The sequence below is a fragment of the Aethalodelphis obliquidens genome, unplaced genomic scaffold (assembly GCF_003676395.1).
Source record: "Aethalodelphis obliquidens isolate GAN/ISIS:26980383/991018 unplaced genomic scaffold, ASM367639v1 scaffold41, whole genome shotgun sequence".
Classification (NCBI taxonomy): domain Eukaryota; kingdom Metazoa; phylum Chordata; class Mammalia; order Artiodactyla; family Delphinidae; genus Aethalodelphis; species Aethalodelphis obliquidens.
This window is the reverse complement of record NW_020837985.1, coordinates 480,092-552,180: the sequence shown is the minus strand read 5'-3', so window position 1 is coordinate 552,180 and position 72,089 is coordinate 480,092. Positions and strand designations below refer to the sequence as shown.

The 72,089-nt window shown below is 38.0% G+C and overlaps 1 pseudogene; it reads left to right on the top strand.

Annotated features, from left to right (window-relative positions):
- Positions 1-25,491: 25,491 nt before the first annotated feature.
- Positions 25,492-46,627, top strand: LOC113633788 (hyaluronan synthase 2-like; annotated as a pseudogene).
- Positions 46,628-72,089: the final 25,462 nt, after the last annotated feature.

The window sequence follows — 72,089 nt, the reverse complement described above, 5'->3', positions numbered from 1 at the left end:
CCAGTAATGAAATTGAATCAGCAATTAAAAAAAGAAACCCAACAAACAAAAGTCCATGGCCAGACAGCTTCACATATTAATCCTACAGAATGCTTCAAGAGGAATTAAAGACAATCTTTCTAAAAATATTTTTAAAACTTGAGGAGGAAGGGAAGCTTCAGAATTCATTTCATGAGGCCAGCATCACCCTGATACCAAAACCAGACAAGGACACCACAAAAAAGAAAATTGTAGGTTGATCATCACTGATGAACATAGATGCAAAAATCCTCAACAAAATATCAGCAAACTGAGTTCAACAATACAGTAAAAGGATCATATACCATGATCAAATGGGATTTATCCCAGGGATACAAGGGATATCCCCAAATCAGTCAGTGTGATATATTACCTTAAATAATTAGAGAACAGAAATCATATGGTAATCTCATTGGATGCAGAAAAAGATTTTGACTAAATTCAACATCCACTTATGATAAAATAAAAAACTCTCAACAAAGTGGGTATAGAGGGAACATATCTCACATAATAAAGGCCATGTATGACAAACCTATCATCAATAACCTCACGATGAAAAGCTGAAAGCATTTCCTCTAAGATCAGAAACAAGACAAAGATGTCCACTCTCACCACTTTTATTTAACATAGCATTGGAAGTCCTAGCCACAGCAATCACAAAATTAAAAGAAATAAAAGGAATCCACATTGGAAAGGAAGAAGTAAAGCTGTCACTGTTTGCAGATGACATGATTCTAAACAGAGAAAATCCTAAAGATGCCACCAGAAAACTATTAGAACTATCAATAATAAATGAATTCAGGGATGTTGTAGGATACAAAATTAATATACAGAAATCAATTGCATTTCTATACACTAACAATGAACTATCAAAAATAGAAATTAAGAACACAATCCCATTTACAACTGCATCAAAAAGAATAAAATATCTATGAATAAATCCAACTAGAGAGGTAAAAGACTTTACTCAGAAAACTGTAAGACACTGATGAAAGACTGAAGATGACAAACAAATGGAAAGATATACCATGCCAATGGATTGGAGGAATTAATATTGTTAAAATGACCATACTACCCAAGGAAATCTACAGATTCAATGCAATCTCTATCAAAATACCAATGGTGCTTTTCACAGAACTAGAATAAATAATTCTAAAATTTGTAGGGAAACACAAAAGACCTCAAACAGCTGAAACAATCTTGAGAAAGAACAAAGCTGTAGGTATCACACTCCCTGATTTCAAACTATACTACAAAGCTAGGTAATCAAAACAGTATGGCACTGGCACAAAAAAGACACATATCAATAGAACAGAATAGAGAGCCCAGAAATGAACCCACACTTATATGGTCAATTAATCTATGACAAAGGAGACAAGAATATACAATGGGGGAAAGATGGTCTCTTCAATAAATGGTTGTGGAAAAACTACATATCTACATGCAAAAGACTCAAAGGAGGCTACTTTCTCACACTACATACAAAAACTCAAAAAGAATTTAAGAGTTAAATGTAAGACCTGAAACAATAAAACTACAAGAAAAAAAATGCATGCAGTGTTATCTTTGACATCAGTCTTAGTGATTTTTTTTTTTTTTTTTTTTTTTGGCTACTCAGGCTAGGGAATCAAAACCAAAAATAAATAAATGGAACTACATCAAACTAAAAAGCCTTGCACAGTGAAGTAAACTATTAACAGAATTAAAAAGCTGCCTACTCAATGGAAGAAGATATTTGCAAATGATATATCTGATAAGAGGTTAATATCCAAAATATATAAAGAACACATAGAACTCAATGTCAAAAAAAAAAAACAACTAAAAATGGGTAGAAGACCTGAATAGACATTTTTCCAAAGAAGACACACAGATGGTCAATAGACACATGAAAAGATGCTCAGCATCACTAATCCTCAGGGAAATGGAAATCAAAATCACAATGAGATATCATCTCACACCTGTCAGAATGGCTATTATCAAAAAGACAACAAATAACTAGTGTTTATGAGGATGTGAAGAAAAGGGAAGACTTGTCCACTCTTGATGGGAGTATAAATTGGTGGAGCCACTATGGAAAACCATATGGGGGTTCCTCAAGAAATTAACAAAAGAACTACCATATGATCCAGCAATTCCACTCCTGGGCATTTTCCCAAGAAAAACAAAAACAATAATTCATAAAGATAGATTCACTCCTACGTTCAACATAGCATTATTTACAGCAGTCAAAAAATGGAAGCTACCTAAGTGCTCATTGGTAGACGAATGGATAAAGAATATGTGGTATTTATATACAATGGAATATTACTCAACCATAATAAAGAGTGAAATCATTCTATTTGTGACAATGTGGAGTAAACTGGAGGGTATTACGCTAAATGAAATAAGTCAGACAGAGCAAGACACATACCATGATTTCACTTATACGTGGAATCTAAAAAACAAAACGAATAAACAAACATAACAAAACAGAAACAGAGTCATAGTTACAAACAACGAACAGGTGGTTGCCAGAGGGGAGGGGTTCGGGGAGGAGTCAAATAGATGAGGGAGATTAAGAGGTACAGACATCTAGTTACAAAATGAATGAGTCATGGGGATGAATTGTACAGCACGTGGAGTAGAGTAGATAATAAAGTAATATCTTTGTATGGTGACAAAGTCTAACTAGACTAATCATGGTGATCATTTTTTAACATATAGAAATATCAGATCACTATGTTGTGAACCAAGAATTAACAGTGTTGTAGGTCAATTATACTTCAACCAACCAACAAACAAGAACTCATAGAAAAAGAGATTGTATTTGTGGTTCTGGAGTCAGGGAGTGGGCAGAGGAAGAATTGGATGAAGGTGGTCAAAAGGTACAGACTTCCAGTTATGAGATAAATAAGTATAAGAGAATGTTATGTAGAACGTGGTTAATCTAATGAACACTGCTGTATGTTATATATGAAAATTGTTAAGAGAGTGAATCTTAAGAGTTCCCTTCACAAGGAAAAAAATTTTTTTCAATTTCTTCTATTTTGCATCTGCAGGAAATGATGGATGTTCACTAAACTTAAGGTGTTAATTATTTCGTTATGTAAGTAATTTTAATTGTTATGCTGTACACCTTAACCTTATATAGTGCTATATGTCAAATAATCTCAATAAGACTGTAAAAGAACAAAACTCGATTGGCTAGGGTTTTTTTACCCAATTAAAAAAGGAAAAAGAAAAAAGAGTAGAGAGAGATCTTATTCTTTTTACCCAGGATTCCTCATGCCTCAGTGGGAACAACTTGCAAAACTATAGTACAGGGGACTTCCCTGATGGTCCATTAGTTAAGACTCCCCCTTACAATACAGGGGGTGTGCGTTCGATCTCTTGGTTGGGGAGCTAAGATCCCACATGCCAAAAAACCAAAACATAAAACGGAAGCAATATTGTAACAAATTCAATAAAAGACTTGGGGGGAAAAAAAGGAAATTGACATTGTTACAACCCATTTATCTTATTCAGATTTCCACAGGTTTCTTTTTATACTCATGTGTATGTGTTTTATGTGTATTTAGTTCTTAGATGAGAAAAGGTATTGCAAAGAATATTTTACTATCATAGGTCTTTATCAATTTTATGAAGATCTTGGGAATAAAAAATCAAATGAATGGAGTAAAGTATGAAATCCTTTATTCGTACATGAAATTCGGAAAGTGAAAGTGTGCCAGGATGTTTTTTGAGCCCAGGTCACAGCTTGCGCACCCTGAAGATGAGTTGTATATCAAAGGTCAGAACTCAAGAAGCAATGAACAAAACTCAGCACAAGCCCATGCTCTAAATAAAGAGCCACAGCCAGTCTGGTCTCAGCCTCCGAGCTGTGGAAAGGGAGCCAGTGGAACAATGAGACGTGCTCTGAGGGAGGGACTGACACTACCTGACTTAACTCCTACAGACAGGACTTTTATGTGTTCCCAGATTACTGCTTAGGTGAAAAGGTTTCTTAATGATGCCTAACTCTGTCTTCATTTTTGGAAAAAAATCAAAGTCCCAAATTAAAAAATAAATCAAGGCGCTATATGCCTTGTACTATGCTTTTTAGAGGCTCAGAAGAGAACATGGCATTCTAGAATACCTAATTGAGTATCCTGAGCTCTTTATAACAAAGAAGAGGGTCTCTGGCAACCTGCCCCCTATACAAATCTTGTGTTCCAACTTTAGGCTCCCCCAGTGCTGGCCCTGACGGCTTTCATTTAGGGCTGGTTGGACCCCCAAGTAGAAGGCTTGGAGATTGCTTCTGAATCAACTCTGCCATGCAATACTTGGGGTGCCAGATTTGAGAAAAAAAAAAAAGGGAAAAAAACCAACCACAAGAAATACTCTTGAAGTCCAGAAAAGCTTGGCTCAAAGGACATAATAAAAAAATAACAAAGAGGAAAAAAGTGTGTGTTTGTTCTTATAAAATATGGGGTTAGAACTTTGGAGCCAAACTTCTCTATCACAGCTGTTGCTAAATGCATCCTAAAAGAGCTGCCAGGTGAGTGCTTAGTTTGGGATTATGAGAAACTGCTTGACAAAGCTGTTGATTTCATCACCGAGGCTAATTACCCAGGCAGGGCAGCCAGACCATTGGCTATCTCCAACATAGAGACTAGATTCCACGTTCAGTTTAGTAACTTAAGCCTCCCTGGGTGTCCAACCTCTGCTCCCTACACACACTCAGAACAGGCTGTTCTGAGTCTTTGTCTACTGAACCCAAGGGGAGAGGGAAGGCAAGGAGGGATTTTTGTCTGTCCTTTCAATCTCCATCTGAGCTGAGGCTTCAAAAGGCCAATGACAGATTCCCATATCCCTGCTCTTGACCTTTTCTGCAATTCAATCTCCAGGATCTGAAGAGTTTTAAATCAATGTGTCTCTATCCTGTTTAGAGAGTATCATGGAAATCTCCAAACCAAGCTGTATTTCATTTCCACTCCAGCCTGTGGGGACATGCCAGTCCCAGGCCCTTAGGTTTAGATGACATTTTGCCAGTTCTCCAGTGGTTGACAGGTTTAGTGATTAAACTCTATTTAGATGTGGAGTATAGAAGTTTTGAATGGAAGCTGCAGAATCAGATTGCCTATGGCCAAATCTTGGCACCAGTGTTTAAAAATTGCATAAACCTAGTCTAGTCAGTTAAACCCCGAGTCTGTTTCTGCATCTAAACTACAGAGGTAAAAAATAGTAAACATTTGTGTAATTCTTATTCTCTGAAATATGTTCAAAGCATTATATATGACTTCAACTCTTGTAATCTTTATAATATTCTTATGAAGTGGGTACACATCATATTCATCATCCCATTTTATTAAGAATAATAGAGCACAGAGTGATTAATAACATGTCCCAGGTCACAGCCTAGCACTCAGTGTACAAGGATTAAGTCCAGCAAGTTTAACGCTAGTGACTAACGGCCCAGTTACTATGCTGTACTGCTTCTCCAACTTTGATAGAAATGAGTAGTGCCTAACTGAAAGGGGTATGGTGATGCTTAAATGAGTTCTACATAAACAGGTTAGGATAGGGCCTGGACCACAGTAAACACTTGATTAAGTTCTAGCTATAATTATTATTGATGAGGGTGATGACAATATGGGGGTTATGAGAATGTGATGATGGCGATAATGATGCAGTTTGAGAAAATATACATCTATCCTTCCCGAGCCTAGGTCAGCTTCTTGAGCACAGGTGTGCACGGCAGTGGAGCTTCTCATTACCTTGAATTGATGGAAATGGAATGCAGCTCTCAACTCTTTAAAAATATCACCCTACTTAGGGCTCCACAGTCATCGGGTGACGGTGAAAGAGAAGGGATAGAGAAAAAGTAAAGAGTCAAAGCAAGAACTGCTTCCCCAGATTTGACTTAGTATAGCTAGTCCCTGTACTAGCTGATTCCCCCAGCACATTTGCTGGCTGGGTATCATTTTACGATTTTACCAATGAAGACATTTGAGTATTAAAGACACTAAGAAACCTTTTGAGTACTGCAAGCAGAGAATCCCTGAGCTAGAGTTTAATCCAGGCCCGTAGTGCAATGCAACTGTGGTAATCAGTAATCAGTAATTGTGTGTGAAAAATAATTGAAATAAACTGCAGAGAGTCCCCAAGGTAAGAAGCATCCCTGTCTCTTCGCAGCATCGCTCACTGATAAACATATAATGAGCCTCTTGTAGATACGAGGCCTGAGTTGCCTGATGACTTCCACAGACCCTGCACAGCAGGCTTCAGAACGGGTCTGGTCAGTCAAAAGCAGGGTTCCAGAGCTGTTAGAACAGAGGCAGCTGTCCAGGAAGATATTACACAAGGACACAGACTCATACTTCCAAACTGTTGGGAATGTGTTGTTTTAAATACCCTCCAGCTCCTCTTTAGTTCTCTGCAGGTAAAAATAGCTCAGTTGCCAAGAAACCTGGGAGTGGTGATAAGTTCTTGTGAAACAGATGCACAAATTTGTTGTTAAATGAAGCTCTAGAGGACGGCTCTTTAAAGTGTCAACTCATGTTGCCCAATATAAGATCGGTCCATCACATCACCCTAAAATGTGTTTTTATATTTAAGTAATATAAATTAAGAGAAGACCACACTGACCACGTAAAGTTAGGGTGTAGGTAACGGTTCCTCTCCACCTCATCTCAGAGTCACGGCCTCCCTTCCCCCACCATTGTAGGTGAGCCAGAGTCTGGGTTGGAACGAACTGAATCAACACCTTGGGTGGAATTTGTCTGCTGCTTCCTGCTCAGCGCGAGCAAGGGCTCCAGAGTGGGTCTGTGTGGGGGGGGGGGGGGGGGGGGGGGGGGGGCGTGTCCAAAAGGAGGGTCTGTGTGAGGGCGAGGATGGAGAGGCGAGAGAAGCTTTTCCTCTGGTTGTAGAAGGACAACGAAGGGAAAATGGCTTTGAAAGGATAATTAGGGCTGGAAAGAGGGGCTGGGAGCGGAGACGTGGTGTCCGGGGAGGAGGGTTTACAAGACCCGGGTCGTATTGCACAGACTTAAGTGTACTTGGACTCACCGATCGAGAGCTGCTACAGCCCTGCTCCCAGAAGGTGCATGTAGGAGCCCTTTGGGCCTCTCTTTGCCCAATTAATTGCCCACCCTTGAAGACCTTTGCTGCCGGGTGTCTCCCGCACAGCTGCTCAGAAAGGCTACACTCCTCCAGTCCACTTGGCTGGACCAGGATTGCCTTTGATGTCACACCCAGGGAGGAAGTGTGATGCAATAGATCTGGAAATTCTGATGGGCCACCGAGGGCTGCCCCCCAACTGGACGCCTGACTATATGTTGCCTTTCAGCTCAGTTTTAGAGTAAAGCAAAGGGGCTAGTAGTCGAAGAAGGGAGGTGACTGAAAAGAGGCAGAACAACTTCACTGCCCTTTGTAGATTTCAAGGTTGTTTTTGTTTGTTGTTATTTGTTCGGCTTTTTTTGTTCGTTTTCCCTGTAGATTTCTCATTGCAGCGAAGGCATATGATAATAATGTACCTTTGGAGATTTTAAACAGGATGATGATATTTTTTAAAGGTCATTTTAACAAAATTTTTAAGGGTCAGCACACATTCAAACATGCCAATGATGAAAGAATTAAAATTAAAATGTGTATTTATATAGAACTAGCTAGAACACATAATTATACCCATCAAACTATTTGTAGATACAATTTAAAATTTTACAGAATAGCGTTGAAAAGAACTCTTAATTTATAAAATTTTCCCTTTCATTCCAGTGTGCAAATTCACTCATTCTTTACATTAGTTTTTACTACATTTTTCTAGAGGCTAAATAAGATTACTCAAACAGTTGAGATAGTGTTTTATTTTCTTTTTAAAATAACTATCACACTAAATCAAGAGTTTTCCTAGTATTTGCCTATTCTTTTATACTTTTAATAAAAGTTTAACTCTTTAAATTACCTATTTTAGTACGTATATTATGTAGTGTATGCATGAGAATTTGGGACAAATTCAGAATTCTAGGTAGATATTTCTGGACCATAGCATTGTAATTCTGGTATCACTTCTCCTATTCTCTTTTTCTTATTTATATAATATCTGAGTTGGGTGATTAGAAAAGTGTATTGTAGATGTATTGACAAGTGTTTATTACCAGAGTTGCTTGTATTGTACCTAGATCTGAATCCTTATACTAACAGAGAAAATTATGGTGCTTATAAAATTTCAAGGTCTTAAATCGGTGACTAGCATCAAATTTGAATGTCACTCTCCCTAAAGCAAAGACGGTATTTATCTTTGGAAAACAGGAATTGTGCAACAAATGAATAAGAGACTTAATAGAAAGTAAGTCATTTTGAAACATCATTTTTTAAAGTCTATAGAATAGCCCCACAAAATTAAGTTTCATAAATACTTTTTCATACTTGGTTTCCTTACCAGGTAAATTTTCTTTTAAAGCAATATATCTTGAATTTTTTAACACATACTTTCCACTGATTTATTTATTTTCTATTATTAGCACTTTGGGAAAGCCTTACCTCTGAATCAATGTGGAGATCCCCTTTGGCAAAGCTATATCACAGTTACATTTTTAATCTTAAGAACAAGCAATATGTTACATTATGAACTTCTTGACTTTTATATAATGTGGGAGCTATCAGTTAATATAATTGGAGAGTAGAATATAACCCCCACTGTCCCTTTCTGGGTTCTTCTTTTGATCCATGCACATCCAGGCTGTTTCACTGAGAGGCTATAAGGACAGAACCAGTGGCAGGTGGTATGACAGCTGAATGGGAGGGACAGCTCTCTGCAGAAAAATCATTTCCATCACCCCAGCTTGGTTTTAATCCTTTCCTCTGTAGCAGCAATCTGCATAGATTAAGTAACATCCCACTGCATATACCTTAAATTATTCAATAATATTTTGAGTGTCATCTATGTGGAGCTCATATATATACTGCCTTACCCACAATCTAGAAAAATGTCACTGATATATGGTCAAAATAAGTACAACAAAGTCACATTCTTAAATATTTCTTCAATTTAAATAAGAAAATATTTAGAAAAGAATGTTTCTTAAATGCATATGTCTATACCGCAGATTATTTAAAAAGGAGTAAGATGCAACTCACATATTGGTGGAATCCATAATACAAAAAGCATTCTCAAAGAAGTTCTTAAATAACCATAGTATAAGGAAAAATATGATCTGGCCCATAAAATGTAAAATAATAGCTATTATTTATTACACATCTAATATGTATCAGGCATTGAGTTAGCTACTTGACGTACATTATACCAGCTGCACCCCACACACAAAGAAAACTTTATTAAATAAAAAAAAAAGAATCTTGCCTCAGAAAGCTTAAGTAACCCACTCAAATTCACAGTGTTAATAAGGAGAGTGGATGAAATTTAATACAGGAATTCTTGAATATAACACCCTTGAGCTGGACTATGCTGCAGCTGGGTCAGTCAAGTTTTATGAAGCCTCAAATTGAGGAGAAAACACATCTGATTGAGAGAGATCAGGGAAGGTTCCATGTAGAGATTTGGCACTGTGGTAAATATGGCTACATAGGAAATGGTGTGTAGCGACAGTGTCCAAGAGCTGATGGAGGATCCATGTAGAGCTAGGATTCTATGCCACGTCTTCCTGTAATGCCCCCTTTGCCACAGTGAACTTTAGGATGAAGTTTAGGATGGGAAAATTCAGGAGCTAATACGGCACTTGGGAGAATGCGCATTTTAGGAAGTCATTGATCAATACAGCTGGCGCAAATGAAGAGAAATCTGAACCTAAAGTTCTGGATCCAGAGACAGCCCAGGTGACAAGGTCTTCGAAAGGTGTATTGCCTAACCCTGCAAGCTCTGGTCCAGGTCTCTGCTAGAGTAAGTGCAGTGGGACTGGAAAGACAAAGGCCAGCTTCAAAGCCAGAGAGGGAGAGGAGGTCAGAAAGGGAGAAGGGGAGGGTCATGTGCTCTAACGTGTAGAGTGCTGGGAGATTTCATCTGGGTACTTCTCTTAGGATTTCTAGTTGAGGACAGTAGCAGAGGCAATACATCTGAGGGATGTATAACAATGCAAATGAGATCATGAAAGTTTTCATAGACTTTAAGCCAGTGATTGCCAAACTTTGTCACAATTAGAATTACTTAAGGAGATTTAAAAACTTCTGATACCTTTGTAGCACCCCATGCCAATTAACTGGGAATGTTTCAGAAGCCACACGTCAGTAATATTAACAGATTCCCTGGTGATCTGGATGTACATCAACATTTGGGAACCACTGCTTTTTACCCTTTTGTTTACCATACTTTTTAATCCACCATTAGCAGGCAAATGGTCACAAGCAGTATATATGTCTTGTTACAAAAAAGTACATTTCCATATGCCTTGCTAGTGTCACCTGCCTAAGTTAATATTCCTAATTCTAATCATCCCATTCTACATATGATCTGATGCCTCGTCCCCCCCCCTCCCATCCAACGTGAGTTTAGGTTATTATAAAGAAAACCTGTGTTCCGGAGCCAGTTCTGCTATGTATTAGACATGATCTTGAGCCATGCATTCACTAAACAAACATTCTTTCAACATCCTTTATTGTTCTTTGTTCTTTTGTGTGTTTAAATATTGTCTACAAGTAAAACAGACACTGGTCCAGTCTTCATTGGATTTTAGAACATAATGAGGAAGAGAGACAAGTACACTTTATAACTTAAGTTACTTTTCCTTTATGTTAAGACATTGAACCCATTAATATCCCATTGAAACTTACATGTATCACTTTCAATGGGCTATCACTTGTGTGTGTGTGTGTGTGTATATTTTATAATATATATATAATGTATATATATATAATATATATATATACATACACACACACACACACACACACACACACACACAAGTACCTGGTTACAGTAAGCCTGCAAAAGGTATCATTCCCATTTTGCAGATGAGGAAATGAGGCTCAGAGAGTAGATCCCAATATCAGTTTGCTCTTTGCATTCACTCTTGCACAGGTGACTATGATGAGACTGCCCACAGTGCAGCCTGCATCCATCCTTCTTCTAGACACTCAGCCCTGGTTAAAATCATTAAAATGAACAAATTGAATTATACCCCAAAATATTTGATGTCAGGGATATTAATTGTCCAAGGACACATGGCTCTCATTCATAGACCCCTCAAGTGCTTTGTTTAAAGTTGGATAGTTAATATGAGGCAGAACTTGGGCTTGAATCCATTTCTTCCCTGCCCTGTTATTCTTTCCATTATGCCAGAGTTACCCCTTGTTAACTAACAAACAACAGCTTAAAGGGGAGGAGAGTCAGGCTGATTAGGTAGGTACTGGCAGGATAGTAAACCGCAGAGAGCTGTCATCACTGAGCTCTAACTGTTGATAATTTCCTTTTAGGTATTTAAATGAGTTCCATATTTTATTCTCACAATTAGGTGAAGTCAGTATAATTAGCTGCATTTTATAGATGAAGAAACTTAAAATGGCAAGTATTATGTAGCTTGTTCAAGGTCACTCAACCTTTAAAGGAGGAGCCAGGATTCTATCCCAACTCAGTCTGGTTCCGAAGTTCAATATATGTTCATGTGCGTACACACACAAGTCATTAGGACCAAAACACAGCAGTGTGCAGATTAATGGACAATAAATATTGTAATGGGTTAATGAACAATAAGTATTGTAAGACCACTAGATATCAAACTGATAAAAATGATCTCATTATCACTCATGGCCCAAATTTGACTCCTAAACTCATAAAATTGCTCGGACTGCAGCTTACAATTTCTGAAAATGCTCTTGGGGGACATTTACCTTTTCTTTTCTTTCTTTCTTTTATTTTTTTTCAGGGGTGATTAAAGCACAGTCCCTAGTATATACCACATGTGTCCATGTGTGTGACAGGGAGAGAAAGAGTGATTATAATACCAATAAGTGATATGATAACATACAGGAGAGGCGTAGCTTCAGCTCTCCCCCATGGATTTCAGGGATCTTTACTAAGAATGCTTTTCTCTGACGCTGAAGTTTGTTAAGCTTGGGTGTTCTAGCAACCAGAACTGCAGTGAGAATTCTGGTTGTGGATAAACTATGACTTCGTGTAGGGTTATGGTTCTTTGTTGTAGAATTGTCAACACCCACTGCAACCAGCAGCACAAATTTCTTTACCGCTCTGCAGTAAACAAGATACATTTGCTCTGGACAAGGATGTCATAGAGCTGTTGCATCCCAGGAAGTTGCCTGAATTATGCCCATAGTGAGGGCTGGCACGTATAGCATGAAAACCGGAGGGTACTACTTCCATAAGTCATTGCTGAGCTGCTCTATTCTATCATGTCACCGGGGCATTCTGATTCCTAGACTTTTCAAATCTGTGCTGACTCTGATTTAGGTGGGGTTTACTTTGAAAGAAGGAGTTCTGCATAACATCATTTTTTGCTTTGATTTTTCTTAGGTAAGTAATCCAATGCATCTTAGCCTTTACTTTCTGACTCAAACTGCACTAAGCATTCCTCCTTCTTCAACCTGAATTCAACCTTTATTCTTCTGAACTACTTAGCATTCAACTAAAAGGTAGAGATTTCTAAACAGTGTAAACATTTTTTTTTCTAAGTTATTTATACCTAGAACTTAAAATTGGACATGAATAAATCAAAAAGACATGGTTTTACTTAATACTTTGTTTTTCCTTTAGGAAAAAAATTCGGACTGGTTATTTAAATTGATTTAGTGCCGTTATTTATACTGCATATATGTAAAACAGATGCTTAATAAAAGGCTGTCCTGAAGGATCATGCTGAATTATCTCAGATAAAAATTTACCAAAAATAATAACATGCAAAAGATAAAAAATCTCAATGTTCTGATAAGATAGTGAAGGAGGGTTGAGAAATGTCTGTTTTGGAAAATATTTTGGGAAATTTACATCTGAGGGTATAGTCTTTTCTTTTTTTAATTGGAGTAAATGTTGTGTTAGTTTCTGCTGTACAGTGAAGTGAATCAGCTAATGTATGCCTGTATCTCCTCCCTCGTGGACCTCCCTCCCCCACCCCTCCATCCCACCTATCTGGGTCTTTAATTATAATTGTTCACCTTAGCACTGCAGAAGCTTGATAACTGCCCCAAGGATACACGTTTGCCACCCTGTGGGCAGAAGACATTGTTGTAGTAGTTTTCTAGCAGTATCAAGCGGCCTTTGAATTGTAAAACAAAACGTTGAGGTCAGGTAGATATTTGCTCTGTCTCAAGGAAGAGTCATTAAATTTAACCTCATTTTTGTTGCCTAATAAATAATCCAACAAGTTAAGATTTAATTCTCATTGTGTTTTTATTACTTGGAACTTACAATAGGAAACAGAATTCTAAAAGATAATTTAGGTACCTGTGTTACTGGTGGCTGAAACAAGCAGTTTTCCCATTTTCCAGAAACTTGGAGGCAATTATCTTTGTTCAAAACAGTAAACTGGCATCATCTCCCACATTTATAAGAATATCTTAATTAAAAGATGTAATAAGGTGGGATGGTCAAGGTCATAGTCTCCAGAGTCAAATAAGCCTTGGTATGAATTCCAGCCCCACCATTAAGCAGTTGTATATTTTTCTCTGAGCCTTAGAATCCTAATCTATGAAATGGGGTCAACAGGACCTCCTAGGATTGCTGTGAAGATTAAAGGAAACGCATTGAAGTGCTTAGCAAGGCCTCTGGTAGACAGTGTTCAATAAATATTGATTATTATTACTTCAGAATAGAGATGGAAAAGAAACATAATTTCCGATTCCTATACTATGATGGTATGCTTTTTAAAAATTCTAAAAAACAAAGCAGTTTACCCATTTCTGCCAGTCCCCACCCCCTTCCTCCAGCAACCACCAATCCATTCTCTGTATCTCTGAGCTGTTTTATTTAGTTATTTATTTAATTATTTATAATCCACATGTAAGAGAGATCAATGGCATCTGTCCTTCTCTGTCTGAGTAAAATTCCATCACACACGTACATTACAGTGTACTTATTCATTCGTTTGTCACTGGACACTTAAGCTGTTTCCTATACTGGCTATTGTATGTAATGTTGCAATGAACATGGGGGTGAATGTATGTTTTCAAGTTAGTGTTTTTGTTTTCTTCAGTTTTCCTTTTCTAACTTTGTTACAAAAATCTTCTAGAGCTGGTCTGATCACCATCACAACCATGACCTTTAAATAGCTAGGGAAGAAATTGAAGAACTGGTTTGAAAAGAAAGAAAACAACTGCTGGATGAAGGAGACCCTTAAGGGCTCAGTGCATTCCCTGCCCCTGCGGCAAAGACAGAGGAGGGCCCTGTGTTCTGTCAGTCTGCGCTAACTGTTTGAGTCTACATGAATTTATTCACTTAATTAAAATGTATTTATTGAGCACCTACTATGTGGGAGACACTGTTTTTTGGTACAGGAATACACAGTTGACTGAGACACACACGTTCCTAGAGCCATAGAGTGTATTCAGTGCTACTTAGAAAATCAAGCAGGGTCGGGGAGAGAGTGACAGGAAGTGAAGGAGGCTGGAGGAGACACTTTGGAAGGAGTGGTAAGCTAGGGAAGGCCTCTCAGAAGAGGTATCACTTGGCCTAATGTCTGCAGCCTTTCCTAGATACTGACTTGACTCATTTTTTTTTTTTTAGATGTTGGGGGTAGGAGTTTATTTATTTATTTATTTTGGCTGTGTTGGGTCTTCATTTCTGTGCGAGGGCTTTCTCTAGTTGTGGCAAGTGGGGGGCCACTCTTCATCGCCGTGCACGGACCTCTTACTATCACAGCCTCTCCTGTTGCAGAGCACAGGCTCCAGACACGCAGGCTCAGTATTTGTGGCTCATGAGCCTAGTTGCTCCGCGGCATGTGGGATCCTCCCAGACCAGGGCTCGAAGCCGTGTCCCCTGCATTAGCAGGCAGATTCTCAACTACTGCGCCACCAGGGAGGCCCCGATTTGACTCATTTGAATTCACTTTAGCTTCTCCCTGATCCAAAACAGAAAGCCCCTTAATAAAAGCTGAGAGAACTCAGTTCTCACCACTGCACTAGGGCAGTGAGAGCAGCTGGTATTCTCTCTCATCCGCCATTTGCTGTCTGGTTAATACAAGGAAGGTGAAGGGGGAGGAAAAGGCTCTGATGCCCAATGACCTATAGAGTCCCACTTGGGGTATACGAGCAAACCGCAAGGCTTATATCTGCTCTACAGGTGGAACCAATGGAAACCGAAGCGCCCCTCTTATGGTTAAACAGAATTTTGACTGTTGGCATTAAGAGCATCACTGCTGCCACGTAGGTGGAACCACCAGCCAGCTCCCTTTCGGACAACATCACTCCAGGTCCCTTTTGACTGTACGCACATAGGAAGGTATAGGACCTCAGCAATCTCCTCTGAGTACAGGCTGGTGTTGTATCTGTACCTGAGTACATGATATCCATTTTTCCATTACAGCAGGAAAACAGTTTTCAACGTTCTTTTCTAATCTTTCCTTACACACATGTTTATTAATCAGAAGCAAAAGGATGTTGCCTGTTTTGTCATGAAGGTTCAAATCTGTTCAGCCAACATTTATTTACTGAGGACAGTCTAGTCACCTGGCATTATGCCACCACGTGAACCTACTCCTGGTTGTGTGATTTGGGGTAAGTTACCTAAATACTCGGTCTTGGTTGCCTTGTCATATGTATATGTGATTTGTAACATGAGATTAACAGTATATTTATCCCCTAAAGTTATTAAACTTAAATAGGATTTTGCTGTTCAAGTAAACAAAACTTGCTTCAATGCCTGGAGCCTAGTAAACGATGAGTAAAAGTTAGCTGACATAACAATGATGCCAATGATGATATTTAGGAATGAAGACACATTCATCATTCACTTCCTGTATACCAACCAGAGCCCGGCAATGTTTTATGCCTTTGGGACACATCAGTGAAAATAAACACATACATACACACACACACACACACACACACACACACACACATATATATATAGAGAGAGAGAGAGAGAAAGAGTGAGAGAGAGAGGGAGAGAGAGAGAGAGACTTTTTACATTATGGTGCACCAAGCTACTCTTTAACACTTGGTTTGGCCTAGATTTCTGTGAAGACTAGTCCTTACTGAATCATTGGTATCATGTCCAATAGCAACTTAAATCATGTCAATTAAAAGTCTAAAGTCTAATACTGGGTGTAAAAAAATCCAAGTTTTATATTTTAAGTATTTATGGAAGGTAGATTTCTAAGTGATATTCTACCTAGTAGTAAGCTCTTATGATCTAGGATGGGACTAACCATATTTTTCAATTTAACCATAAAGCCATATGTCTGACAAGGATAGTTTGCTTATGAAACAGAGTATTTGAATTGGGGATTGTCTCAGAAATTCTCGCATATATGGTGCCCATATCTCTGAAATCACTCAGGGGAAATTATAAAGAAATACATTCTGTGTGTCAGTCCCTGAGATCAATCCATTCCCTCAATGCAGCTGGCTCTTTAACCCTTTGGCCTGTACTGAGATGCTACATGTGTCGTGCTAGGCAACAACGCTATACCTCGCAGAAATAGAAAGGTTCTATTGCTGCAGTTTACTAGCAATTTTTCCCAGGCTGAAAAAGGACGTTCTGTAGACTCCTATGATGTAAGAGGGTGTTCCCACTTCAGCAGTGGCCAGCAGATGCTATGCGAACACTCTCTGCGTCCACACGTGCTGATAAGCGCAAGGAAAATGTGAATAATGGCAAAGAATGGCAGGCGGCTCTTTTGCTGGCGATGCTGATTTGAAACACAAGCAGAACGCACTTTTCCGCTTCTCCCAGGCAGAGTTTTAGTCGCCTTGAAGTTTTTCACTCTTGGGAGAATGACTCATGTCTTGGAAAAGACAAGTTCCTAGTCTGGTGCTCCCAGCACCTTTAGGCATTAGTTAATGTACACTTTGGGAGTTTTCAGCATCCGATCAGAAGTTTTAATTAACAAGGGATGCTGTGCTCTCTTGCCTTTCACTGAAAACTCAGCATTTCACCATTGCCCAGCAGCTTGAACTTTCCATTTGTGTCATGATTACCTTTTTCAGGGTACTTGTTGCATTCTTTGAAAATCCTATATACGTGCTAGAAGTGGAACGCACATTTGATTTTTGTTGTTGATCTTTCGGCTTCCGTGTCAGCTGATACTTTAAACTGAATTGTGTTCCTGATTTTTTAAAAAACACTTTCACAGACACTTTGATTTTGCTCCTCACTGTAGCCCTGTGAAAGCTCATTGACAAGTATTATCATCTCCATTTAATAAAGAGAAATGGTGTCCACGAGCTCGAATCCTGGTCTCCAGCCTGCTTTGTATTACTTACGTTGTAATTAGTTAAGGTGAACTAAACCCAAAATGCATAAGGAGCACAGAAGCAAACTCAGAAATCATTTCTTGTTAACATTAAGAGTCCAAGGCATGTATTCCAGATCGATGACTGGCTCCCTTCCATATGGGGGATAAGGACCAAGCTCCCTCTATCTTTGGGCTCTGCAATCCCTTAGGACCTGTTGATATGTACACCAAGACTGTGGAGGGAAAAGAGATATTGCAGGAGGCCGATTCTCCCCCTTAAAAGCCCTACTGGAAGTGGCACGTCTCAGATTAACAAAGGCTGGAATGCCATGGCCACATCAAGCAGTCTGCTCAGAGGAGTGGAAACACAGTTGGTGAGCAGTCACAGTAAGCTACCCTAAAGTGTAATGCATACCCACTCAGGACCACCTCAGTGATGACCACAGGGGCTAGAATGTGAATGGTGGCACTTGGAGCTGAGGGATGTGATGGCCACACAGCTAGTAAATCAAGATGTTAATAGGTTTTATGTCCACATTCAATTTTAAGTCTTAATGTGGAATAGGAAAATATAAATAGCATTTCCAGTAAGAGATTTTGCAGAGGTAATTGCTTAGCCCAAAGTACCATTGAAAATAAATTTATCTAACTTTCAAAAACTAGTTGAATTAAAGGAAAAGATTAAATATTAATTACATGTAAATATGACAAAAACCCTGAAGTTGGTGTGAACGAAGATGGGGACACTGCCATTCTACCAATTATGTCCCACATTAGAGTTCATTCTTGGAAGAGGAAAACAAACACTTCATGGGGGGAAAACTATGATATTGTGATTAATTATAATAAAAAATATGTACTTGCTCTTTGTCCTATTTCTGGCTCAGGTTCCTAAAACCCTTGGAATTTCCTATAATGTTAGACGTGTCTTTTGTTTTGTTCATGAGGTGACTTTTGGAGTGCACTTAATGATGGGGCTGGTTGCCAGTGGAGCCAACCATGTGGTTAGATGGTTAGAACTTCTTGTCCTACACTCAGACCTCTGGGGAGGAGAGGGGCTCAAGACTGAGTTGGATTGCCAATGGTCAATGTGATCAATCATGCCTCTGTAATGAGGCCTCCATAAAAACCCAAAAGGAGAAGGTTCAGAGAGCTTCTGGTTTGGTGAACATGTGGAGAATTGGGTACAGTCAGAGGGAACATAGAAGCTCTGCCTTGCCCTATGCATCTCTTCTATCTGGCTGTTCCTGAGTTATATCCTTTTATAATAAACCAGTAATCTAGTGAGTAAACAGGTTTCTGGGTTCCGTGAGTATTCCTGATTGGTGCTGTCCCTTTCTGTGTGGAAATTTAAGGACCAAGCTCCCTCTGTCTTTGGACTCTGCAATGCCCTAGAAGCTTGTTGAATGCCCTAGAAGCTCTGTTCTGTGGAAGGAAAAGAGGGATTGCACGAGGCCCACCTTCTGTCTTTTAAAAGTCCCTATTGGAAGTGACCTTTCTCATATTTCCATAAGGCTGGAATGTTATAGCCACATCAAGCGGTCTGTGATAAGAAAAAGAGAAAACACAATTTGTGAGTAGTCACACTAAGATTCCCCAAAGTGTAATGGGTATCCACTCAGCATCACCTCAATGTATGATGAGGAGTAGAATTTGCCATCCCAATATATGTCTCTTTGGCATAAGGATTATATTGAGCTAAAGGCAATTAAAACCCAGCAGATTCAGGAAAAGCTCATTACTTCCCCTTCCATTGCGTAAATTTGCACTGGAAAGTGATCTTATACCAAGAAGAGAGCTATTACCAGAGATACCTTTGTGCGTAAGAAACTTATCTCCCTTAACAGGGCAACTTTTGTTTTCCAAACATCTCCTCCTTTCCTGTAACCCCAGACTCCTATGTGTTTCGTTTCCTTAGCTCAGAATGTTATAAAGCCTCCAACACCTGGCTGCCCTTTGAGTCATCATATCTTTATGGGGCTGCTGTAAGGAAGTGACTAATTTATTGTTAATTTATCTTATATAATTTTAATTGTTTAACCAACAAAAGAACCTGTAAGGGAAGAAAGAAGAAGTTTTACTTTCTTGTAATTTGTTCCTCAACTTGTCCATTGCTCACTCTGGGGCTGCTACAGTTGAGATAGTGGGACTTCTGACACGAGCCAACAGAAGGTAAAGATTCTTACCATGTCAGTCTCTAGATCTCTGCCTGCAGGGTTTGGTGGAATGAGAATGCTGAGAGTTTCTTGTTCTCAATGAGAAAATTTCCTCTTATCTCTATCAGCCAGAAGGGGCACATACTGATGTGCATTTGGCAGCCGGTGGAGTAGACTGGGATTCTGGGACATAAATTCACAAGCAGCAGCATCTTGTCTGATCACGGCAGCTCTCAGGGGAATTTTTCATCAGGGGTCCCAGTCCACAAGCGGCCTTTGTCATGTCAACCTTCATTGTCTTTGTTAGTGCTAGAAAATCCCATTCTAGCAGTGCCTGCCTCGTGTGACAGGTTAGCAGATCTGTGACTGGAGGTGTCTCACATTCTCATGGGAAACAGAAGAGACTGTTTTCACTACACCCTTCTTACTGCCTATGACAATGAAGGTCTTTGTTTTCTTAAGTTAACTCTGGGAGTAAACTTTTTGGATCTTGTGAGGACTGTATCTTTTGTATTCTCCTCTGGGATGCCTGTTGCACCCATGGTTAAGGTGAGCTGTGACAGGGCGAGAGAGAGTCATGGGCATATACACACTAACAAACGCAGTAAGGTAGATAGCTAGTGGGAAGTAGCCGCATGGCACAGGGATATTGGCTCGGTGCTTTGTGACAGCCTGGAGGGGTGGGATGGGGAGGGTGGGAGGGAGGGAGACGCAACAGGGAAGACATATGGGAACATATGTTTATGTATGACTGATTCACTTTGTTATAAAGCAGAAACTAACACACCATTGTAAAGCAATTATACCCCAATAAAGATGTTAAAAAAAAAAAAAAAAAAAAAAAAAAAAAAAAAAAAAAAAAAAAAAAAGGCTTATTGGTTTGAGTAGCTATTGAGATTAGTAGATCCAGCTGGTCAATTCAATCCTTTGAATTGACTATATTTAAAAGAAAAAAAATAGAGAGACCTATCACCCTAAACAATTGTTTTATTGGTACTTATGGAAAGACCATGTTGAAAACTGTATGCAAAGGAGTATAATGGTTACGGACTTCCTTAACAAGATTAAAAAAACAAGAATTATACTAAGAACAAAACTTAAAGTCCACATGTAATGTAAATTCCCCTTCTCTCCCACTCCCTGCTCCTGACCCTCCCGAAGATCTTTTGGATCTCTGGGTCCCTGATCGGAACAACCCCCTTACTTAAAATCCAGCCCCATTACCTCAGCAAATTCCCTTAGAATCCAAAACTTCTCCAACCTCCCCAGAAAAATCTCTTAAATATCCAGCAGCCTGTTTTGATTTCCTTTTCTTTAAAAATATTTTCAGAGAGCCCTCCAGCCTGATCTCCAGGTACAGGTTATTCATGTAAATACAAAAACATCCAGAAAGTAAATTTATCAGAATCACCCAAAATGAGTGATAGGGTTCATTTTGCTTCCCCTTACAACTACTCCTACTTTCCAGGTCTCTTTAATCAGGCTCTGTTAGCTCCAGGCTTTCCTACACAATGTCCTTTGCAGATGTATCCTGGACCCCCCACTGCAGATAATTCATGTCCCCTGGACAGCAGCAGATCTAAATTATAAAGCCCTTTTACCTCCACTTTCAGAAAATTCTACCAACTTTAGATAGGAGTTAGAAAGGTTTATTTGAAACTTGAATCTTTAGAGAAACAAAAGCCTAACTCTGAGAGCAACTTGAAAGTACACTTCAGTTGTTTCCTATTTCCTGCAGAGATTTGCAGATGTTGTCAAAATCAGGACCTTGGAAGTATGATTGTCCTACACTTAAGAAAAAGAAGGAAAATTTCAAAAAATAATTACTCTAGACTTCTGACAATACCAAATATACCCCAAAGCTCCTTGGATAAAACTTAGATACTTTCTCTGTGCTTTCGTGATGTAGATTTTCTACCCCATCTTCTCTAGGACCTATGATCCAAACATCTCCTATGTTTTCTTGTAAATGGCCTTCCTCCCCTTTATTGACTCAGAGTCCTACCTCTTCGTTAGCTCAGGATCTTATATAAGCCTCAATTACCTGGATACCTCTTGAGTCTTCAGATCTTTTGCGGACTCCTGTAAGTACATAATTAATTTTGTTTTTCTCTTGTTAATCTGTCTCATGTCATTTTAATTGTTTAACCAACCAAAAACCTAGAAAGGAAGAAAGGAAGAGTTTTTTCCACACTATAGTTACTATAAGGAATACAATGTGAAATAATGGAGCTGAGTGATGTGTTATTAAAAAAAAAAACTGAGCAAATTTGAAGATTTAATTGGCTTTATTCAACGATTCATTAATCAGGCAGCATCCTACCTAACAAGTAGAAAAGAGATTCCAGGAGCTATACAAAATCTAAGGCATTTATGGGCAGAAGGAGGTGGGAAGAGAATGTCTGTAGCAAAGAATGGATTGTTTAAAGCAAGGTCACTTTCCTTTGGGGTAAGGAGGATATCTATCACAGATTACATCATTAGTGCTGACCAGGTAACTCCAGACTGACTAGTCACATTTCTGGGAGAGGTTGAAACTGCAATTAGGTTAGTTATTCAGTCTCAGTTTGCTGACAAAGGGCTTAGCACAGATGACTCCATTGTGGGCATATTGTTTCTTTTTAATAGATGTGATGTGGCCACACAACTAGTAACAACAAAGATGTTAGTAAGTGTTATGTCCACATTCAATTTGAAGTCTTAATGTGGACTAGGAAAATATAAATATGAAGCATATCCAGCAAGAGATTTTGCAGAAACAATTGTTTAGCCTAAGGTACCATTGAAAATAAATGTACTTAGCTTTCAAAAACTAGTTGAACTAAAGGAAAATATTAATTCTATGTAAAAATGACAACACCCTGAAGTTGGTGTGAATGATTGAAGATGGGGACACTGCATTTATACCAATTATGTTCCTCATAAAAGTTCATTCTTTGAAGAGGAAGAAAATAACCTTCAGTGGGAGAAAAAAATGGGAATAGTGTGATTTATAATAGGTAATATATATTTGGCTTTTGTCACATTTCTGGTACAGAGTTCCTAAAACCCTTGGAATTTCCTAAGTGATAAGAACATTGGAGGTGTCTTTGTTATGTTCGTAAGGAGACTTTTGGAAAGCACCTAAGGTTGGGGGCTGGTTGCCAGTGGAGCCAACCATGTGATTACAGATTGGAATATACACTCTCATGCCCAGACCTCTAGGGAGGGAAGAGGGGCTGGAGATTGAATATAATGGCCAATGGCCAATGAAGTAATCCATCTTGCCTATGTAATGAAGCCTCCATTAAAAACTCAAACAAGAAGGTTCAGAGAGCTTCTGGGTTGGTGAACATGTGGAGATTTGGGGAGAGTGGTGTGCTCGGAGAGGACACGGAAGGTCTGTGCACTTTCCCCACACCTTGCGTTATGCATTTATTCCGTGTGGTCGTTACTGAGTTATTTTATAATAAACCAGTAATGTAGTGAGTAAAAGGGTTTGTTTGGTTTGTTTTTGTTTTTTTTTGGTTATGTAAGCCAATCTAGCAAATTCATCGCATACACAAAAGAGGGTCTTGGAGACCTCAGATTTATAGCCTGTTGCTCAAAAGTACAGGTAACAACCTGAGATTTGGATGGGCATCTGAAGTGCTAGGAGGGAAGTCTTGTAGGACTGAATACTTAACCTATGGAATCAGATACTACCTCTGGGAAGACAGTGTCAGAATTGAGTTAAATTGTAGGACACCAAGGTGGTGTCCTGAGAACTGTTTGTTAGATGTGTGGAAAAACCCCCTCTGCTATACTCATTAGAATTGGGCCCAGGAAACCAAAAAGAAAGACCAAATCAAAAAGACCTACCAGGCACCTCTTCTATACTCAGCATTGGAGATGCTTTGGGAAATACAGAAAATATGATCCTTCTATGTGGTACATATACACAATGGAATGCTACTCAGCCATAAAAAAGAACGAAATAATGCCATTTGCAGCAACATGTATGCAACTAGAGATTATCATACTAAGTGAAGTAAGTCAGAAAGAGAAAGACACCATATGATATCACTTATACCTGGAATTGAAATATGACACAAATGAACTTATCTAGGAAACAGAAACAAAATCAGGGACATAGAGAATAGACTGGTGGTTGCCAAGGCGGGGGTGGTGGGAGAAGGTAGGGCGGGAGTTTGGGATTAGCAGATGCAAACTGGTATATATAGAATGGATAAACAACAAGGTCCTACTGTATAGCACAGGGAACTATATTCAATATACTGTGATAAACCATAATGGAAAACAATATGAAAAAGAATGTATATATATGTATAACTGAGTCACTTTGCTGTACAGCAGTAATTAACACAACATTGTAATTCAACTATACTTTAATAAAAAATAAATTAAAAAAGAAAATATGATCCTTCTATACAGTAGTTGTTCAAAACCTTATTCATACAATCTGAAGGGAGGAGCACAAAACTGGCTATTATTAAGAACTGAAATTGCTTCAGGTCTAATGTGTTAAATCTTTTAAGAAGATGGGAAACTCACCTGTTGGAATTAAGCATGGTGCTATTTCTTCTTTCATTTATGATTTATTTCTACTAACATTCATTGTGTGCTTACTGTTCCAGTAAGTTTCCTGATCCCCAGAATCTAACCAGCTGGTGTCAGTGATGGTGGATGGGGGATACAGCCATCAAACAAAGAAACGCAATTCAGAATCGCAGGGGTTTGATAGAAGTCTGTGCAGGATATCTAGGCATAAAGTATTTTTAATGTCAACAGAGCCTTTGGGAATAATCAAGGCTAAACTCCCTCATTTAACAAATTAAAATCAAAAAAACCAAAACAAAACTGAGGCCCAGAGAGATAAAGTGACTGGCTTAAGGTTATACAGGTAGTTGATGGAAGAGCTAGTCCTAGAATCCAGTTATTCTGATCTTCAACCTCAGCTGGGTGCATGGAAAAAGTGTGAGCTGAGGGATTTGAATAAGAGGTGAGATGGAATTACACATGGGAAATTCAGCAAAACCTGTGGATTTTTCACTGGTCAGTATTGGGGGTGAGGGAACACCATGGTACAGGAAGAAAGTGTCTTGCTTGTTAGGAAGTTCAGGTTATACACTTATCTATGACCCCATACATAGAGTGCATCCTTAGAAAGATAATCTAATACACTAAAAACACTGCATCCATATATTTGTTTAACACATTATGATTTTCAGTGGTATGTTGCACCATCATCTCATCTGATGTTTGAAAGAGTCCTCTGAGGCGTGCTGAAAGGGCATCCTTATACCTGTTTTGCAGATAAGCAAATTGAGGTGCAGAAAGTCCCACAGCTACTAAGGTGAGAAACTCAGGGTTATAAATGTCCATCGACAGAGGAATGGATAAAGAAGATGAGGTACATATATAAAATGGAATTTACTCAGTCTTTTAAAAGAAAGAAATAATGCCATTTACAGCAGCATAGATGCATCTAGAGATTGTCATACCGAGTGAAGTAAGTCAGACAAAGAGAAATATCGTATGATATCCCTTACACGCAGAATCTAAAAAGAAATGAACTTATTTACAAAACAGAAACAGACTCACAGGCTTAGAGAACAAACTTATGGTTATGAGGGGGGAAGGGTGGGTGGAAGGGATAATTAAAGAGTTTGGGATCGACATGTACACACTGCCATATTTAAAATTGATAACCAACAAGGACCTACTGTATAGCACAGGGAACTCTGCTTAATGTTATGTGGCAGCCTGGATGGGAGGAGAGTCTGGGGGAGAATGGATACATGTATATGTATGGCTGAGTCACTTTGCTGTGTGCCTGAAACTATCACAACATTGGCTATACTCCAATATAAAATAAAAAGGTTTTTTTTTAAAAAAGGAAAGAAACTCAGGGTTAGAACACCTGGAATGCTTCTAGTCCAATGCTCTCCCTGTGATACTATGTATATAACAAGCATGGGACAAGAGTGGCTAACCAAGTGCATCATGTGGTTATTTTATAGATGCATTGTGAGAAGTTTCTAAGTTTCCTGAGAATATCTGGAACCACGCTCTTTGGAGCCTCTCTCCTCACTGGAATGATAGTTTCTTATATTGTTGGCTACCAATTTATCCATACAGATGATTACTATTTATCTTTTGGACCATATGGTGCCTTTTTAGCTTTACACTTCCTTATTCAAAACCTGTTTGCCTTTTGGGAGCACTGAAAAATGAAAAAATACTGAAATATCCCCGTTAACTTGAACAAAACTGTTGCTCTTTGCATTGCTGCGCATCAAGAAGATCCAGACTACTTACGGAAATGTTTGCAATCTGTGAAAAGGCTAACCTACCCTGGAATTAAAGTTGTCATGGTCACAGATGGAAACTCGGAAGATGACCTTTACATGATGGACATCTTCAGCAAAGTCATGGGCAGGGACAAATCAGCCACTTATATCTGGAAAAACAACTTTCACGTGAAAGGTCCTGGTGAGACAGATGGGTCACATAAAGAAAGCTCACAACTTGTCACACAGTTGGTCTTGTCCAACAGACATTTTTGCACCATGCAAAAATGGGGTGGAAAAAGAGAAGTCACGTACATGGCTTTCAGAGCACTGGGACGAAGTGTGGATTACGTACACATAGGTTTCCACATCTTCCAGGACAAACATACGTTTAAATAAAGCATCTTTTGTATCTCTCCAGTCATATGCTATGACTTGTCCTATGACACAGTACTCCTTTCAGTTCATCTGAAAACAGCATGACTGTTGAAAGCACATTCCAAAAGAGAGAAAAAAAATCTTATGAAATGGTTAAGACAATGAAAATGCTTAACTTGTACAGTGTTATTGGTTGGAAATCAAGATTATTTTGAACAGGAGACTCGTCCTTCCTTCTCTCCCTCTATCTTACCTTTTCTTCCACCTTGGATGTGCCAACATTATTATTTTCCACAATCTTAAAATCACCAGCGTTGCCAAAAAATAGTGTCTGTCCCAGCAGAAGTGTCTTGAGAAAATCTGCAGGCCCAAGGAAGTGTTTCACAGAGACTAGGCAAAATGAGAATGGAGAAAACAAATTTTTTTTTTTTTTTTTTTGTGGTACGCGGGCCTCTCACTGTCGTGGCCTCTCCCGTTGCGGAGCACAGGCTCCGGACGCGCAGGCTCAGCGGCCATGGCTCACGGGCCTAGCCACTCTGTGGCATGTGGGATCTTCCCGGACCGGGGCACGAACCCGTGTCCCCTGCATTGGCAGGTGGACTCTCAACCTCTGCGCCACTAGGGAAGCCTGAGAAGACAATTTTGATTTAACAGGATAAGGAATTCAAAATTTAGACACAGAGAAAAAGAATAGGAAAATGAAAAAGGGTGGGGGAGATCAACTTTCCAGAGCAAAACCTAAGTCATGTTTATTTCACTTTCCAAACAGCATTACCTCATTCACTGCAACTTGAACTTTGAAAACATTTGTGATGTCGTTTGCTTGCATGAAAATCAGACAGGCTGTGTCTCTCATTAATTCCCTGCCTGCACACTCTTGGGTTTCTCCTCTCCTAGCTGTCATTGAGGTTTTCTTTTTTAGAATGTTAGTAGGGCTCCTGTGAGTTTTCTTCCTTTTTTTAAAAAAATTTAATTAAATTTAATTTTTTTACATAGCAGGTTCTTACTAGTCATCTATTTTATACATATTACTGTATATATGTCAATCCCAATCTCCCAATTCATTCCACCACCCCCTCCCTGCTTTCCCCCCTTGGTTTCCATACATTTGTTCTCTACATCTGTGTCTCTATTTCTGCCTTGCAAATCAGTTCATCTGTACCATTTTTCTTTTCTTTTTTTTTTAACATCTTTATTGGAGTATAATTGCTTTACAATGGTGTGTTAGCTTCTGCTTTATAAAAAAGTGAATCAGTTATACATATACATATGTTCCCATATCTCTTCCCTCTTGTACGATTTTTCTAGATTCCACATATATGCGTTAATATACGACATTTGTTTTTCCCTTTCTGACTTACTATACTAGGTATGACAGTCTCTAGGTCCACCCACATCTCTACAAATGACCCAATTTTGCTCCTTTTTATAGCCTAGTAATATTCCATTGTATATATGTACCACATCTTCTTTATCCATTTGTCTGTCGATGGGCATTTAGGTTGCTTCCATGTCCTGGCTATTGTAAATAGTGCTGCAATGAACATTGGGGTGCATGTGTCTTTTTGAATTATGGTTTTCTCCGGGTATATGCCCCGTAGTGGGATTGCTGGGTCATATGGTAATTCGATTTTTAGTTTTTTAAGGAACCTCCATACTCTTCTCCATAGTGGCTGTATCAATTTACATTCCCACCAACAGTGCAAGAGAGTTCCTTTTTCTACACACCCTCTCCAGCATTTGTTGTTTGTAGATTTTCTGATGATGCCCATTCTAACCAGTGTGAGGTGATACCTCATTGTAGTTTTGATTTGCATTTCTCTAATAATTAGTGATGTAGAGCATATTTTCATGTGCCAAGAGGCCATCTGTATGTCTTCTTTGGAGAAATATCCATTTAGGCCTTCTGCCCATTTTTTGATTGGGTTGTTTGATATTTTTAATATTGAGCTGCATGAGCTGTTTATATATTTTGGAGATTAATCCTTTGTCCATTGATTGGTTGCAAATATTTTCTCCCACTCTGGGGGTTGTCTTTTTGTCTTGTTTATGGTTTCCTTTACTGTGCAAGAGCTTTTAAGTTTCATTAAGTCCCATTTGTTTATTTTTGTTCTTATTTCCATTTCTCTAGGAAGTGGGTCAAAAAGGATCTTGCTGTGATTTATGTCATAGAGTGTTCTTCCTATGTTTTCCTCTAAGAGTTTTATAGAGTCTGGCCTTACCTTTTGGTCTTCAATCCAAGAACACAGTATATCTCCCCATCTGTTTGTGTCATCTTTGATTTCTTTCATCAGTGTCTTATAGTTTTCTGCTTACAGGTCTTTTGTCTTCTTAGGTAGTTTATTCCTAGGTATTTTATTCTTTTAGTTGCAGTGGTAAATGGGAGTGTGTCCTTAATTTCTCTTTCTGATCTTTTGTTGTTAGTGTATAGGAATGCAAGAGATTTCTGTGCATTAATTTTGTATCCTGAAATTTTACCAAATTCTTTGATTAGCTCTAGTAGTTTTCTGGTGGCATCTTTAGGATTTTCTATGTATAGTATCACTTCACCTGCAAACAGTGACAATTTTACTTCTCCTTTTCCAATCTGTATTACTTTTATTTCTTTTTCTTCTCTGATTGCCGAGGCTAGGACTTCCAAAACTTGGTTGAATAATAGTGGCGAGAGTGGACATCCTTGTCTTCCTCATGATCTTAGAGGAAGTGCTTTCAGTTTTTCACCATTGAGACCAATGCTTGCTGTAGGTTCGTCATATATGGCCTTTATTATGTTGAGGTAAGATCCCTCTATGCCCACTTTATAGAGAGTTTTAATCATAAATGGGTGTTGAATTTTGTCAAAAGCTTTTTCTACATCTACTGAGGCTATCATACGTTTTTTATCCTTCCGTTTGTTAATATGGTGTATCACATAGATTGATTTGCATATATTGACGAATCCTTGCATCCCTGGGATAAATCCCACTTGATCATGATGTATGATCCTTTTAATGTGCTGTTGGATTCTGTTTGCTAGTATTTTATTGAGGATTTTTCATCTATATTCATCAGTGATATTGGTCTGTAATTTTCGTTTTTTGAAGTGTCTTTGTCTGCTTTTGGTATCAGGATGATGGTGGCCTCAGAGAATGAGTTTGGGAGTGTTCTTTCCTCTGCAATTTTTTGGAAGAGTTTGAGAAGGATGAGTGTTAGCTCTTCTCTAAATGTTTGATAGAATTCACCTGTGAAGCCATCTGGTCCTGGACTTTTGTTTGTTGGAAGGTTTTTAATCACAGCTTCAATTTCAGTGCTTGTGATTGGTCTGTTCATATTTTCTGTTTCTTCCTGGTTCAGTGTTGGAAGGTTATATCTTTCTAAGAATTTGTCCATTTCTTCCAGGTTGTCCATTTTATTGGCATAGAATTGCTTGTAGTAGTCTGTTATGAAGTTTTGTATATCTGTGGTGTCCATGGTAACTTCTTTTTCATTTCTAATTTTATTGATTTGAGTCCTCTCCCCATTTTTCTTGATTAGTCTGGCTAAAGGTTTATCAATTTTGTTTATTTTCTCAAAGAACCAGCTTTTAGTTTTATTGTTCTTTGCTATTGTTTTCTTTCTTTCTATTTCATTTATTTCTGCTCTGATCTTTATGATTTCTTTCCTTCTACTAACTTTGGGTTTTGTTTTTTCTTCTTTCTCTAGTTCCTTTAGGTGTAAGGTTAGATTGTTTATTTGAGATTTTTCTTTTCTCTTGAGGTAGGTAGGCTTGTATTGCTATAAACTTCCCTCTTGGACCTTCTTTTGCTGCATCCCATAGGTTTTGGATCGTCATGTTTTCATCATCATTTGTCTCTAGGTATTTTTTTTTATTTCTTCTTTGATTTCTTCTGATCAAATCTCTTGGTTATTTAGTAACATATTCTTTAGCCTCCATGTGTTTGTGTTTTTTACGTTTTTTTCCCTGTAACTGATTTCTAACCTCATAGCGTTGTGGTCAGAAAAGATGCTTGATATAATTTCAATTTTCTTAAATTTACCGAGACTTGATTTGTGACCCAAGATGTGATGTATCCTGAAGACTGTTCCATGCGCACTTGAAAAGAAAGTGTAGTCTGCTGTTTTTGGATGGAATGTCCTATAAATGTCAATTAAATCTATCAGGTCTACTGTGTCATTTAAAGCTTGTATTTCCTTATTAATTTTCTCTCTGGATGATCTGTCCATTTGTGTAGATGATCCGTCCATTGGTGTAAGTGAGTTGTTAAAGTCCCCTACTATTATTGTATTACTGTCGATTTCCTCTTTTATAGCTGTTAGCATTTGCCTTATGTATTGAGGTGCTCCTATGTTGGGTGTATAAATATTTATAATTGTTATATCTTTTTCTTGGATTGACCCCTTGATCAATATGTAGTGTCCTTCCTTGTCTCTTACAACATTCTTTATTTTAAAGTCTATTTTGTCTGATATGAGAATTGCTACTCCAGCTTTCTTTTGATTTCCATTTGAATGGAATATCTTTTTCCATCCCCTCACTTTCAGTCTGTATGTATCTCTAGGTCTAAAGTGGGTCTCTTGTAGACAGCATGTATATGGGTCTTGTTTTTGTATCCATCCAGCGAGCCTCTGTCTTTTGGTTGGGGCATTTAATCCATTCACATTTATGGTGATTATCGATATGTATGTTACTATTACCATTTTCTTAATTGTTTTGGGTTTGTTTTTGTAGGTCCTTATCGTCTCTTGTGTTTCCCACTTAGAGAAGTTCCTTTAGCATTTGTTGTAGAGCTGGTTTGGTGGTGCTGAATTCTTTTAGCTTTTGTTTGTCTGGAAAGCTTTTGATTTCTCCGTTGAACCTGAATGAGATCCTTGCTGGGTAGAGTAATCTTGGTTGTACGTTCTTCCCTTTCATCACTTTAAATATATCATGCCACTCTCTCTGGCTTGTAGAGATTCTGCTGAGAAATCAGCAGTTAACCTTATGGGAATTCCCTTGTATGTTATTTGTCATTTTCCCCTTGTTGCTTTTAATAATTTTTCTGTCTTTAATTTTTGTCAATTTGATTACTATGTGTCTCGGCGTGTTTTGCCTTGGGTTTATCCTGCCTGGGACTCTCTGTATTTTTTGGACTTGGGTGGCAGCTATTTCCTTTCCCATGTTAGGGAAGTTTTCAACTATAATATCTTCAAATATTTTCTCAGGTCCTTTCTCTCTCTCTTCTCCTTCTGGGACCCCCATAATACAAATGTTGGTGCATTTAATGTTGTCCCAGTGGTATCTTAGGTGTCTTCATTTGCTTTCATTCTTTTTTCTTTATTCTGTTTCAGAGCAGTGAATTCCACCATTCTGTCTTCCGGGTCACTTATCCGTTCCTCTGCCTCAGATATTCTGCTATTGATTCCTTCTAGTGCATTTTTCATTTCACTTATTGTATTGTTCATCTCTGTTTGTTTGTTCTTTAATTCTTGTAGGTGTTTGTTCTTTAATTCTTCTAGGTCTTTGTTAAACATTTCTTGCATCTTCTTGATCTTTGCCTCCATTCTTTTTCCGAGGTTCTGGATCATCTTCACTATCATTATTCTGAATTGTTTTTCTGGAAGGTTGTCTATCTCCACTTCATTTAGTTGGTTTTCTGGGGTTTTATTTGTTCCTTCATCTGGTAGATAGTCTTCTGCCTTTTCACTTTGTCTATCTTTCTGTGAATGTGGTTTTCGTTTCACAGGCTGCAGGATTGTAGTTCTTCTTGCTTCTGCTGTCTGCCCTCTGGGAGATGAGGCTATCTAAGAGGCTTGTGCACATTTCCTGATGGGAGGGACTCATGGAGGTTAGAGCTGGGTGTTGCTCTGGTGGGCAGAGCTCAGTAAAACTTTAATCTGCTTTTCTGCTGATGGGTGGAGCTGAGTTCCCTCCCTATTTTTTGTGGCCTGGAGCAAACCAGCACTGGAGTCTACAGGCCCTTTGGTGGGGCTAATGGCAGACTCTGGGAGGGCTCATGCCAAGGAGTACTTCCCAGAACTTCTGCTGCCAGTGTCCTTCCCCTCAGTGAGCCACAGCCACCCCCTGCATCTGCAGGAGACCATCCAACACTAGCAGATAGGTCTGGTTCAGTCTCCTATGTGGTCACTGCTCCTTCCCCCTGGGTCCTGATGCACACACCACTTTGTGTGTGCCCTCCTAGAGTGAAGTCTCTGTTTCCCCCAGTCTTGTCAAAGTCCTGAAGTCAAATCCCGCTAGCCCTCAAAGTCTTATTCTCTGGGAATTCCTCCTCCTGTTGCCAGACTCCCAGGTTGGGAAGCCTGATGTCAGCCTCAGAACCTTCACTCCAGTGGGTGGACTTCTGTGGTATAAGTGTTCTCCAGTTTGTGGGTCACCCACCCAGCAGTTATGGGATTTGACTTTATTGTGATTGCACCCCTCCTACCATCTCACTGCAGCTTCTCCTTTGTCTTTGGATGTGGGGTATCTTTTTTGGTGAGTTCCAGTGTCTTCCTTACAATGATTGTTCAGTAGTTAGTTGTGATTCTGGTGCTCTTGCAAGAGGGAGTGAGCACACATCCTTCTACTCCACCATCTTCAACCAATCTCTCCTGTGAGTTTTCTAGTTGTAATTTTCTGCAGATGCTTTACTAGATTTTGGTCATAATAATATCAAGAAGGGAGAAATGTCTCTGGCTTACAAAATCCACTGGACACTCTTAGCCTTCTGTTGAAAGTAAAATTCTAGTTTTCAGAGGACGCATCATATTTTTTAGGGGTCTTTATGGGCATGAAGTGATGCCCAGTGGACCTCTTTGTGTAATGGGATAAAAATGGACTCTGGCTTTAATGTCAATTGACTGAGATTCTAATCACAGTTGTTAGTAGGTGGTTGACCTTGAGCAAGACCACCTCCCAAACCTCGGTTATCTGGATACAAGAAACTAATCTCATAAAGGGTTTGAGATAATTATTTCAAATCATGTATCCAAAGGGGCTTAACAAAAGTTGTTAATAATGGTATTGTTAATATTATTAAAAAGTTTGCTGACAATACTATTGTTATTTTCTTATATGATCATCTAGTCCTTACTTCAAAACTATAGTACATGTCAATGCCCACCACACAGTGAATTCAGTTAATCTCTGAAGAGTTTTGAAACATTTCTTAAGTTGATGTCATCTGCATATTAATCACTCTTCTAGGGAGTTGATAGAGTTTCACTCCCAAGTTCTTCTAATTTCTAGAACTATCACAATTTAGGTAGTTGTAATTAACTCAGGACATTTTTACATATTTGCCTTTTGCAACTTCAGGCCCAGATGAGAAAATAAAATGAAATATTTAAAGGAAGGGATGACTTGGAAACTTGCAGAGGATTTGAAGAATGAAACCTAAAAGGAGAGAACATCTATTTTGATATTTTCCCTTTAATTCTGGTTAAAACCATCATTACATTTGTTATTTCTAATCAAGAAGTCATCGTGTGGGGTTTCCTTTTTTTTTTTTAAACCTGCTCTTCCCAAATCTACATCTCCCATCTTTTTTGTTTTGAATTTTGCTTGTATTCTTGACAATTTGACATTGTACCTGTCCAGGAAAAAAATAATATAAAGTATGAAATGTTAGAATAGCCTTCCTGCTACAGACCTAACCAGGCTTGAGAAATTTCCTTCCTTCAGGGTGAAGCCTCCAGATAGACTGACCCTAGCAGCAGCTGTTAACTGGGCCCTGAATCCTTTGTAGACTCTCAGCCCATTCCAACCATCTAAATAGGGTAAAAAATCTTTTGGCATTCTGAGACCAGTAAATTCCATTCAGTCATCCCTCATGAATTCCCCAGATACTTAACCATCCTTGCCCTATAGCAATAGAAATTTCTAAAATTTAAATATATGTATAACAGATTTACTTTGCTGTACACCTGAAATTAACACAACATTGTAAATCAACTATACTTCAATATATATTGAATAAAAAATACACTCTCGTCTTCCATTCTGACTGACCCAAGGTCCAAGAGTTGCAGAGCAGGAGCCACAGAAAGACAAAGGGGGAGGAGTTGAGGTTATTGACTCCTGAGCATTACAAGTGATTGAATGTGGAGTGCAAGTTGGTTCGGGATGGAAGGAAGCAAAGTTCAGGTGCTAATACACAAGAGAGAATGGGGGTAGGGGAAGAAATGGACCATCTGCTCATACTTGCTAACCTGGCTAGAGAACACTGTTTAACTGTGCAGAGAGATGGCCAAAATGATTGGTTTCCAGTTGCAGCTGGATCCTCAGCACTGGTCAGCACTCTTTTCATTTGATTTGACCTTGAGTAAATGTTTTGCTTATTGTGCTCATGTCTCTTATTTCATATTTTCACCACTTTGCCAAGGCCTTACCCAAACTCCTCCCTGCTTAACTACCTGTGATCTTGCCTCCTATGAAAGAGAATATCAAAAATATGTGTTCTGAAGGTTGTCAAGATCTTCTTTACTCTCTCCTGCTTACAGTTTCAAAGGTACCCTTCCTATCTCCAGGGTAACCTTCCATCTACTCTCCTGGGCTCTCTGGGTAGGCATCCTCTGGTCTATTCCAGACCAATCTTTATCAGTTATCACCTCTTCCTCTATCTTTCTCAGCTGTCATTTCTAGTCTTCTCTACTGACTACTGTCTCAGTTTTATAGCCCCTCAAATAATTAATACTGACCTGGAATATTGAGGGAAGATTTAGTCTAGGATAAATGCAATGTGGTAGAGAATTCATCTGTGATGCTAGTGGCTCCTTTCAGAGACAGAGAAGATAGAAAAACAGAAGAAGAAAAATAACAAAATGACAAAGACGTGGAGAATGAGAAATAAAGAGGAGGATGAGGAAGATTTTCTTAATTTTGAATCAAAGTATTTTCTGGAGAAACTTTTTTTTTTCAAAGATGGACAGATTCTGTTCTGTCTAGATATGGCTCAAGGTAGGGCAAAGGTCTTTCTTATCTTTTCAAATTAGTATTTATGTTAGCTTTTTTATTTGCCAAAATAACACATGATTAGGGCAGTGTGTTTTTTAAAAATGTAGAAAATCACAATGAGCAAAATTAAAATCATCTGCAGAAAATACTTGACTCAAACATAGATTGTCAAATATAATACTTTCTAGCATATATCTCTTTTTTCCCTTCTTTTTTTAAAATTTAATTTAATCTTTTAAATTTATTTTTTAATTGATATATAATTGCTTTACAATGCTGTGTTAGTTTCTGCTGTACAATGAAGTGAATCAGCTATATGTATACCTGTATCCCCTCCCTCTTGGGCCTCCCTCTCCCACCCCACTCCCACCCATCTAGGTCGTCACAGAGCACTAAGCTGAACTCCCTGTGCTATACAGCAGATTCCCACTAACTACCTATTTTACACATGGTACTATTTCCTCTTCATTTATTTGGTCTTATAGGTTTTTACCTTGCTCCTTCATCTGTGACTATTTTTGTTGCTTCATTTTTTTTTTTTTTTCTTTATGGGTGGGATTGCGTTCCTGTCTTACTGGTTGTTTGGCCTGAAGCTTCCAGCACTGGAGTTTGTAGGCTGTTGGGTAGAGCTGGGTCTTGGTGCCGAGATGAGGACCTCTGGGAGACCTCACTCCGATGAATATTCCCTGGGGTCTGAGGTTCTCTGTTAGTCCAGTTGTTTGGACTCAGAGCTCCCACTGCAGAAGCTCAGGCCTGACCCCTGGCTCGTGAACCAAGATCCCACAAGCCGCACAGGGTGGCAAAAAAAAACAAAAAAAAAAAGAAAAAAAGGAGTAGAACAATAACAAAGAGTAAAAAATAAAATAAGATTAGAAAACTAACAGATATGTTAGAAAAAATAAAAGTATAGATGAAACAACAACTGGAAGGTAAAACAGTCCCCTTCTTTTTAAAAAAAAAAATTTGAGGGACTTTCCTGGCAGTCCAGTGGTTAGGACTTCACCTTCCAATGCAGGGGATGTGGGTTCAATCCCTGGTTGTTGATCCCTAAGATCGCACACACCTTGTGGCCAAAGAACCAAAAAGTAAAACAGAAGCAATATTGTAACAAATTCAATAAAGACTTTAAAAATGGTCCACACCAAAAAAACTCTTTAAAAGAAGAAATTTTAAATTATGTTATACTTGCCTTTTTGCATCATTTTTTAAATCTACAATATCAGAAGACTTTAAGTATCCTGGGACATCTAGATTATTTAATTGCTTTAACATATCTCCTGTCACTGAATGTGGATTTTACAATGTAAATGGCTATCAGTCTGTGTGATGAAAGAGAAAAATTATCTCAGGAAGTGTGCATTAGGGATTTCCCACGTGGAAAATATACAATACTGTAAATATGAACATTTTCTAAAAAGAAAGTATATAGGAGACAACTGTGTTAATACAGTAAGTCCCCTAAATACGAACCTTCAAGTTGCAAACTTTCAAAGATGCGAACATGTGTTCGCATGTCCAATCACATAAGTTAGTTCATGTGTCTGGCATACCTTGTCATGTGCATGCATCCTCTACAAGTGGTTGTGCTTTTGTGTACTTTACTGTACAGTACTGTATAGAGTACAGTAGAACAGTATCTGTATTTCAAGGCCAGGATGTCCAGAAGCAAGCGTAAAAGCAGCAGTGATGTAGCTGCTACTGCTGTACTTTTCAAGGTAATGTATTGTAAGATTAAAAATGTTTTCATTTTTTGTGACTGTTTGTTTTTTTATGTATTATTTGTGTGAAAAGTATTATAAACCTACTACAGTAAAGTACTATATAGCCGATTGTGTTAGTTGGGTACCTAGGCTAACTTTGTTGGACTTAACGAACAAATTGGACTTATCGAACACGCTCTTGGAAAAGAACTCGTTCATAGGTAGGGGACTTACTGTAAATACGAATATTTTCTAAAAGGAAAGTATATAGGAGACAACTTTATTATTAACTTAATCAGGTAGCATCCTAGGTATCCAAGATTCACTGAGCAGGAGAAAAGTAAGACTGAATCATTCATAATAGTAGAGTTGACCCTTATTATTTATGAATTCTGTACTTGTAAATTAACCTACTCACTAAATTGTATTCGCTACCCCAAAATCAACAGTTGCAGTGCTTTTGTAGTCATTTGCAGACACGTGCAGAGTGGCAAAAGATTTGATTTGCCCAATGTGCACGTTCCCTGCTAAAGTCAAACAAGATTATGCTTGCCTTCTTGTCTCAGCTTTTAGATAGTAAACGTATAACATCTTTAGTTATTTGTTATGGTAACAAATACCATATTTTTGCTTAAAATGGTCCCCAACTGCAGCGTCAAAGTGCTATCCAGGGTTCGTAACACACAAAGACTATAATTGCTTTATGGAGAAAATAGGTTTGTTAGATGAGCTTTACTCAGGCATGAGTTATAGTGTAGTTATAGTTGGACATGAGTTCACTGTCAATGAAGTGTGTGTGTGTGTGTGTGTGTGTGTTTTAAAACAGAAGCACAAATAAAAAAGTTTAGACATTAATCACTAGACAAAAATATTGTGATCAGAGTCTTGGAGGACTCTAACCCTACATTTCTGCTGGAAGCAAATTTTGATATTTGCTAATTCATTGTTCATAGAAACTTGGTAGAACATAGCTACTGTGAATAATGAGAATTGAATGTATATAATATTTGATTGGTTCCTGTCCTATATAGGAAGTCTAAGAGTAACTTAAATATTCTGAGGGCCAATGTTGAGAATGTTATATAATACGTTTCTTTGTATTCTTCATTTTATAGGATAAGATTAAGAGCACATTGAACTAGGAAAGGGAAAATCTGAATCTAGATTCAACTTAGTTGTTTAGATTGGTGTTTAAGGGCCACCATTATAGGATTTCCTGATTCCCTTTTTTAGAATAAGAATTCCAAACATTTGGAATAAGGGTGTTTCATTGCTTAAGACTTAGAAGTGACAACATTTGGTTTCTCACTTTTCCAGCTGGCTTGTCACCTTTGCTTTACACCTTCTATAAACTTCACTTATATTTAAGCCTTCCTAAAAAGGAAAGGAGAATAACCAAATGATTCCTTTTTTAAAAAATTCAATGTTTTGAAGATATTCTAGGTTGAGCAGAGACCAGAATTATTTTATAAAAATTTGGGTAATTCATCCTACCAAAGAAGGAATATATCTTCCTAATCTCTTTCAAGAAGAGTAATAAAGAAATGCCAAATTGTATAGGTGTCCAGAAGTAGAGGCTTTCCATTGGCTAGATTTGAGATCTTATACCATAAACCAAATACTATAAGAGAGGATTGTCCTCCCCATTCTCCATCTCTCTCCCAAAAGAAAGATTATCTTTTTTTTTTCCTGTGAGGACATTTTTTTTTTCTGAAATTATTTTACTCATTAATTTCAAATGGGCTTTTTTTTGTTTGTTTGTTTTGCGGTACGCGGGCCTCTCACTGGCCGCGGGCTCCTCTCCTGTTGCGGAGCCCAGACTCTGGACACGCAGGCTCAGCGGCCATGGCTCACGGGCCCAGCCGCTCCGCGGCATGTGGGATCTTCCCGGACTGGGGCATGAACCCTTGTCCCCTGCATCGGCAGGCGGACTCCCAACCACTGCGCCACCAGGGAAGCCCCATGAAGGTTATTTTTTGTCCCAGTTCTTTGGTTTCCCCCATCTTCTGCATGCATATGGTCCCACACAAATTACCAGTCATATGTACTCTTTTTCATCAAACAATGCAGTTCTTAGGGCCTATATTAAACAGATAAAACTGTGTCATATATATTTATGTACTTCCAAAACCAAAGATTATGTTTCATTTTAAGTAGTATCACATTCAGCAGGGTCAAAGTCAATGAAGAGATGCTGACTCAAGATGCAACAAATACTTTTGTAAATTTCCATGGGTCCAGCCTTTACTACAGGAACTTTCATACATTGTACTCCAAGGATATAATTCATGCTATAAATGAATCATAATCAGCTGTAAACTCTTCTCTAATATAATTCTTTCCTTAGTAGATGGCCCAATCTAAGGATTCTTACATTGCCTTTTCAGGTACACTGACTTGTTTATGTTTGTTGGACATTGGATCAGGCATTAGTTTTTGCTCTCTGTGTCATATTTTATTTACAGCGATGATAAGAACTCCTTTCCTCATTGGATTAGTGTCCTTAGTTTGTGCCTCTGGTTTTGATTTATCACTTCTTAGTATATATATATGCCTTCCTTTTATTGAGCATTTACTATGAGCTAGTCCTTTTAAGCGCTATAAATACATTACCTAATTCTCCATCACAATAAACCTATGATGTGGATATAATTATCCATATTTTTCACCCAAGAGATGGGGACTTAGAAAGATGAGGTGAGGAGTCTAAGGTTAAGAAGCTAGTCCAAATGAATATAACTGGTCAATGGTGGATTGTGACTCAGATCTGTCTGATTCCAAGATTTTGCATAGTGCTTTCTTTTCCTTTCAGTAATGTGCTTACTTTGGTCTGGTACTCTTAGGACTTCAGGGGGCTGGAACCATATTGTGTTTGCTGGCAAATAACTATATGTGAATTTTTGTTGTTGTTGTTCTGGCTGACCCCTTTTCACTAGAGAAATGTCCCAGGGGAAGGAAGAGTAAGGAGGACTTTCCATTTATTTTGTGGTTAAGTGGTGGCAGGGAAACTAGGTAGTTGGGTCACAATCAAGAGTAGTTTCAAAATGTGGTAGAAAGAAAGAGTCTTGCTGGGTTCAGGTTAAGGTGAAGAGTCAAGATTAAGAAAGGATTGAGGTTTACAAGCAGGCAAAGGGTGAAAGCAGTAGCAACAGAATGAGTCTTGATTAATCTTCAGCCTGTTTCCTCATCGAAGGCAGCCAGAATAGTTAAGGCTTCCTCTTGCTGTGTAGCTCTCAGAGCCCTTTGAAGTGGTACAGGGCAGGCAGAGGTGGAGAATCCACCAGTCAGTCTGAAAGGAAATATGTTTAAAAAAAGGTGAAACATGGATACTCAGCATTTTAGACTTGGGTCTTAGAAGTTGAAAAACATATGGTAGAATAACTAACAATATTTCTACAGGATATTTTGATTTAAATTGTTGTGAGGTAGATGAACTTTAAATCAGTGAGATAAATTGGAATGGACTTCAGTCTAACAGCTTATTTAACACATTTATAGCAATTTATATATCTAACTGCTCTAGGGGTTTTGGATACATTTGAACTTGTTCATTGTGATAAGATATTCTTTTTTTTTTTTTTGGCTGTACGCGGGCCTCCCACTGTTGTGGCCTTTCCCATTGCGGAGCACAGGCTCCGGACGCGCAGTCTCAGCGGCCATGGCTCACGGGCCCGGCCGCTCCGCGGCATGTGGGATCTTCCTGGACCAGGGCACGAACCTGTGTCCCCTGCATCGGCAGGCGGACTCTCAACCACTGCGCCACCAGGGAAGCCCAAGATGTTCTTGATATGTAATCCATTCTCATGTTCCTTTTGGTGATTCTCTTTACTGAGTCACCTGTTCATGGTGATAAGTGGGTTTACTTAGCAAGTATAAACAATTAAAGATTATTACCCTATACTAATGGCATATATGACTTTTCTGTGAGCCTTTGTAATTTACCGAGTACTTTTACATACAGTGTGTCACTCTGGTACCATGATGATGGTAACAGCTTGTTCAAGGTCATAAAAGTAGTAAGCCTCTGGATTTGTTATAATAGTCAAATCTTGGCCTATTATAAGAATAGGAGACAGAGGCAACCGTAAAAACCTCTAGTAGAGTTAAATGGGGACTTAGAACATACTTTATCTCAACTTGCTCTTTTAGTTTGTTCTTTGTTTTTTTATGAAAGAGACCCACCCCCGGCTCCCCAACCAATTCTTTTAGGCTCAGGGTTGGCATACTTGCTTGTAAAAGGCCTGAGAGAAACCATTAAGCTTTGTGGGCTATATGGTCTGTGTTGCAGCTATTCAACTTTGCTGTTTTAGTGTGAAAGCAGCCATAGATAATATGAAACTGAATGTGCATGACTGGGTTCCAATAAAACTTTATTTATGGCCACTGGAATTTGAATTTCATATAATTTCCATGTATCACAAAAAACTCTTTTTCAATATTTTTTCAGCTATTTAAAAAGGTAAAAGCTATTTTTAACCCCCAGGCCATACAGAAATTGTTGGGAAGGCAGACTCGTCCGTAGACCTTAGTTCGCCAACTCCTGTTTTAGATACGGAGAAAGCGGCGGCACTGTCTCTTGGTTAGAACAGTGAAGGACGGGGAGCCATGGTCTTAAGCAATTTAGCCAATGATTCTGTGGTTATGATTGAGGTGGCTGGTTCCTCCCAATAATGTCTTCTTGTCTTGACATTTTCCACTCATTTTAGTCAAAATTTGGTGACTTTGCCTCATTTCCATATCTCCTAGTGAGAAATCTTATGACTGGTGATCATGTAGTTTAAACAAATTACAGTGATGCATTCAGCGTGGACAGAAAGACATTTTGATTTGTTCTCCAATTGTTTCCTGTGTGCCAATCAGTCCTGTGGTTTTTCCCAGTGTGAGGTTAAGCTCCTTGTGAACTGGTGTGTTTCTCCCACAGTTTCTAGCCCAGAGCTAAACAGCCAACATTCATGAAATCGCACACTTCTCATTAATTGGTGAGGAGACAGCTAGAAATCCTGTTTTTACTAGACTGATTTTAAGAAGGGCTAGAGTTATACCCTTTACACACAAACAAATTAATACTGTTATATCCATGAATATACATGCTTTCACAGACTGTCATCGACGGTGGTTTTCTAGTTGGCATTCTATCACCAAAGAACATCCAGAAATTGAACTTCTTTAGAAAACTCTTTGATCCCACTATAACAAACCCCTCCCAGGAGATTTCTGAGAGCTTTCCCTTCTGACAGTTAAACTCACCATGTGAACAATCTCTCTGAGAACTTCTGGCACTTTGCTGTTGGAAACTGGGAGGGGCAGGGCCAATTTAGATATGCAGAACCTCAGAAGTTTGGTTCAAGTTTAGTCATTTCACAGAGGCAGTTCCCTTGGCTTGCTTATCTTACAAGCAGGCGGAGTTACTTGAACATTAATTCTAGGTTGCCCCCTTCCTGTTGTTTTTAGTCTTATTTTAGCTTTCTGGTTTTACCTTTCCCAGCTTGAGTCAATAGAGGTGGGTGTGGCCATAAACTCTGGATGCTGAGAGATGGAAAGGTGGCTTTGAAATTATGCCTTCACTTTCTACTACCCTAGTTACTGGCCTGCCAGGCTTATAGCCATATACCAAACAGTGACAGACAAGGCATGAGAGAGCAAAATATCACTATTGGAGGAATTTGCTTAGGTTTCTGAGGCTTGGGAGCCTTGAGTATAAACTGAAGTATTAGAAAAATCCTATTTTCTACAATGAAAAACTTATGCCTAGTTTTTGTCTAAATTGTTTCCCCTAGAAAAGTGAGACCATGCTGGGCCAATATAGAAGGCCAAGAAAACAATAAACGGGTTTTATTTAGAAAATATATTTATTATGCTTCTAAATAAGCAATATAAAATTAAAAATTCAGAAGTTAACCCAAAATTGCTATAATGAGTTAAATCTAGAGAGGTGATGAGTTCAGTTTTTATAACCGGATACCCTATATACTTCTTAAGTCATATGTTCCAATAATGCAGTTAAATTGCTGTTTTCACCAACATTTTTATTAGTATATAATCTTTTCAGAAAAAAACACCAATTAGTAAAACTGACACAGACGCAGTTTTTAAAATGCTGGGATTCCTTAACTTATTATGTGAGCAGGTCGTGCTACATATGTATAAATTCTCCTTCAACTGTGAGAGTTTATGCTTCTACAAATTATTTTCTTAGTTTTTTTTTTTTCAAAACTGGTATATCAAATCCCTACTATTTTTATAAAGTAGTGTATAAAACTATTTTTATAAAGTAGTGTAAAAAACTGTAAAAATAATTGCTTGTGATATAAATAATTAGGCTAAGTCTTGATTAAATTCCATCTAGGGCTGCCAGACTTGTTGGCAAAATAATGGGAATTACAGATAATACGCCCATATCTGCCAACCATGTCATTTATTGTTTGGATGGGATGTGAAACTGGTTCATTACATGTTAGCTCTGATCAATTTATATCTACCATGGCCTTGCTACATTCCCAGAAAAGAATAATATTAAAAAACAAAACACAATTCAACTGAGTAAATTTGAAGGTCCAATAATTGGCTTTATTTAATGATTCATGAGTCAGGCAGCATCCCATCTTAGCAGATAGGAGCTCTGAGAAGCTGTACATAATGGAAGGGTTTTGGTTTTTTTTGTTTGCTTTGTTTTGTTTTGTTTTCTGGCAGAAAGGGCTGGAAAAAGGAAGTTTCTAGCAAAAAGTGGATTGTTTCAGGCAAGGTTACCTTCTTTTGGGAGAAGCTGGGGCTTCTATCCGGCAGATTTCCTCACTAGTGCTGACCAGGTAATTCCATATTGACTGCTTGAAAGTCACATTCCTTGCAGAGGCTTAAATTATAATTAGGTTCAATATTAAGTCTTGGTTTGCTGACATGGGGCCAAGCACAACTGACTCCATTTTGGGCCTGTTGTTTCTTTTTAACAATTTCCACATTTAGATCAGACTCTCACCTTAACAGAAATGTGATCAAAATTTAAGGAACTGTTCTTTAAAAAAATTAGGAGATATTTTTTAGGAACATTTGCTTGGCACTTAGTGACTGTGAACATGTATTTAAAGCTTTTGAGAGAATACAACACACCAGGGAGAGTACGGTGACTATTATAAGCAGGATAATTCCCAATGTCTGAAGAGCACTTTAGAGCCATGGTCCTCAAGACCCAAACCAATCAAAATCAAATAAGTCCAAGAAAAGACCTCATCAAAGGAGTCATCTTTTTAAGCCAAGTGTTTTGCTCACTGATCTTGTGTAACTGAGTTTCAATTTCCCCAGAAGTGTTAAGGTTATCCCCCTTAGCAATGTCTTGGGAGATGGGTGACTGAGTTATCCTTCCAAGCTAATGCCAGAGTATTGAAAGATATCATATATATGCCCACTTTTGACTACGTGGAGTACACTCATCATCTTCTCTTCTTTAATTTACTTCTTACTTCTTCTTTGCAGGTTTGTGATTCAGACACTCTGCTTGACTCTGCCTCAACTGTGGAGATGGTAAAAGTTTCAGAAGAAGACCCCAACGTTGGAGGTGTCCGGGGAGATGTCCAGGTACATATGGCTTCACTTTTTGCATGAGTCACTTTTAGTAGCACGCTCACTCATTGAGTCCTTGGACATATATTTACTACACACCAAACTTTGTGCCACATATTGGTTTTGGTGCTGGAGACATATTAGAATGTGCCTCGAACACACTTTACTGTGTCTTCTCTTGTTTAAATTAAAATAATTTATGATTTCTTTGCTTAATCCTGGGTTATAACTCACATATGTGGTGGCTGATAAGTCATCTGAAATATAATGTAAGTGTGTATGGTTTCCACCATCTCTTCTTGAGCCATAACTTAATGTTCTGATAAAATGATGTTGGAACTCATTTAATACAAGGGTTAAAAAATGGAAGTATGGCAGGGAATGGATTCTACATCTCATACCTATGTATTTAAAACCCATAGTTTTCCAATTATTTACTTCCTATTATTTGCTATCAATGCGGAAACAATTAGTGAAACAAACATTAATATTGTTATTAATCGTTATCAATATTAATATTGAAATGTATGGGATGGGAAAACAAATATGTGAAAATATGTGAGGTTTAAAATGACTCCTTTGCAAAAGTGCAATTAGCTTTTAGCAAAAGATGAGAAGCATATGGAAATATAACTTTAAATTTAAAGTTTTAAATTGCATTGCATTGCTGTATAACCCATATTTATATGCATGGTAATACTGAAGGGGAAGAAAACGCACTAGATGGACACAGAAATAGCCTGGTGATAAAAAAGAAGCATGCAAAATTCAGATGAAAACTGAACAAAGTTGAGACAGAGGAGATAATTATGAAATATTGCCAAGAAAAAACTGATAATTTTCAACAGCCTTTGTATAGAGCCTTATTTCAGGATTCAAGTTTTGGGTAGAAGCCAGAGCAAACCATTTTATCATTGGCATTGCAAAAAAGTAGGGAGGAAGGAGAAGGAAAATTAGCAGAATTGCATGAGTTGGAAATTAACCAGAGTGGGAGAGAATAGGACTTAAAAATTTTCAAATATTAGATGGTAAGAAAGAGTGGCAGAGAACTTAGGAGCTGAGAATTAAGCCTAAAAAAACCCCTCAATATTATAACATAACAACAAGAACAGGAACAAAAATCATAGCAAAAAATTACAGAGGATGATGAAGTAGAAAAAAATATTTATTATCAATGAGTCCCAATATATGCACTCCACTTATCAAACAATCCAGTACTAGAGGATCAGAGAAAATAAACTATGACCATGTCAAAAATAGGAAGAAAGCCAAAATGGGCAAATAAAATAACAAAACACTAGGTAATGACCTCAAGATGGTGCAGATTTTTTTGGAATTTTTAGCTGAGTTTTACCTTTATTTAATTATTTTTAGTTACTTTTATTTTTCTTGCAGATTTTAAACAAGTATGATTCCTGGATCTCTTTCCTCAGCAGTGTGAGGTACTGAACGGCTTTTAACATAGAAAGGGCCTGTCAGTCTTATTTTGGATGTGTCCAGTGCATTAGTGGACCTCTGGGAATGTACAGAAACTCCTTATTGCATGAATTTGTGGAAGACTGGCACAATCAAGAATTTATGGGCAGCCAATGTAGTTTTGGAGATGACAGGCATCTAACGAACCGAGTGCTGAGTCTGGGCTATGCAACAAAATACACAGCTCGATCCAAGTGCCTTACTGAAACACCTATAGAATATCTCAGATGGTTAAACCAGCAGACCCGTTGGAGCAAGTCCTACTTCCGAGAGTGGCTGTACAATGCCATGTGGTTTCATAAACATCACTTGTGGATGACCTATGAAGCAGTCATCACTGGGTTCTTCCCTTTCTTTCTCATTGCCACAGTAATCCGGTTCTTCTACAAGGGTAACGTTTGGAACATCCTCCTCTTCTTGTTAACCATCAAGTTAGTAGCTCTCATAAAATCATCTCTGCTACCTGCCTTAGAGGAAATATTGTCATGCTCTTCATGTCCTCCTACTCAGTGTTATACATGTCAAGTTTACTTCCTGTTAAGATGTTTGCAATTTTAACCATAAACAAACCTGATGGGGCACATCTGGAAGGAAAACCATTGTTGTTAACTTCATGGGACTCATTCCAGTATTGGTTTGGTCTGTAATCCTTCTGGGTGGCTTGATTTTCACCATTTATGAGGAATCTAAAAAGTTATTCTCAGAATCCAAAAAGAAAGTTCTAACTATTTCATCATCCATCTATATATGCTGTTGGGTAGTGGTTTTGACACTGTATGTCGTTTTTATCAAAAAATGTGGCAGGCAGAAGAAGAAACAACAGTACGACATGATGCTTGATATATAATCTTATATTGAGGTTTGCAGACATACACAAAGCCTTCTTCCTCTAGGAGCTGTGCTGATTGTACAGAACTGTGGCGTCAGATTATGGCAACAAAGGAGACATATCACTGCTGCTGGGACTTTTACAAAGACATTTCTATGGGTTTATTTTGATTCCGCCAAATTATGCCTCCTCAACAAGAGGAAGCTCAGATTTACCCTGTTATTTCTGTAAAAGTGAAAAGAATTTTGGTTATGCAATTATTCCTACAGCACATCCACCTAACAGTGTTTTGCTCCTGTATACCTCACTAGCCATGCTTTATGTGGGTTATCATGGAAGAAATGGATTTTGGAAACTCAAGGAAAAGTTCTTTCAACACATACAACCTCTATATTTAAAATAGATGGACTTTCCCTGGAGGCGCAGTGGTTAAGAATCCACCTGCCAATGCAGGGGACACAGGTTCGATCCCTGGTCCCAGAAGAGCTCACATGTCGCGGAGCAACTAAGCCCGTGTGCCACAACTACTGAGCCTGCACTCTAGAGCCCACGAGCCACAACTACTGAGCCTGCGTGCCACAACTACTGAAGCCCGCGTGCCTAGAGCCCACACTTCACAACAAGAGAAGCTACCACAATGAGAAGCCCACGCACCACAACGAAGAGTAGCCCCTGCTTGCTGCAACAAATACCCAATGCAACAAAAAATAAAATAAATAAATTTTTATAAAGTAGCAATATCAAAAATAAAATAAAATAGTTAACCAACAAGGACCTACTGTATAGCACAGGAAATGCTGCTCAATATTCTGTAACAACCTAAATGGGAGAAGAATTTGAAAAAGAATAAACACATGTGTATGTATAATTGAATCACTTTGCTGTACACCAGAAGCTGACACAACATTGTTAATCAACTACGCTCCAATATAAAATAAAAATTATAAAAACAAAAACATATACAATCTAACTTATGGACTGTGTTGACAGCTAGCTTTTATTTAAGAAAGACTTCCTACTTAACTTTACCAAATGAAATGCCAAAAGAAATTTTACAGGCTGTTGGCTACGCTGTATTTTTAAATAATTACACTGCTTCAAAATATTGTATACCAATTGTTAAAACCAGTTTTGCATTTTCTATATTTTACTTCTCTCTCAAAATACACCTGTGCTTCCTTTTTAAAAATTAAAATACATTATGAAAAAAAATCATACTTAAAAATCCTACCTAGAATGTGGAACCTGATTAACTGCTGCTGCTCATTATAGAAGGAATAAAATGTTTTCTCTCTCTCTCCCTTTTAAAAATTTGTAGTTTATTTCTTTGAAAAACTGCTTCAATTTTCAATATTTTAACTTTTTTTCATTTCTTCTAGAAAAGGCCAAAAAGCCTGTCACGCTTCGGGAGTAGAATACATATTTTTGTGTACAAAACAGAAATCATTGAGAAGCAAGGCCAGGGAGTAGAAAAGTACAATTTTTTCATAAGATTAAAAAGGAGGAATGCTAGTCCTTGAAAGAAAACACTAGGCATTCAGCACTGGATGACATATTAATATCAAAAAGGAATAATTTGGGGGGATTCTGGCAGTGTTTTCCCAAGCTAGGTAACCTGGAAAGTGAAAAAAATTCATTTGTATAATTTGGATAAATACAATTCAGTACATCATTTTGTTCTGTGATCTGAATCTACCTAATCCTGTCTATGAATTGAACGTATTTTTCCTGCCTTTTTTTTTCAGCTTTCCAGTTCACTCTACAGGTTAGTATGAGGTTTACGTGGTTGAGTTGGCTAAATTATAATAAATATAAAGAATGTAGATTAAAAATCGGCAGATTCAGCTCTAATTGTCCTCTTTTACTTTCTAGGGAGGAGTTTTTTTTCTGAATTGTACAGATAATTTTTTCATCTCTCCTGCTCTTGGCCTACATAAACATGTTTACAACGTAGAATTTATATCAAGGTTTAATGTCAAGAACTGGCGCATAAAAATTGTTGCACCAGGTGCACTTAACCTGGCTAATCCAGAGCTTCAATTTTCCAGTCTGACTTTTGACATGGCCCATCTTGCCTTGTAGCTGGTGCTGTGCAGAACTATGTTAAAAACACAAACTAGATTTTTTTTTTTTTTGCTTCCTCTTGCACACACTTTGCCCTTTTTCTCTACCCATTTTGTTCTCAACCTGAAATGGCTTTTCCCCTCCCACTCCCCATATCTACTTGTCAAAATTCTTCTATATCCTTCATTCAACGCATAATTCTACTACCATTTTCTTCCCCAAATACCTCAACTTAAAGTGATCTCTCTCTCCTCTTGACTCTCATAATAATTCATTCTGTCTCTGCCTTGCAGCTCTGGTTTTTTCTTCTGTATTATGTTATGAATATCAGTGCACATGATAATATCCTGGTACACTAAAACTTTTTGAAGCTGACACTACATTTTCATCATTTTTGAATCCTCCATGGTGACCAGTAGAGTTAGGTATTCAATACAATTTGGTGAATAAGCAGATGAATGCATGAAAGAAGAAGGAAGATGGACTCAAGTAATGAATTTTCTTTAAGGAAAATCTGTGGCATTTTTCATACTTTGCTTACAGAAAAAGCTTTGTGATATGAAGGCTGAACTTTCTTTTAGATTTGGGCAGTGGGCTGATACCTCTGTCACAAGAAAGAGAGTTACCTTGTCATCGTCTACCAAGTTAAGACATTCATTCCGCAAACAGATTTTGAGTGTGATTATGTGCCAGGCTTTGCTGGGATTTTAAAAATAAGAGATTATGCCTGCCTTCAAGGAATTCTTTGAGTTTCTCCATCAAGCCATGCTCCTACCCTTCTGTGGGCATTTCCAAAACTTCTTCCCAATCAAACTTCCTTCCCACTATTACCTTTGTTTAATTAACTGTTTTTATTGTTTGTTTGTTTTTGGCCATGAGGCATGTGGGATCCTAATTCCCCAACCAGGGTCCAATCCAGGTCTCCTGCGGTGGTGGCACGGAGTCCTAACTGCTGGACCACTAGGGAATTTTCCAAATTAACTCAGTCTATCCTTTAGCTTCACTTTAGTCATTATTTTCTCACACACTCTTTCCATGATTGTTTCTCTAGTACATTCTCCTGTTGAAAGTCATCGTGCTTATTTTTAATTTTCACCTCTATGATTCCTTGCTTGATATCTGTCTCTCTCATTATAGGATAAACTCAATGGAAGAAGGAACTGTGTGAGGTTGTATAAACATCCCATACTCTGAGGTTAGGATAGTTTGTCATGTGGTAGGAACTCAATAAAAACTTGTGGACTGAATAAATGGGTGAGGGAATGAAACTCCCAGTACAGCTTAAGAAAGAGCCAGTCTGATTTCTATTTAAAAAAAAATCAAGCTCCAAGCTTTTCATTTATAAAGAATCCCTTTATCCCTGGATAGAGTTATAACTTATGGCAGAAAGAGAGATAGAGATGGTGGAGTTGCATCAGTTTAAGGAAAGGAATATTTACGGTAGGAGGCTCTCTTTTAGTCGTGAGAAAGGTGACATGACAGTCCACTAGAATTCCCATAATGAGGATTCACAAACGCAGACAAAAATCATATTCTTAACTTAATAAATTAAATGTTAAATGCTGCATTTCCTATTTTGGTTTGTGCTTCATGTTTTCCTTGATACAATTTGGATAAGTATTTTTGACACTTGTTCGTGTGTTACCTGTTTTTCTAGAATGTAAAGCTAGTCCTGCTATTAAAAAAAAATTTCTGATAATAAGTTTTGTCTTCAAAACACAAAATATATGTGTATTAATATATGATTAATAGTCACTTAAATACAGCACACGTGAGGACTTTCCTATACATGCACATCAGATATATTTGTGGAGTCACCTCTTTCCATGGCTAACTCTCATTTGTTGTTTATGACCCAACTCAGATACCACCTTCTCCTGAAATCTCCCCTGCACCCCTGCCACCTATATTCCATAGCACCATATACTGACTATCTCTCGTCTACATGTGATATTGTTGTTCTAAATTCTGCAGCCCTCAACTCCTAGCATAGAGCCACTTAGCAGGAACTCAATAAACATGGGTTAGGTGATGTTAAATGTGCTCCTATCAGAAAATAATTATTGACAGCACAAGTGTGAGCATATACATAAATATCATCACTTTATAGGATTTCACTCATTCACGTACTTATTTGATTTTCTACAAATATTTGTTAGGAGTTTACTATATACCAGCCTCCGTGCTTAGAAGGAAAACTCTTAATGAAGTAAGTGCTTGCTTTTCCAGTGCCCTGAGATGATGAGAGATCTTCCATGAGATAAAAGGGTGTTATCCTTAGGCGTGATTAGGAAACACTGAGGATATCAAGTTTCTTCACTGAAGAAATTCTCACAAACCTTCAGCGTGCTGATGAGTTTTATGAATCAGCAAGACAGGCTCTTTTTACACAGAAATCTCTACACTTTGATAACTATGGTATCCTTTCCACAAGGATGTTGGTTAACATCTGGATTAACACTATCATCCTGCAGTACATAGTTTAGACAATGCTGGTATATCACGTCTGACACCACAAGTTGGATTTGTTATCACTCATGATCAAAAAACAACACTCAGAGCTTAACCTGCTTATGCCTTGAGTAATCAGCTCCAGATGTGAAGACCACGGGGAAAGAGGGAGGAGCTCGCAGGATCTTTTGTCTCCCCCCTGAGCTATAGAAACAGGGTCTTCTCAAAAGAGTTTGGCTTACCCATTTGCTGTCAGAAAGCTCTCCACACTGTAGCTAAGACAAGCCTAAGTGGCTTATTTTAGCTCTGCTATTCAGGGCAACAAAGAGTTTAATCCTGATATGTCGGGAAAATGTACAGTGAGTGGGTGAGCCTGATCTTTGAAACAACTTTGGCAGTGTATGACAGCAATGACTCAAAAGAGGCACAACTGCTGTATAAACGATGGGAAAAGATTGCATTTTCTTCTCTGTCTTGGACTGAGTTGATTGTTGAGTCATAAAATCAAATGTAATAAAATTTAACTAAATCAGGATAAAATCATAGTATACACGTTCGCTCTCAGAAGAACAGAAGCAATAACAGTATGTCATATAACTAGACACCCTGTCTCTCCAGATAACGCATGATATGTCTGTCTCTTTAATTAAAAAGCAAAACAAGCAAAACTAAACATTGGTGAAAGCTTTAAGGAGTTAAAAATCCTGGAAGAAAGATCTTTTGGAATCAAAGTTGATTGGCCAGTTTTAGGAAGCTATTAGCAGAATTACTGTAGAAAGAAAACTTCAAGTTCATTTAGTGCAACTCAGCTGCCTCAAATCTTTGCTGGACTGAAGCAAGGTATTAAAAAAGAAGGAGAGTGGAGAGAGTCCAGGATCCTCATCGCACAGGAGTAAACTGCAATTCAGTTGGCTTTAGCACCTCGGTCAAGGCTTCACAGTAAACCCTGGATCTAGCCTTTTGTTCTCTTTTACCCAGGTGTTTTGGGGCTCCCTTTATACTGCAGAAAACCTCAAATATGCAATTTCCAGGCAGCTACTCTACTCTTAAATTGGACATATTGAGACTATACGTGAATCCATTCCCACCAAAAGGAGTTGTAAATTATAAGCTCTCAGGTTTATGAGTTTTTGATATTTAGATTTTAAACAAAAAGTCACCCTGAATAGTCATCGCAGTATCTGAAATTTTTAGCACTAATAAAAGGTATAATAACATGTCAAAAATGGATATTCTAAAATTCTTGCCCCCCAAACGAATTGTTGCCGTATTACCCGCTTTGAAAGAACATGAAGTCAGAAAAAGTTTGGACCTAATGACTTTCACCTCTCAGAGTTATTGTGTAATCAAGACAGTATGTGAAAAGTACCTAGGGAAAATACTTGACACATAATAGGGGTTTAATAAAGTTTTCTTTTCTTCTCCCCTCCTTCTTAAACAACTAACTTCCTTAACGTTCCTTCTTTTTCCCTTCCTTTGTTCCTTACTTCCATCCTAAAATCACTTTCCTCAGCACACTACTGGACCAGGCCTGGAATATTTACTTAAATACCAAGGACTTTTACTTCTCAAAAATGCATTTTAATTCACCCAACTTGGGGCTTCGCTACAGCCTTAAGATCTTCTCTAGAAACAGGTGGCCTTCTTCTCCTTTAGACACAGACAGGACAACTGTTATAACTGTCAGTTCCAACCTCCAGAAGAACTCAGTACAGACAATTCTGCATCTGACAAAATAAATGCTTCGGAACATCTAAAGTGTGGTCGGTGGGCCAGTTGGCATAGTCATCCGATGGATTTGAGTCCTGGCACCACTGTCCATGTTCTGGTTGACCGTGAGTGGACACCCCAATTTCTTTGTTTATAAAAGTCTAAGAACTTCCCTCTACAAACCTCATAGGATGTCAGAAATTCAGAGAAATTCTTCCGATTTGAGTTCTCGTTATTAGCTCTGAGCATTGGGAGGAGACATTCAGATTTTCCCATGGCACAGGTCAGATTAGGGCCTGAGTCATTGTGGACATTTGTCTTCATCCTCATTGCTTCCACCCTAGCCACGCTGCCATCATCCTCTGTCTATTACCAGAGACACCTATCTATCTATCTTTCTTCCGCAATTGCCCCTCTGTATTTCTCCAGGAAACAGCCACTGTGAGAGCGTGTCACTCATGTGCTTAGAAGCCTTCAAATATCTTCTATCTCAGGACGCCCTGCTCCATAAGGTCCTACACGATCTGCCTTCTGTCTGTTTCCATGATTTCCTGCTGAACTTCTTTTTTCCTTAACACTACACACTGGCAGTCTTTGTTTCTCAGCCAAGACAAGCTTGTTCCCACTTCAGGATCATTACCTGTTGCTCTTTATTTTGCCTAAGGGACTCTCCTTTATGAACTTGGCATGATTGGTTTCTTCCTGTCATTTAGGTCACCTCCTCCAAGAGACCTAATATTTTATTACTTGCCTAATTTTTAGCCCCATCCAGGAGTAGTCTCACCCAGTGTAGCCAAGAATCTAGGCAATGGTTGGTGATTTGGGGATAGTAAGTCTTCCCTCAGGAAATTTTTGGAGGAAGAAACATAGCTAGATATTAGTGAGTGTAAAGAGCGCTGAAAGCTTGCATTGATCTTCCAGGACCATGACTGAAGCTTCTTATGTTGCTGTGACCCCATTAGATGGCAACCTTCCAAATTGTTCAGAGCATTATTTCTTGGCATACAGAGCTAATATCCCACTGCATGGATGGAAGCCCAACCTGGACAAAGTCCAATTAAGAAAGAGTCTACATGGGAGTGATACTATTTGGCAAGAGACAAATCCAATGATGCCATAGGTATTATCTATCTTTCCTTCCCATGCTTAAGTCATTTCCTTCATAGACCAGATAACAGGCAGTCTACAGATATATGACTGGGTGAGAATCTGTACGTAAACAGGGAAATTTTTCTTTAGAGTTTTTCTAACCCAGCTGAACTTTTGGAATCTAATAAATATGAGTCCTTACAGTTTTAGCCTCACCTTCTCTTTTCTTCTACTGTTTGGACTTTTTTCTTTTTTTGCTCTAAACCTACTGATAAAATTATTACTAATTTTTTCTTGTTTAAACTAAGTTGACAGATGTGAATGGTACAGTGGAATAAAAATTACTAGATAATCACTTCAATTCAACTAGTTCCTATCCATGTCCTTGATTATTTTTTTAATTTAATTTATTATTTTTTATATATAGCAGCTTCTTATTAGTTATCTCTTTTATACATATTAGTGTATATATGTCAATCCCAATCTCACAAAGTACTTGGTTAATTTTAAACTTTACTCACTTTGTCTCATCATCCTACAAGCCCCAGCTGAAATCACAACCTCCTCTGAGAAGCCCTTCTTACAGTCACAAAATGTGAGCTGGTGACTCAATCCTTTATTTCCAAAATACACATATTTTTCAGTAATAATGCCCTTATATACTAAATTAACTATTTAAAAGTCTATCTTTTCCTCTCTCTAATAGGCTGTGATCTGCACAAGGAAGAGGACAATATCTTACTTATCTTTATAAACATATCTTACCAACATGCAATGCTTATTGCCTGAGGAATTTGTATTTGTTGATCAAGTGAGTGAATAATTGATCTTGTTATTTATTCCAGTTAGTAAGTAACAAGTTACTATGGTTGAGTCCCTACCAAATAACAAGCAGTTTGAATACATGATTTAATTTAACCCTAAACAAGTCTATAAATGATGTATTAATAACCCTATTTCATAGATGAGGGAATTGGGACTCAGAAGTACAAGAAATTTCATCAAAGTCCATTAGCACATGAAGGCAGAGTTCAAAACAAATTGATTCTCTTCAAATCTTTTTCAATCTCTAATAACCTCTTTACAATTGTTTTCTTGTATAAATATTAACAACATTAAGTGAAATCATACCTCTATACATACATTTTTGCAAGGTATTAAAATAATAGAATCCATTCATGTTACTTTGATTATCAGATTATGAAGATGTCTACACCTAACATACTAACATCTACATACTAACAATATGTAGTTTAGAGAATATAAAAGACTGATGCATCCAGGGTTAGAACAGTGAAAAGCATAGCTTTGAGGCTAAAGATGTGAATTATAAGATGAATTATAAGGTTTCCTCATCCTTCTCAAATACACAGAACTAGACCAGCTAATTAAAGCAGAATAGGAATGTACTGAAGTTACTCATGATGAAAAACCAGAGAACCAGGCAAAGGAAAGGGTAGAGACATAGTAGCTCTGGATAATAAAAGGAGAATTCTCAACCTGATTCCTACCCTTTCCCAGGCCCTCCTCCCCCAAGGAGTGAGCATCAGCCCTGTCTCTGTCTCAGTGGTGCTCTGCACTCAAAATTCAAATGCTCCCAAGGGAGATTCTGACTGGTCCAGCTTAGGTCACATGAACATCTTTTGGCCAAATTTGGACAGAGCTCTTCAACAGTACTGAGTGACTACTAAACTGTGACTTAAGGTTTGACATTACAAAAAGCTAAAAATATATTTCAATTCTGAAAAGTCTGAAGAGTGGGTATTTACAATCACTCATTTGGATCACAAATAAAGCCCAGTAAAGAGCTTTGTTGAAGGTTTGAAGTGCACCTAGTGGTGAAAAGGACAATCTGGAAAGTTCACTTCCTTAGTAACCAAATTGAATTGATCTGAACTGGAATGATTTATTAATGTCCATTTACCATATTTTCCAACTATGAATATTTTTAGTGTTAAATGTCTTGCTTTTATCTTAGACTATAATCAGCTGATAAGTTTAGTTTTTTGAATGTCTGGCACGCAGTAATGCTCCACGAATATTGCGTTCCTTCTGTATCCCTAACCCAACACATTATCAGAACTCCTTTGGATTCAAGTTAGAGAAAACAACATAGAGCTAATTTAACTTAAAAAGAAGTTTATTTTAAAGACACTGAGGAAGAAATTGTGGCTGGCTCACCTCAGCTTATTATCCCCCTCATCTGAGTAGATATACCTTATGAAGCAGGGTCACCTTCCTCCGCATGGTAACCATGGTGGGCAGAATACATAAGGTGAGAGAAGTAGAGCAGACTATTTCACAAGTGTCAGTCACACACATTGTCCCAGACTCTAACAGTAAATCCACAAGTCAATAATAATGAGTATCTTGGTGACCCCTCATGAACATGACTGCTAGAATACCAACTCCCTCTATTTTTCACTAACTCCTCTTCTTACTGCACACCTAGTCTCTGCAGTGCCTGTCCAAGTCCCTTTCTTCCATGAGGAGGTATGATGCTGCTCTGTAAGCTGGAGACACCCCCCAGGCTACCTCTGAAACTGTTCTCTTGCTCTGTTGCAGCTGTCATGTTAACGTCACTTCCATTGCTTTGCTCTTGCTGGCGTTTCTTGTGGTCACCATTTCAACGTCACTTCCATTGCTTTGCTCTTGCTGGCGTTTCTTGTGGTCACCATTTCTACTGTCCCTTGCACAATGAACATGCTCGTTACAGTGGCCCTTGCCACTTGATCCTCTGCTGCTCCAAGAGTGTAAGTGGCAACTCGTGAAAATTAAAAAAGATTCTTGGACGTTTTAGCATAGTCCAAGACTGAGGTCTTTTGTTGTTGTAAATTTTTCCTACAGTCTAGAGATAAGCACCTAGAACAGTGCTGAGTATTTATAGTATGACTTACATTCAGTTCCTTAGCAAACAGACCTTGAGATGATTTTTTTTTTTTTTTTTTTGCAGATGGTTTTTAGGGGAATGCTTTTAGGAAAAACCACCTGGAAGACAGTGAAGAAAGCAGGAATGGACAGAGAAAAGAACTGAGCTAAGATGCAGTTTCAACTAAAACCTCAGCCTATCCCTCAGAGGTTCTAGAAATGGAATGGCCCAACAGAATACTGAATGGGAAAAGATATTTGCAAATGATATATCTAATAAGAGGTTAATATCCAAAATGTACAAAGACTTATACACAACTCAACCTCAAAAAGACAATCAATTAAAAAATGAGCAGGAGACCTGAATAGACATTTTTCTAAAGCAGACATACAGATGGCCAACAGACATGTGAAAAGATGCTCAATATCACTAATTATCAGAGAAATGCAAATTAAGAACCTCAACCTGTGTTATCACCTCACACCAAAAAGACAACAAATATCAATAATAAGTGTTGGTGAGGATGTAGAGAAAAGGGAATTTTGTACACTGTTGATGGGAATGTAAATTGGTGCATCCACTATAGAGTATAGAGTATAGAGTATCCACTATGGAGTATGGAGGTTCCTCACAAAATTAAAAATAGAACTACCATACCATCCAGCCACTCTACTTCTGGATATTTTCCTGAGGAAAACAAAAACACTAATTTGAAAAGATACATGCACCCCTATGGTCATTGTAGCATTATTTACAATAAATATGGAGGCAATCTAAATGTCCATTGACAGGTGAATGGATAAAGATGTAGTATTTATATACAATGGAATATTGTTCAGACATAAAAAAGAATTAAATCTTGCCATTTGCAATAACATGAAAGGGGCTGGAGGGTATTATGCTAAGTGAAATAAGTCAGACAGAGAAAGTAAAATACCATACAGTCTCATTTATTTGTGTAATCTACAAAACAAAACAAATGAACAAACATAACAAGACAGAAACAGTCACAGGTACAGAGAACAATTAAGTGGTAGCCAGAGAGGAGAAGGGGATGAGTGAAATAGTTGAGAGGAATGAAGAGGTACACACTTCCAGTTACGAAGTCACAAGTATGAGTCATGCGGATGAAATGTACAGCATGGGGAATATAGTTAATAACAGTGTAATATCTTTGTATATGACAGATGGTAACTAGACTATTCACGGTGATCATTTTGTAATGTTTAAAGATATCAAATCACTATGTTGTGTATCAGGAGCTAACATAATGTTGTAAGTCAATTATACTTCACAAACAAACAAATTCATGGAAAAAGAGATCAGATTTGTGGTTGTCATAGTGAGGAGAGGGAATTAGATGAAGGTGGTCAAAAGATACAAACTCCCAGTTATAAGATTAATAAGTACTAGGGTTGTAATGTAGAACATGATTAGTATAACTAACATTGCTGCATGTTATATTTGAAAGTCATTAAGAAAGTGAGTCTTAAGTGTTCTCATCAGAAGGAATTTTTTTCTTTTCTTTTGTATCTACATGAGATGACGGATGCTCACTAAACTTACTTTGGTAATCATTTAATGATGTATGTAAGTCAAATCATTATGCTGTACACCTCAAACATATACAGTGCTGTACGCCAATTATATCTCAATAAAACTGGAAGAAAAAACAACTTGCCTAGTCATGTTCTCCCAATTAAAAAAGAAAAAATAAACAATACAGAGAAATCCTATACACTTTATGCAGTTTTCCTCATCTCCTAATGGTAACAACTTGCAAAACTATAGTACAACACAATAAGGAAATTGACATTGGTACAACCCATTTATCTTATTCACATGTCCCCAGTTTTTCTTGTACTTATGTGTGTGTGTGTATTTAGTTCTACGGAATTCTACCACATGTGTGAGTTCATGTGTCCCAGTCAAGATACAGAACGGTTCCATTGTGACAAGAATCCTTGTGTTGACCTTTCGTAACCACACTCTTCTATCTCATACACACACACACCAATTCCCTAAGCCCTGGGAACCACTCTGGTTGTTTTCTAGAGAATAGACCACAGAAGTGCAAGTAGGGAAGCAGGATAACAAGTTTGGAGAGTGTTGCAGGAATCCACCTAACAAGTGATGTATGTCAGACTGGGATGTTTGTATAGGAGTCATGGAAACAAGATTTTGAATACACTTTGAAGTTAGAATCAACATCCTGGATGAGGCATCCTGGATGAGGATTGTGAGAGAAAGAGAGGAATCGAGGATCATCTGAGATTAGGAGTAACTAGAAGGATGGCAATGTTATCAGTGGAGATGGGGAAGACTGTGGGTAGATTTGACTTTGGAGAGAAGATCAAGCATGTTGATTTTGAGGTTTCTATTAGGCATCCAAGTAGAGGTACTTATAGGCACCTGGCATTTGGAAAACAAGTCAAAGCTGGGAACATAAATTTGGAAGTTATCAGCATACAGACCGTACTTTAAAACTCTAGTGACTAATGGCCCAATTACTATGCTGTACTCCTTCTCCAACTTTGGTAGAAATGAATAGTGCTTAACTCAAAAGGGTATGGTGATCTTTAAGTGAGCTCTACATAAATGATGCAGGCTTTAGGACAGGGCCTGGACCATAGTAAAAACACTTGATAAGTGCTAGATGTAATTTTTTTTTTTTTTTTTTTTCTGGTACGTGGGCCTCTCACCGCTGCGGCCTCTCCCGCTGCGGAGCACAGGCTCCGGATGCACAGGCTCAGCGGCCATGGCTCACGGGCCTAGCCGCTCCGCGGCATGTGGGATCTTCCCAGACCGGGGCACGAACCCATGTCCCCTGCATCAGCAGGCGGACTCTCAACCACTGCGCCACCAGGGAAGCCCTAGCTGTAATTATTGATGAGGGTGATGACAATATGGGGGTTATGGGAATGTGATGATGGTGATAATGATGCAGTTTGAGAAAATATACATCTATCCTTCCCAAGCCTAGGTCAGCTTCTTGAGCACAGGTGTGCACGGCAGTGGAGCTTCTCATCATCTTGAACTGATGGAAATGGAAGAAATCTCCCACCTCTTTAAAAATAAAACCCTACTTGTGGCTCCACAGTTACTGAGTGACAGTGACAAGAAAGGGAAGGAGAGAAAAAGGAAAAGAGTCAAAGCAAGAACTTTTCTATTCCCCTCCCCAGATTTGACTTATACTCAGGCCCTATGCCAGGTGATTCCCCCAGCAAATTTGCTGGATGGGTGTCATTTTACAATTTTACCAGTGAAGACATTTGAGCATTAAAGAGGCTAAGAAAGCTTCTGAGTACCACAAGCAGAGAATCCCCGAGCCAGAGTTTAATCCAGGCCTGTGGTGCAACACAGCTGTGGCAATAATCAGTAATTGTGTGTGAAAAATAATTGAAATAAACTGCAGAGAGTCCCCAAGGTAAAAAGCATCCCTGTCTCTTCATAGCATCACTCACTGACAAACATATAATGAGCCTCTTGTAGATACGAGGCCTGAGTTGCCTGATGACTTCCACAGACTCTGCAGCAGGCTTCAGAAAGGGTCTGGTCAGTTGAAGGCAGGGTTCCAGAGCTGTTAGAACAGAGGCAGCTGTCCAGGAAGATATTACACAAGGACACAGACTCAAATTTCCAAACAGTTGGGAATTTGTTGTTTTAAATACCCTCCAGCTCCTCTTTAGTTCTCTGCAGGTAAAAATAGCTCAGTTGCCAAGAAACCTGGGAGTGGTGATAAGTTCTCATGAAACAGATGCACAAATTTGTTGTTAAATGAAGCTCTAAAGGACGGTTCTTTAAAGTGTCAACTCAGGTATGGTACTATATAAGTTGGGCCCATCATCACACCCTAAAATGTGTTCTTATATTTAAATAATATAAATTAAGAGAAGAACACACTGACCACAAAATGTCATGGACTACATACAGTTCCTGTGCATCTCATCTCAGAGTCATGGCCTGACAAGTTCCTCCAGAGACTTGTAGTTCACCATAGGTTGAGAAAATTGTTTCTGAGGAGTAACTGTTATACTTCTAAGTGAGTGAAACCCAATGCACACCTTCTATAGAAGTAATTGATTTTAGGATTTCAGGTGTTTATGGGTCGAATTTTGTTCCCCAAAAGATATATTGAAGTCCTCACCCTCAGAATGCAACCTTATTTGGAAATAGGATCGTTGCCAGTGTAATTAAGATGAGTTCATTCTGGAGCCAAGTGAGTCCTTTATCCAATGTAACTGGTGTCCTCATAAGAAGAGGAGAGGGACCCAGGAAGAGGTGACCATGTGAGAGCAGAGGCAGAGACTGAAATCTGTAAGTCAGAGAATCCTGAGAATGGCCAGCCAGCTGAGACACTAGAAAGAGGGATGAAGGTTTCTCCCCCAGAGGCATTAGAGAAAGCATGGTCTTACCAAGACTTTGATTTCAGACTTCTAGCCTCCAAAACTGGGAGAGAATACATTTCTGTTGTTTTAAGCCACTCAGCTTTTGCTACCTTGTTACAGCAGCCTTAGCGTAATATGAATACAGAGATCATTCTGAGAATAAAACTTGACTCAATTTCAGATAGAAGAAAAATCTGCCCTGGGTTACAGATTATATGACACCTTATGAATCTTTTTAATTGGCCTGATTTATTTATCTCGCATTCCCAGGGCTAAACAAGTATTCAGTGAATGAATGAATGAATGAGTGAACACGTTTACTTAAGGTGAACTCTCCACCTCTATGCCCTTCCTCGCCCTCCACTCCCCTGTCCTAGAAGACCTTTCCTGATCTTTCCTACTGCACTTTGTAACTTTTTTTTTTCTGGGGATGGGGGGTGTGTTTTCTTATTTTTGAGTTTTGAGAGTTGGATATAAATCCTTTGTCTGGTAAGCGATTTGCAAATATTTTCTCCAAAATTTATTTTTTTCCCCCACTGCGAGGCTTGTGGGATCTGAGTCCTAACCTGGACTGGACTGGACTGCCAGGGAACTCCCACTTTGTAACTTTTTCAGGACATCATTTGTCTGCTTGATAGAAGGGACTTCTTTACTAACCCCTGAATTCTCCAGAATGATTAACAGTGCTTTGTATAAAATAAATGCTTTACTGGTCAGTAAATATCCATTAGATTACATTGAACTAGTCGAACTTTCACTGCTACCTTTTTTCACTTTCTCATTTTCGCTTTTTCCAGTAAAGTTTGTCCCAAGCTCTGCTTTGTAATTTGCCTGGTTTTTATCCCTTTATCCCATGCTTTGAAGACCAAGATGTTCAGGACAACTGTCCCAGCCCCTTCAGCAAGCCAATGAACAACTGGTAATATTTTTTCATATTTACTTCATTATTTTTTGCTGAATTTTTAAAAAGGAATATTAGACATCATGATATTTTACCATTAAACACCCTAGTATTTATTTCGAAAAGGTAAGGACATTTTCTTCCTAAATGAGAAGATTATTATCTCACCCATTAAAACTTACTATAATTTTATCAATATCATCTAACACCATCCTAGTTCATATTTACCTTTTCCTCATTGTCTCAGAATGCGTTTCATGGATGTTTTATTCACACTATGATCCAATAAGTTTCCATTCATTGCATTTGATTGTTCAGTCTTTTAAGTCATTTTTAATTTAGACAGTTGCCCCATTGCCCTACGTTTCTTTCTCATATCATGATGTTAAATCTAGATGATGGCTTTTGGAGAGTCATTATAGATATTTTTCTATTCATCTCTACATTCAAATTCTGTTCTCAGAACAACATTTTTTAAAAAATAATCAAGGTAAAATACTATGATATATACAAAAATTACAGGGGTAAAGCAAGGCAGCATTCTCCAATCCTTCTACATTTCCTCTATTTTTCTCTCTCTCTAACCCTTCCTTCCTTTTGTCTTACATCTTCACTCACAGAATTCTCTCCTATACATATGACATTGATATAGGTTTTCTGGGTTCTAAGAGAATAAGGCAGTATTCATATATTCAACAAATATTTAACTAGTACCCAACATATGGCTGGCAAATTCTTGGATCTATGGGAAGTAGTCTTAAAAGGATAATTCCCTACTTTTCCCAGTGCAAAATCCTTGATACAATTGATTCTTGAATTTACTGCTATGTCCTCCATCTTCTTCTTGTAGCTACAAAGAAATATGGCTACAGCATAACAATTTGCTGGCATCTGAGAAGACAGCAACCCCCAAACCAGAAAAATTTTTAGAAATTATTGGTGTTTTCAAAGCAATTTTATATTAATTCTCTCATTTGCTCTTCCTAAAATCAAGCTATGAGCATGCTACCAAGAGTTTTAGCTCCGTGGTACAATTAAAAAAACTGAAGCAAAGAGATCAGGTCTCAATGTGCGTGTGTGTGTGTGTATATGTGTGTGTGTTTAAAATTAGTTCATTTAGCTCATTAGTTCATTTCTGCTGCAGAGACTAGTTAGCTATTAACCGGAACACTTTTCTGTATACAGATAGGCAACATTCCCCAAAATCCGCTGCTGTTACGTGTGATCACATATTTGAGTTCTGGTCAATGGAATGTGAAGGGAAATATGTTAAGCACTACTTATGTGTCTGGTTCTAAAAAGCTTCCAGTAAGAGCCTCCATGCATTATACACTTGTTTGTTATAGCAGTTAACATTACCCTAACTTATAATCATTTCCTATCACTCCTATGTCTCTGCTTCTCCTTTTCCCAAGACATTCTGCACCTATGCCTTCCTTCCTCATGATGTTTTCCTTTTATGAAATTCACTAACCTTCAAAAACTCACATCATGTGAGCACTGTGTGTTCCACGATACCTTCCCCCCCCAAATCCTTCAAGTGCTCTATCTCTAAATATCCAGAGCATCAACAATCAGTGTTATACATTTTGCTACTTGATTAAATTGGAGAATACTGGTCACACATATTGGGTTTCACTAAAATCATATTGTCTTATTTTACCCCATGCCCCATGATACCCCAGGAGGTATTGAATATAAAGTAAGAACTTTATACATTTCTGCTAATTAATTGAAAGTGACTGGATTGACAAGCAAAATTAAAAATACCTGACCATTTCCCGGCTAATTTATAATTTCTATTATTTGCTGAGGATGTATTATGAGTTTGGCATTGGTTTAGAAACTAAGACCAAAGTAAGCACACTACCTCATTAATCTTTCCTTCAGAGTAAATGTCCTTTCACTTTTTTCACCCTAGAGCTTTTCTCCTAGACTTGGCTGCTTTCTTTGCATTGCCTGGGAATATCTCCACGGTTTGTTGAATAAACTAAGCCTTAAATCCAGATAATTTGATGGTCAAATCCTGCCTCCTTCATTTATATTCTGTGTAACTTAGGACAATATCCTTATTCTCCTTGTGCCTCTAATTGTGTCACCATAAAACAGAATCATGTGTATCTTACAAGGTTGTCATGACAATGATATAAATATCATATATAAATAAAGTGCCTGAGCAGATACTCAGAAAGTGTTAGTTCCCCCTTAGTGTAGCTCAGTCTTTTGGGGAGAAGAGGGCATCTAAAATTATATTTGAGGTGGAGTAGGTGACCAACCTAGAGGAAGTAGAGTACCTCTCTGCCTTGTGTTTGTGAATTCCTCAAGGTTCCATAGCTGGAAGCTTTACAGAGAAAATATGGATGCAGAAAATTTACATAATCCTTTCATTCAAGGAGGAGGACGGAAGAAAACTGTTATTTTATTAGACATGAGAAGCTGGGGGAAACTGACATTATTCCTGATTTTTTTTTGCATCTCTTTCTAATTAGTGCTTTCACCTTAAAAAGCAAATTAATAACAGTTTCAGCTTGCTTCATCCCTATGTCATGCTGATTATGCAGTGTGTGAAATTTCCATACTTCTAAATGAGACGATTTTAGGGAATATGAAAACACAGCATTCAGCCTCTGAGAAGCACCAAGCCAGGATGGGGGGAGATGTAACTAAACAGCTGCACGTGTGAGAGGGATTAGTGATTTGAGTCGGCTGCCAGCCCAACGTGAGTCACCAGTGTGTCGAGGCTGCCAAGAGGATAATTTGATCTGGGGCTGAATTAACAGGACTGTAGTGACCAGACCAAGGGGAGTGATACTCCTGCTGTCTGGGCATGAATCAGACCACACCTAATGTACTGCAACTCTTGTTTATCCCAAATACCCATTTCTTTAGAGTGTACTGTACAAAGAGGAGTTTACTGTACTATGGGAATGGGTGGTTTAATACTTGTATTAAAAAATGTAATCTTTTACCTTATCTCTACTCTAGAATTTACCACACAAGTTGTGTTGTTATTTTATATATGGATGTTTGTGTATTTGAGGGCTAGGAATGTGTCTTTTTTCTTTTGTGCATCTGGTAGTATAAATGGGGCGGAAAAATTTCTGTTTCTACTTTTTTAAGAAAATGAATCAGCTTTTAGAATCAGTGTCTACTGTACTGAACTTGAACATTGTAGTCAAACAGACCTGACTTCAAATTCTGTTTAAACTATTATGAAAAAAAAAAACACAAAAAACCAGGCAGTTGCTTCTCTAACGTTCAGTCCTATATTTGGGGGTCAGAGTGTTTTACTTTATGCTTCTCTTTACCCCCAAACTACCAGACTGTAAACATATACCATCCTCATCTTCCTTTTATAGAAAGCCATGAACATTGACTCCTGGGAGTTATGTCTCTATAATAAAGCCATTTTGGAAGTTAGCTAGTCGGGAACAGGGCAATGCAGACATGGGAAGATCCCTATCTCGGGAAGATAACATACTGGGGAGTTTAGGCAGAGTGATAAAAAATCAGGCACTAGGGATTAGAGAGAACTTCATTTCAAGTCAGCAGAGTTAAAGCAGAGGAATTCATGCCTGGAAATGAGGTCAAATATAAAGCCTATCAAACGATCCCCCTTACCCTCCTCCTCACCCCAGCTATTAATCTGAACACAAGTTTGAACTAACAACCAAATGAGCACTGAGAGAAGCCAAGGGCAATTCACACGGAGATTTGTTGGCAAATATCATGTCTGGATAGAGCTCTCCTTTCAAAATTAGTTTAAAAAAAAATAAAAAAACAAAAACCAGTCCCAACATCAGAAACCATGGGGCCAGTAAATGCATGAAAAGTGAGGAAATACATTTTTCTCAAGGTTCAGAAGAAAGACCTACCTCTAAAATATATTTGATACAGAAAGCAAAAAGAAATTTTAAAATAACATCTTACAACAGGATGTGAGAGATTCCTTATGAAATAGAAGCAAAATTTCTACAGAGATAATATCTGAGAAAAAGAAAAAAGACACTACACTTAGATAATAAAGGAACAAGGTGAAATATTCAATTAAAATAAAGATAGTTACATTAAAACTCACAATAGAAACAGTAGAGAATAAAACAAAAATCGGGAAGTTTTATTTGGTAGAGAGGTTCTGACCAGATCAGCGATGAGAAAAGTACAAATATAAGAAATCTTGGGAAAGAAAAAAAATGACGAAAATGATGAGTGAAGATGATGGCCATAAAAGACGAAGAACACAGACCCAGTCTAAGAATTACAGTTATTAACACGAGGGTAATAGAATGATGTTAGATGAGTTGAGATAATCAACGATGCAGCTGAAAAAAATTTCCTTCACTGATAAAGATATATATATATATATATATATATATATATATAAATAATATATATCCTGAACAAGATTTTACATTTTAAAGAATAAATAAAAATAATATTAGAAAAATAGTATCAGTCTATAAAACCTGAGTTGAGGAAAATAAGTAAGACTGTCTTTACTGAAGATGAAATTATTGTGTAGCCTAAGGAATCTACAAAACTGTTACTACAACTAACAAGTAAATTCAGCAAAGGTTCCAGAATACAAGGTCAATATACAAAAATTAACTGTATTTACACATATTAGCAATGAAAAATTTGAAAAATTTTAAATCATGAAATACTTAGGAATGATTTTAATAAAATATGTGCAAGACCCACTTAAAAGAAATCTTAAAAGCCCAAAATAAATAGTGACACTATATGCATAAATTAGAAACTTCTGTATTGATAAGACACTAATTCTCTCCAAATTAACCTATAAATTCAACACAATTCCAATAAAAATTACAGCAAACTTTCTTCCTTTCTTTTCTTTCTATTTCTTTCTTCTTTCTCTCTTTCTTTCCTTCTTTGCCACAATAGACAAACTGATACCTCAATTTTGTGGAAATGCAAAGGTGCTGAATGGAAGAAATAAGTTGGATGAGTTTGTTACTTGAGTTCAAGACAAATTACAAGGCTACGGTAATCAAGGTAGCAAAGTATTGGTGAAAAGATAAATAGATCAATGGAATACAATAGAGAATCCAGAAATATAAACTCATGTGGTCAATTGACTGTTGACAAAAATGACAAGGTAATTCCACAGGAAAAGAATAGACATTTTAACAAATGGTGCTTGAAGAACTGAATATCCCTGTGGAAAAATTAAACCATGATCCTTACCTCACATCATATAAAATTAGTTCCAAATCAATCATAAAGAAAAATGTTAAAGTTAAATCTATAAGCCTTCTAGAAGAAAATAGTAGAGGGCATCTTTGTGAACTGATGATAGGCAAATACTTCCTAGATCATCAAAGAGAACAGACAATTAAAAATGATAAATTTGATAAAATTTTCATCAAAATTAAAATTTTCTGTTGTCCAAAATATACTCTTAAGAATGAAAAGTTAAGGCACTGGCTAGGAGAAAATATTCACAATACTTATATCTTATAAAGGACATTTAACCTGAATATACAATGTACTGTTACAACTCAATAACATGAAAAAAACAAAAACAGATTCAGTGAACAAATGGACAAAAGATTTGAATAGACATTTCACAAAAGAAATATATGGCCAATAAGGACACAAAACTAAACTCTACATTATTAGTCATCAAGGAAATGCTAATTAAAACATTATGAGGGCTTCCCTGGTGGCGCAGTGGTTGAGAGTCCGCCTGCCGATGCAGGGGACACGGGTTCGTGCCCCGGTCCGGGAAGATCCCACATGCCGCGGAGCGGCTGGGCCCGTGCGCCATGGCCGCTGAGCCTGCGCGTCCGGAGCCTGTGCTCCGCAACGGGCGAGGCCACAACAGTGAGAGGCCCGCATACCGCAAAAACAAACAAAAAACATTATGAGATAATACTACTCACACTTAGAATAATTAAAATGTAAAAGACTGGTAACAGCAAGTGTTGATGGGGATTCAGAGCAAAAAGAAACCTGGTGGGAATGTTGAATGATAGAATAACCGTGGAAAAACTTTTGACATTTCTTTTAAAGTAAAAGAACATTTACCATATGACCCAGCAATACTACTCTTAAGTATTTACTCAAAAGACATGAAGATATATTTCCACACTAAGTCTTGTACATGAATGTTCATTTCAGCTTTATTCATAATCGCTTAGTCATAGTTCAGGTGGCTATACAAAAATATCGTAGACTGGGTGGCTTAAACAACAGAAATCTACTCACAGCTTTGGAGGCTGGGAATTCCAAGCTCAGGGTGCCAGCATGGATGGGTTTTGGCGAGGATCTGGTTCGCAGATGGCTATCTTCTTGCTATGTCTTCACATAGTGGGGATATATATATATATAGAGAGAGAGAGAGAGAGAGAGAGAGAGAGAGAATGGCAAGTTCTTTTCTGTAGGTGCTAATTCCATCATTCATGAGGGCTTCACCCTCATGACCTAATTACCTTCCAAAGGCCCTCTCTCCAAATACCATCACATTGAGGATTATGATTTCAACATAGGAATTTGGGGAGGGGGACACAAATATTCCATCCACAGCAAGCCCTAAATGGTAAACAATTCAAATCAATCAAGAGGTGAGGGGATATAAGCAAATATCCCTATTGATAGGATAACAACATGGATGTATCTTGAAATAATTAATGCTGAGTGAAAAAGGACTCAGGAATAAAAGACCACATACCATATGTTGTAGACAGCATCTGATATGACTTCCTCTAATCCCTGTTTCCTGGTATTCATAGTCTTGTGTAATCTCTTTGCATGTGGGCTGAACCTAGTGATTTGCTTTTAATGAGTAAAATACGGTAAAAGTGGTATGATGCCACTCTTTAGATTAGGTTCCAAGTATTTCTCATCGAGGGGTACCTTAGACAGGCTAGATCCAGAGAAACATGAAACTGAGAATGTTTTTCTCAATTATTTTTCATTTGTTACTTAATTTTTACAGCTTTGTTGGTTTTCCATAAAAATAAATTTATACATGGTTGCAGGTGACTCGTGGAGACGTAGCTGACATTTACTTGCCCTTAGGGTTTTTTCTTGTATTCTCTAAAATACTATAATTACAATGTGTTGCTTTTGTAATGACAAATAAATAAATATTATTAAAAATAAATAAGCAAGTTCATCTATGTGAAGCAAATAAGAAAACAAAAAAATACATAGAAAAAAACAGAAAAATATGTATTTTAAAACTTTTTTTACTTTTCCTATATCATCTAATTTTTCTACAAATAGTTTATATCACATTTATAATAGGAAAAAAGGTAAGCTTTTGTTCATCAAATGTTTTTATTTAGGCTTCAGATAAATTACTATTTCCAAATTGTGCCCCCTAGCCCCATTTAGACAGGAACTTCCTTCTCCATGTATAAACCAGGCAGACTACAAATGAGATGAATGTATTTTAGTCTGATATATGAATATGTCCTTTGAGTCAGGTTAATATTAGGGAGTTTTGCTAACAAATGGACCTCTTTTTTTAGATTCACAGTATACACACATACACACACATACATACACATGGGCTTTATTGACAGATCACAGTCTGCTTATAGATTGATCAGTAGATAAAATATGGGAATATCTATTTTTATTGCTTTTTTACATCATAACTAGATTTTTTCTCAACATTGATTATATTTTCAAACATACTGAAAATTTTAAAGGTTTTTACAGTGAACATTCATAAACCTAGTTCTTAGCATCAATAATTAGTATTGTGCTATTCTTGCCATATCACATATCTGTCCTTCTACCCATCCAACAATCCATCATATTTACTTGTTGCATTTCAAGTTAGTTGCAGACATCAGTACACTTCCCCTTAAATGTTTAAGCACGCATATCAATGTAACTAATTTTTGTGTTTTTGTGTGTCTTTATTTAAATTGAGAATTAATTTTTTTAGAGACATTTAAGGTTCACAGCAAAATTCAGGGAAAGGTAGAGATTTCTCATATACATCCTGCTCCCCACATAGCCTTCCCCATTTTCAACATATCCCACCAGAGTGGTACATTTGTTACAACTGATGAACCTTACATTGACACATCATTATCACCCAAAGTTTATAGTTTACATCACTCGTGGTGCTGTGCGTTCTATGAGTTCAGTTAAATGTATGAGGACATTATCCATTATTATAGTACCATACAGAATGGTTTCACTGCCCTAAAAATCCTCTGTGCTCTGCCTATTCATCCCTCCCCACCTCAACTCCTGGCAACCACTCATCTTTTTGCTGTCTCCATAGTTTTGTCTTTTCCACAACATCACATAGTGGAATCATATAGTATGTAGCCTCTTCAGATTGGCTTCTTTCAACTTAGTAATATGCATCTAAGGTTCCTCTGTACCTTTTTCTGTCTTGAGAGCTCATTTCTTTTTAGTACTGAACAATATTCCGTTGTCTGGATGCGCCAGTTTATTTATCTATTTACCTACTGAAGGGTATCTTTGTTCTTCCAAGTTTTGGCAAGTATGAATAAAACTGCCATTGATAGCCACATACAGGTTTTTGTGTAGATGTAAGTTTTCAACTCCTTTGGGTTAATAACAAGGAGTCTGACTGCTGGATAGTATGGAAAGGGTTATTAGATTTGTAAGAAACCACCGAACTATCTTTCCAAGTGGCTGCACCATTTTGCATTTCCATCAGCAATGAATGAGAGTTCCTGTTGCTCCACATCCTCGCCAGCACTTGGTGTTATCAGTGTCCCAGGTTTTGTTCATTCTAATACATGACCTTTTCTTAAAAAGATAATGCATTCTTCCTCTAAAGAGTAAATTTAAAAATTAGGAAAAAAAATACATGTCCTGGCCATGTATTCCAATTTCAAACTCATTAAATATTATAATTGTAAACAATATTTTGCTTTCTAGTTTTGACTGACATCTATTGACTGACATCTGAATGTGTAATAACTCTTTGCCCCTGTGGAAAAATAAGTTCTTGGGTTATTTAAGAATGCCAGACAGAGCACTCATTGTCATGGATGACTTTCTACAAGGAGGGATGAGAAATGCAAAGAGAACTCAGACTATAAATGCAGATCCCATGCCTCTGAGACACATCCTGAATGCCCCATGCTTCTTTAACTCTGTGTGCCTTTACTCCCTGACCCTGAAGTCATTTCATTGTCAGAAATGTATTAAGCTGTATTAAACTATTTGGAAAAAGCAAATACATGGAAGGCACAGGGCTTTAGTCAGGAGAATAAAACCTGTTTTTTGGGGGAAAAAAAAAGGTTTTTAGCAGAGTCAAAGCACAGACTTAGACTCGGGGTTAGGAGAGAAAATTGTGTGGCCAAGATGCTCAGAGGCGGCTTCATTGGACAGAATAAAATCTTGAAGAAAAGGTAGGATTCAGACAATAGAGAGGAAAAGAAAGTACATTTTTGACAACAGTCACAATGTAAGCAATGATATTTATGGGAAAACAGGTGTATTTGGTGGGAAAGTGGAATTCTTTTTTTTTTGCTGTTTTTGACACATCATAGTTGCTTAAGCTCTCATTAAATTCTAACCCATTAAAATTCTCAAGTCACTTCTTTTTTTTTTTTTTTTTTTTTTGCAGTATGCGGGCCTCTCACTGCTGTGGCCTCTCCTGTTGCAGAGCACAGGCTCCGGACCCACAGGCTCAGTGGCCATGGCTCACGGGCCCAGCCGCTCCGCGGCATGTGGGATGCTCCTGGACCAGGGCACGAACCCGTGTCCCCTGCATCAGCAGGCGGACTCTCAACCACTGCACCACCAGGGAAGCCCTCAAGTCACTTCTATTCGAGTATTCCCTTGTCCCTTTGATAAATCTCACGCTTGTTTTACCATTTATCTGAGGTTGCATCATTGATACCACGACCCTCTAATCGCTTCCGGGCACAGCTTCTGCTATTTGACTTGGCATCATTTTATTTCATTGAGCAACATGGTGGACATTTATAACACTAGAGAAATCATCTTACAATGTGGTTATTGTTAATATTGCCATTTTTG